Source organism: Palaemon carinicauda, chromosome 9 (genome assembly GCF_036898095.1).
Source record: "Palaemon carinicauda isolate YSFRI2023 chromosome 9, ASM3689809v2, whole genome shotgun sequence".
In the NCBI taxonomy this organism is placed as follows: Eukaryota; Metazoa; Arthropoda; class Malacostraca; order Decapoda; family Palaemonidae; genus Palaemon; species Palaemon carinicauda.
The window spans coordinates 145,551,459-145,615,154 of record NC_090733.1 but is presented as its reverse complement, the minus strand read 5'-3'; the positions used below and the strand labels follow the sequence as shown (position 1 = coordinate 145,615,154).

Below are 63,696 nucleotides of genomic sequence, written 5' to 3'. Positions count from 1 at the left end.
TGTCGTAAGGGTATCATTAACCAAAGAATCCTGATGTTGGGTAGTCCAGTGCGCGTCTTTTGTAGTTTCTGGAAGTGGAGCAACGTAGGATGGCTATCACTCGAAGATTGATGACTAATGGGAAGGAACTTAGGATTTTCAAGGACTTACCCGCAATTACTTAAGTATATTAAAAGCAGAATGATAAATTTGTTTAATGTAAATAATATAGGACTTAAGAATTCTATTAAAAAAAAAGTCGATATATTTTTTATTTAGAAACATATTTAGATGAATAGTAAAAATTGCAATTGTGAATACAGTACCGTATATGTAGAATGATTTTTTTTATGTAAATATACTATGATGTATGTATGTTATACATACATACATACATACATATACCAAGGCACTTCCCCCAATTTCGAGGGGTAGCTGACATCAACAAATGAAACAAAAACAAAAAAGGGGACCTCTACTCTCTACGTTCCTTCCAGCCTAACAAGGGACTCAACTGAGTTCAGCTGGTACTGCTAGGGTGCCACAGCCCACCCTCCCCCGTTATCCACCACAGATGAAGCTTCATAACGCTGAATCCCCTACTGCTGCTACCTCCGCGGTCATCTAAGGTATCGGAGGAAGCAGCAGGGCCTACCGGAACTACGTCACAATCGCTCGCCATTCATTCATATTTCTAGCACGCTCTCTTGCCTCTCTCAAATCTATCCTCCTATCACCCAGAGCTTCCTTCACTCCATCCATCCACCCAAACCTTGGCCTTCCTCTTGTACTTCTCCCATCAACTCTTGCATTCATCACCTTCTTTAGCAGACAGTCATTTTCCATTCTCTCAACATGGCCAAACCACCTCAACACATTCATATCCACTCTAGCTGCTAACTCATTTTTTACACCCATTCTCACCCTCACCACTTCGTTCCTAACCCTATCTACTCGAGATACACCAGCCATACTCCTTAGACACTTCATCTCAAACACATTCAATTTCTGTCTCTCCATCACTTTCATTCCCCACAACTCCGATCCATACATCACAGTTGGTACAATCACTTTCTCATATAGAACTCTCTTAACATTCATGCCCAACCCTCTATTTTTTACTACTCCCTTAACTGCCCCCAACACTTTGCAACCTTCATTCACTCTCTAACGTACATCTGCTTCCACTCCACCATTTGCTGCAACAACAGACCCCAAGTACTTAAACTGATCCACCTCCTCAAGTAACTCTCCATTCAACATGACATTCAACCTTGCACCACCTTCCCTTCTCGTACATCTCATAACCTTACTCTTACCCACATTAACTCTCAACTTCCTTCTCTCACACACTCGTCCAAATTCTGTCACTAATCGGCCAAGCTTCTCTTCTGTGTCTGCAACTAGTACAGTATCATCCGCAAACAACAACTGATTTACCTCCCATTCATGGTCATTCTCGTCTACCAGTTTTAATCCTCGTCCAAGCACTCGAGCATTCACCTCTCTCACCACTCCATCAACATACAAGTTAAACAACCATGGCGACATCACACATCCCTGTCTCAGCCCCACTCTCACCGGAAACCAATCACTCACTTCCTTTCCTATCCTAACACATGCTTTACTACCTTTGTAGAAACTTTTCACTGCTTGCAACAACCTACCACCAACTCCATATAACCTCATCACATTCCACATTGCTTCCCTATCAACTCTATCATACGCTTTCTCCAGATCCATAAACGCAACATACACCTCCTTACCTTTTGCTAAATATTTCTCACATATCTGCCTTACTGTAAAAATCTGATTCATACAACCCCTACCTCTTCTAAAACCACCCTGTACTTCTAAGATTGCATTCTCTGTTTTATCCTTGATCCTATTAATCATTACTCTACCATACACTTTTCCAACTACGCTTAACAAACTAATACCTCTTGAATTACAACACTCATGCACATCTCCCTTACCCTTATATAGTGGTACAATACATGCACAAACCCAATCTACTGGTACCATTGACAACACAAAACACATATTAAACAATCTCACCAACCATTCAAGTACAGTCACACCCCCTTCCTTCAACATCTCAGCTCTCACACCATCCATACCAGACGCTTTTCCTACTCTCGTTTCATCTAGTGCTCTCCTCACTTCATTTATTGTAATCTCTCTCTCATTCTCATCTCCCATCACTGGCACCTCAACACCTGCAACAGCAATTATATCTGCCTCCCTATTATCCTCAACATTCAGTAAACTTTCAAAATATTCCACCCATCTTTTCCTTGCCTCCTCTCCTTTTAACAACCTTCCATTTCCATCTTTCACTGTCTCTTCAATTCTTGAGCCATCCTTCCTTACTCTCTTCACTTCTTTCCAAAACTTCTTCTTATTCTCTTCATATGAATGACCCAATCCCTGACCCCACCTCAGGTCAGCTGCCCTTTTTGCCTTACGTACCTTGCGCTTTACTTCCACATTTTTCTCTTTATATTTTTCATACTTCTCTATACTATTACTCTGCAGCCATTCTTCAAAAGCCCTCTTTTTCTCTTCCACTTTTACCTTCACTCCTTCATTCGACCATTCACTGCCCTTCCTCATGCTGCCTCCAACAACCTTCTTACCACACACATCACTTGCAATCCCAACAAAATTTTCTTTTACTAACTTCCACTCCTCCTCTAAATTGCCAGTTTCTCTTACTTTCACTTCGTCATATGTCATTTTCAACCTTTCCTGATATTTACTTTTTACCCCCGGTTTTACTAGCTCCCTTTTACAGCCACCTACTCTATTCCCCCACTCTTTTGCTACAACTAATTTTCCTTCCACCAAAAAATGATCAGACATACCGTTAGCCATACCCCTAAACACGTGCACGGCTTTCAATCTTCCAAACGTTCTTTTAGTTATCAACACATAATCCATTAATGCCCTTTCTACTACTCTTCCATTTACCACTCTTACCCATGTATACTTATTTTTATCTTTCTTTTTGAAAAGCTATTACTTATCACCATGTATGTTATAAATTGTATAATATAAGACCCAGGCCTACATGGCTGGCGACTATGAAGCGCGAGGTAGAAGATGATGAATGGGGAAGTACTGAATTAAAAGCTGAAGATAGAGACGACAGGCGAAATCTAACCGAGGCCCTTTGCGTCAACAGGCGTAGGAAGAGATGGTGATTAAATGTGTATTTCATAATAAAAGATTTTTTTTTTTTTTTTTTGAGAAGTGAGTGAGGCGAAATACCTCAGAAATTCCCGTTGGGCAAACTAGGAAAACTAAGTATGTTATCAGGGAAACCTATTGGTAACAGGTTCTGCATTCAGTTGCATTCTGAAATGTTCATGTAATTTTTCTTCTTTTAATTTTGAAATAACAGATAAAAAGATTCAACTGGAAATTATCCCGTTTTCTGTTATACTAACTTCTTTCGCGATGTCTTGTAAAAACGTCAATCTCCTAGATATGGCGGGACTTTTTACAGCATAGTCTACACTATAGTCAATTCTTTTTAGTGAGGCAGAATTGCACCCCCTCGCAGGGGGTGTCTTTTTAGCTCGGAAATGTTTCCTGCTCGCTGATTGGTGAGAGATGATAATTCTAACCAATCAGAGAGCAGGGAACTTTTCCGAGCTAAGAGGGCACCGCTGCGAGTCGGTGCAAATGCGCCTCATTAAAAAAAAATTGACTATAGTGTACGCGAACCGTTAAAATAACTGCAAAATATTTAGATATGCGCACACACTAAGATTCAAACCTCCCCCTTTCCTAACCACAACAAGGCAGTTTGGGAAATCTGTAGGATATAGTGGTTTCCGATTGTACCTCTCGGGGTACCCCTCTCACCAGGGTATGGCCGATGGGGTAAAGTCCCTGACTGGTGAACGCCAGACTGGGGTTAGAGTCCCGCTTAAACTCGTTAGTTCCTTTGGTCGCTGTAACCTCACAATCCTTGTGAGCTAAGGATGGGGGTTTTGGGGAGCCTGTAGGTCTATCTGCTGAGTCATCAGCAGCCATTGCTTGGTCCTCCCTGGTCCCAGCTTGGATGGAGAGGGGGCATATGGTTTATATGGTCAGTCTCTTGGGCATTGTCCTGCTTGATAGGGCAATGTCACTGTCCCTTGCCTCTGTCATTCATGAGCGGTCTTTAAACCTTTAAACCCCTACCCGAGGGACGGGGAGAGACCGCATAGCTAGGCCTGACTGGAAGGAAACACACACACACACACACACACACACACACACACATATATATATATATATATATATATATATATATATATATATATATATATATATATATATATATATATATATATATATATATAAATATATAAATAGATAGATAGATAGATAGATAGTACATAGCCAGATACTTGTTCTTTGTTATAATGTATAGGGGTAATAACTTTAATTTTAGGGCAAGATAAGGTCTCAACACAAGCATATGCTTTGTATGCTGTTTCAGAATTACAGTTCTCTCTCTCTCTCTCTCTCTCTCTCTCTCTCTCTCTCTCTCTCTCTCTCTCTCTCTCTCTCATTATCTTCAAGAGTACAATAGTAATAAAATCATGGTAAGAATTAAACTCTACGACCTAAGCAGATGAGATTATAAGTTATCATAGATAACTGAAAGCGATAACATGAATAGAATCATGGCTATAAAGGTTCGAATAGCATTTGAATACTTAAACATCGGTTTTTCTTACGTCAGAATACGAAAGCGTGTTAGGCTATCATATGGGTATTTCTATGGAAAATAGGGGGAGGAGGTGCAATGAAGGACCTTATATCAAGAGCATTAGGAAATTAACATAATTAAGTTATTTTATTATTAGGCCTATGTCCAGTAGCTTATGGTCGACTTGGCTCAATTTGGAAATTATACTGAACACATAAGAAACAAAATATTGAAAGAAAATAATATTAGATGGAAATAACCTATTTTAAATGAAATATTAATATACTTATACGGTCATTGTTGAAATTTAATGACAAAGATAGAAACTGTGAACCAAATCTCGTACGTGGAAAATTCCGTCTTTTTTCTGAATTGCAGAACAGGAATACCTGTTGCCAAACTGCTTTTTCGTTACTTCACAACTGCTTGATTTCAAGTTTCGCCTCCTGTAGGAAAATTTAGCTCGACTTCTTGGGGAAAACCAGAAATTGCAAGCAATGAGATCGGTGCTTCCCCGATCTGAAGAAAGGCAAGGTGAAAATTAGACTGATGTTCTTTTTGCTAAAAATGCCAGATGACGAATTCATTTATATTTATCTAAAAGGTGTTATTTCCGATGTTTTTATACATGATATGAATATCATGTTAACTTATATGAAACAAAACAAAGACATAAAAGGCGTGCTATTAGTACACGCTCCACAAATGCCGAAGGCTTCTGAAAAAAGTTGTCCGGTCACTTTGGTCCGGCTGTCTCGTCTGTAAAATGAGAGGTTCTAACCCTAATAATTTTTCTTGCCCACCACAACTTCCTCCCTTTGTCTCTATGTACTATCTCCTAATCGTGGACCCATTTATGATTTAAAATTATATGGGACTATTCTTGTAAGTTTTCTTGTTTCAAATGAAATATATTCAACTTTCTACCTTCTAAATACAGATATTTGCTTACAATTAACCTTTTGCCATAGTTCCTTTTTCAATGTCTAGTACCAACTCACACCGCTGGAACGAAACCAAGACTGGTTTATAGGCCAAATATTCTAAAATTAAATAGGACTCTTTATAAAAGCTTTTCTTCATCTAAGAAAATAATAAACATTGAATATTTATAAGTTATATTCGTTTTAACATAGCTTTATATCGTAGTTTGATGCGGGTGTTAGACGATCTACTTACACCAACAGGACCAGCATCAAGACACGAGTTCCAAGTTCTTCACTGTACTGAGGTATTCCGTTCTGTTACTAAAGGTCAAGGGACCGAGGAACTTACTTTTGGTCTGCTGTAGCATTTTTGTTACCTGCTTCTTTCTTTTTAAATTTTTGTTTTAATCAACTAATTGACCAACTGATAGTATTGAAATCGAGTTACCCATAATGAGTCAATATACGATGAAAATCAACACAATTACGTCTTTGAAAGAAATTTATTTGTACCTTGTCATTTGATATTTAATTGTAGTTGCTTCCAAAGTACGGTAATGTCGATATCAATCATGCCAATAAATCAATAAATTGACTATGGTTCGATCCCGACGTGAGGTAGAAATTTATTTTACTGAACATGATTGGTTAATATATATATATATATATATATATATATATATATATATATATTATGTATGTATATATATATATATATATATATATATATATATATATATATATATTATGTATGTATATATATATATATATATATATATATATATATATATATATATATATGTATGTATGTATGTACTGTATATATAGGCTATATTTATACTTTATATATACTTATATAATATATATACATATATATATATATATACATATATATATATATATATATATATATATATATATATATAGAGAGAGAGAGAGAGAGAGAGAGAGAGAGAGAGAGAGAGAGAGAGAGAGAGAGAGAGAGAGAGAGAGAGAGAAAATCGGGAAAATGATAATTCTAAATTGATTAATATAAGTAAAGTAAAATGAACACGTGCGGATTGTAAACACCTATATTAATCATAACATTTATCAGGGCAACGTTATTGCCTGGCCCTCCTTGGTCCTAGCTTGGGTGGAGAGGGGGCTTGGGCGCTGATCATATGGATGTATATATGGTCAGTCTCTAGGGCATTGTCCTGCTCGATAGGGCAACGTCACTGTCCCTAGCCTCTGCCATTCATGAGTGTCCTTTAAACCTTTAAAAAAAATATGTAAGAATTATTTTATCTCTCACTCAATTATTTTGAATAACCCTTCAAAAAATTGGTAACTTCACATGTCAGACGGATAAGATATACTTGGATGGTGCTCTGATGTTTTTATTGCTACAACAGTTCAGATACGTCTAAGGAATTAAATAATAATAATAAAAAAAACCTTTATTTTCATACCCTTCATAAAATGGCAAGTTGTGATACTCTTATCTACCAAACCACTCAATCTGCTCCAGATGAATTAAAAACTGGATTTGCGAATCCCTCCTACACATACACACAAATATATATATATATATATATATATATATATATATATATATATATATATATATATATATATATATATATATATATATATATATGTGTGTGTGTGTGTGTGTGTGTGTGTGTGTGTGTGTGTGTGTATTATTTTGGTATTTATAGAATACCTATATATATATATATATATATATATATATATATATATATATATATATATATATATATATATATATATGTGTGTGTGTGTGTGTGTGTGTGTATGTATGTATGTACGTGTCGGTGTGTATTTACATAACTGCATGAGTAATCAGGTTTTTTTTTTTTTAATGGTGGACTAAGAACAGCGGCCAAGGGAACATCAGTGAACACACTTCTGCAGCCTTTAAAGAGCTCACCAACAACTACTTTTTACATGAAATCGGCTGAAAACAAAACAAGCAGTAGTAAAGAATGTTAAAATAACTCTTATTTGCATTTATTTCAAAACTAGGACTTTTAAAGCAGGCCTTATAATAAGTTCAATATAAAAGATACAAACTTCTTGATCAGAAACCAATATCTGTAAAAGTACAGCATTTGGAATTGAAGGATATCTCAAGCACACCGGGTTCTTACAAAGGCCAAAGTCAAAATTTTATAGTGGAGTAAATATTTTCAGGATAATGTTAACAGAATATTGGGAGTTAAATGGCAGGACAGAATTAGAAATGAAACCATAAGAGAGTTTACTCTAGTGCCTTGTGTGGATGATATGATGAGGGAAAGATGGAGATGGTTTGGTCATGCTCTTCGCACTCCCCAAGAAAGATTAGTTCACCAAACGTTAAACTTGGCTCCACAAGGCACTAGCATAGCTGAGAACTATGAAGCGTGAAATAGGAGATGATGAATGGAGAAGTAATGAATTAGAATCTCAAGATAGAGACGACTGCCGAAATATAACCGAGGCCCTTTGCGTCAATATGCGTAAGAGGAGATGATGACGATAGATAACATGATAGCGGTAATCGGGAGGGCATCACATATTGAGCTCGAGTAATGTATTTAATTTGCTGTTAGGTTCAGAGTACAGAATCAAATACTTTATGTAACTTGAATCTATTTACACTGAACATGCGCTTTCAGTTTCATACTCCCACAAACTACAGTCAATTTCTTTTAATGAGGCGCATTTGCACCGATTCGCTGCGGTGCCCGTTAAGCTCGGAAAAGTTTCCTGATCGCTGATTGGTTAGAATGATCTTGTCCAACCAATCAGCGATCAGGAAACTTTTCCGAGTTAAAAGGTCCCCCTTACGAGTCGGTGCAAATCTGCCTCGCTAAAAGAAATTGACTATAGATTGTTAATAATCTTTGACTTTAATATTAACTTAAACCATAGCAACAAACAACAAAACATTAGACTTAATCTTACAAGCGGTCTTTCAAACACTTTAACATCTACACTATTTCTTTTACTAATAAACAAATCTCACATAATTATATAATCTTGAAATTTATTTTTTATTAAACCTTGTTTTACATATAATAATTCTAAAGTTTATCTTCATTTAACCTTGTTTTAAAAGAAATGATTATATTAAATTTTTCACTTAAAGATACACTTACTTAAAAAAGTTACAATTGACACACTATTTGCTGTTTATACAATTACTGGTCACATTTTGGCTATTATAAACCCTTTATTGATATTTTAAATTGGAAAATACGAATAAGGGAAAATGGATAGCAAAGGATAAGTGATAATACGTAGGTTAAGCCAGCAAGTTAAAAGTCTTGATAATCCATTTAACATTCTTTAATGGTCTAGAAGTACTTAGCACATTTTGCAATAATCTTCCCAATTATTATTATTATTATTATTATTATTATTATTATTATTATTATTATTACTACTACTACTACTACTACTACTACTACTACTACTACTACTACTAGCTAAGGTAGTTGAAAAAGCAAGGTGATATAAGCCCAAGGGCTCCAACAGGGAAAAATAGCCCAGTGAGGAAAGCAAATAAGAAAATAAAGAAGCGATATAAGAAGTAATGAACAATTAGAATAGAATATTTTAAAAACATTAACAACATTAAAACAGATATTTCATATATAAACTATAAAAAGACTTGTGGCTACCTGTTCAACATAAAAAACATTTGCTGCAAGTTTGAACTCTTGAAGTTCTACTAATTCAACTACCCGATTAGGAAGATCATTCCACAACTTGGTCACAGCTGGAATAAAACTTCTAGAGTACCGTGTAGTATTGAACCTCATGATGAATAAGACCTTACTATTAGAATTAACTTAATACTTAGTTTCAATTGAATTTACTGTATCTTCAGAAGTTCAAAATTTGTACATTTACTTATCAGTTCAGTAAGTTGACATACCCTATGTCTTGTTTCATAGATTTTGTTATCTTCTTATCTTATCTTTATCATATGGCACCCATAGGATGCATAGGGTCTCAATGTATTCACCCATATTTCTCTTTCCTGTGCCATCTCTCTGAGTTCAACCCAATTCTCAGATCCAGCCTCCCTTCGCATTGGCATCAGCCACGTTTCTCTTGGTCTACCACGTCATCTCTTACCCAGAGGCTTCCATTCAGGTACATCTTGGACTAATTCATCTTCCCTTATTAGAATATCTCCTTTTTCATAATCTAACTATATAATTCACGTTGGGCACCCATGACACCTCGCAAATTGCCGCATTTGTTAGATGTTACTCTTCTTAAAATATTTTATTTTGATTGTATACTTCTCTTGTAATGTATTCATTTCGTTATTTCCCTTCCGTAATGGGCTATTTTTTCCCTATTGGAACTTTTTGGGCTTATAGCATCTTGCTTTTCCAACTAGGATTGTAGCTTAGCTTCTAATAGTAATAATAGTAATAATAGTAGTAGTAGTAATGATAATAATAGTAGTAGTAGTAGTAGTAGTAATAATAATAATAATAATAATAATAATAATAATAATAATAATAATAATAATAATATGGTGCTGCCTTTTGATTCGCCAAATTCTGTACAATGTTTTATTCTCAAAGGCAAGAAATTTTGCACCAGTTGTTACAGTGCTGTACCACGATTGGTGCCCATAAATTAATATCTATCTTACAAGTGAACTGTATATTTTGATTTTACTGTGAAATGACATTCGATTTCACCTCCAAATTGTTTTTAGCATTTTAATTGCTTTTTCTGCACTCATTCTCTCCTTGAATTCTGTAACTATCTTTTCTATGTTATTTATCGTTATACATTTTTTTTTTTATTAATCGTTACTACATGATGATATTTCTTGTTTTATTAATTATATTTATAGATATAGTCCATTTCTTTTAGCGAGGCATATTTGCACCGACTAGCAACGGTGCCCTTTTAGCTCGGAAAAGTTTCCTGATCGCTGATTGGTTAGAATTATCTTGTCCAGCCAATCAGCGACCAGGAAACTTTTCCGAGCTAAAAGGACACCGCTGCGAATCGGTGCAAATATGACTCGCTAAAAGAAATTGACTATAGTTTCCCACCGAATTTATTCGGGACATCTCTCAATCGAGCACAAATTATTTGACTGAAAATCACCTTATAATAATTAATCCTATTTATCGATAATTGATCGATTTAAAGTTTTCTGGCATCCTGACATCTATGGTCATTGACGCCGATATTTATCGTTAACATGAACATATATCACAATCACACGTGATTTCAATCAATGTAAATATCACCCACGAATGGCATTTAATACCAAATTCTATCTTGGGAATATACATCCACTTGGAATTCATTTTATGGTAACATATTCTGGCCGGGTGGAGATTCGAACCCCCTTATTATCTCTCTTGATAGCTCAGTCGGTATAGTCTCTGCAGGCATGGTTATCGTTAACATCTTTACTTCTCCATATTATAGATACTTGAGTACTTTCTCTCTTGAAGCTCTAGGAAAAAAAAATTGCTTTTCCGAATCACGTGGGCACTGGCTGCTATCCGGCGACATTTCTGTAGTTTCTTGACGCTTTGAATGAGATCAAGTTCAGTACGTAGGAGACTTGGTATTTCCATAAATAGATTCTACATTGCATACGCTTTGTATATGATCAAAATTTAGTTTGTATATCCTATATAAGTATGCATAATTACTTAAAATGGAAAATGGAAAGTCAAAGGCACTACGTTAGAATTAATCGATGGTGTAAACTATGTGCAAAGTTTGTAATTTCTCATAAAACATCCTTTTTATCGTATTAAGGAAAACTTTGGCGGGAGGAGTGGTGCCAAGATGCCTTCCGGAATCTTACTAAAATATTATTACGAAGATTAAAAGATATTTTTTTTTATTTGTGTATTATTTACGATATATATATCAACACCATCGAAACATCATTAGTGTTCAATTAAGTGATAAAGTTAATTAAGATAGATTAATAGTAATTTTAAATTTGGTGAAAGTTTTTTTGGCAACGTTGGTTGTTTCCGTGCTTTAAAAACGTTCTGCATCTTTGGTCATCACAAGTTAACAAGCCTAGACCTAGTCTCAACTCTGCCCTTCGGCTGTTTAGGCCATTTTTAAGGTTTGTGACTTTCCTGTTTTCATTAAGGGTTAAATGAATAGCATTTTATCGGTTTATTTAGTATTTATTTTGCTAGAAGCGCGAAATAGAATGTTAACTTTAACACATACCAGGATAAATTAAATTAATGCAATTTAAAAACGTGCGTGCGTGTGTTGGTTTGCTATTTTTTTTATATATATTTCTATTGCTTGAATATTTGTGTTAAAAGAATGTGTTTGTTTCAAAGAATAACACATTTGTTAACTGTGCGTGTTACGTAGAGAATTAATGTGTAAAATGTAGTTATCACATATACAGGAAAATTTAGTAGGCCTAATGGTTGAGGCAATTAGTTGTTATTACCAAATCATTATTTATTGTTATCATAAAGGGTTAAATGAATAGCATTTTTTCGTGTTATTATTTTTTGTTGGAAGCTCAAGATAAGTTGACTTTGAAATTGATGAAACTTAATAACGTGTATGTGTGTTTTTTTTTTTTTTTTTTTTTTTTTTTTTTGGGGGGGGGGGTTTGCCCAGGCTGGTTTGCCATTTTTTTATACTTATTGTCTTGATTCTTTTTTTTTTTTTTTCTTAAGAATACGTTTGTCTTTAATTCAAATTTGGCCATAAGGAATAAAACATGGCCCCACTGTCTGTGTAAGTAGAGAATTAATGTGTGAAATATTAAGTTATTTACTACAGAAAAAGGAACATTTTGTAATGGGCAAATCTAATATGACATGAAAGGCTTAATACCACTTCTTGATGATATATATATATATATATATATATATATATATATATATATATATATATATATATATATATACTGTATATACTTAATACAACTTCTTAGTGAAATTATATATATATATATATATATATATATATATATATATATATATATATATATATATATATATATATATATATATATATATAGAAAATGCATGAGAACGTTAATGTAGTTACAAATTAATATAGTTAATTTGTATGTTCTTCTTATTGTTTCTCTAGTCATTCATAGTAGTATAGTAGGCGTATATTTTGATTTTAGTTGCTGTAAAAATATTTCTTGAACCACGTGACGTGTGTTTTTTTTTTTAAATAAAAGGAAAAAATAAAACTGCACAGAAATTCAATTTAATACTGTGATGCACTTTGCTCCTCAAAATTTTTATTCAATAACACAATTCTAGTTTCTTCATTTGTTTCAATATTTTTCGATTGATGTAAACTAAATCGGGAATCATACTTTTATGTTTCTAATGACACCTTCCACATTTGCATGGAATGTTTAAATAATCGTTGTCATGGCAGGGTTTCAACGAATTTATATATATATATATATATATATATATATATATATATATATATATATATATATATATATATATATATATATATATATATATATATATATATATATAAAATCTGCATTGCTACGTATTTCCAGTCAAGGTTTCAGCTTGTCATTTTAGCGAAATTTTTCAAGTCTCGACACTACATGATAGATTTTAAACATATATATTTTAAACCTACTCTTTTTTTTTCCTTGGACGTGTTGAACAATATTTTTCCCGGGAAGACTCTCTTTTCTGAGACAACGTGTAAAATGTTTGACAGGAAACAGTAACCTCATATAAAAATGGGTAAGAGGTGATGACAGGGAGAAAGAGGGGCACCAGCAACCCGTTGAGATACTACCGCGAGAGAGTTGTGGGGTCCTTTGACTAGCCAGACACATTGGGTCCTTCTCTCTGATTACGGTTCATTTTCCCTTTGTCTGCCTATACACTGACTAGTCTGACCTATTCTTTACATATTCTCCTCTGTACTCATACACCTGGCAACACCGAAATTACCAAACAATTCTTCTTTCACACAAGGGGTTAACTACTGCACTGTATTTGTTCAATGGTCACTTTTCCCTTTCTAAGGGTAGAAGAGGCTCTTTAGCTATTGTAAGCAGCTCTTCTAGGTGAAAGACACTTCAAAATCAAACCATTGTTCTCTAGTCTTGGATAGTGCCATAGCCTCAGCACCATGGTCTTCCACTGTCCTGGGTTAAAGTTCTCTTGCTTGAGGGTACACTCGGGTGCACTATTCTATCTCATTTATCTTCCTCTTGTTTTGTTAAAGATTTTACCGTTATAGTTACTGTTGTTTTAAAATATTTTAGTTTTCCTTTTTGGCATTTCCTCAATGGGTTATTTCCCCTGTTGGAGCCCTTGGGCTTATAGCATCTTACTTTTCCAACTAGGGTTGTAGCTTAGCAAGTAATAATAATAATAATGATAATAATAATAATAATCTTTCCTCACTGGGCTATTTCCCCTGTTGGAGCCCTTGGGCTTATAGCATCTTGCTTTTCCAACTAGGGTTGTAGCTTAGCAAGTAATAATAATAATAATAATAATAATAATAATAATAATAATAATAATAATAATAATCTTTCCTCACTGGGCTATTTCCCCTGTTGGAGCCCTTGGGATTATAGCATCTTACGTTTCCAACTAGAGTTGTAGCTTAACAAATAATAATAATAATAATAATAATAATAATAATAATAATAATAATAATAATCTTTCCTCACTGGGCTATTTCCCTTGTTGGGGCCCTTGGGATTATAGCATCTTGCTTTTCCAACTAGGGTTGTAGCTTAGCGAGTAATAATAATAATGATAATAATAATAATAATAATAATAATAATAATAATGCAGTGAATCACAATTCGATCATTCCTATGGTAAATCTAGATACTGTTGATTGGCTACTATGTAATGACGTTTGAAATACGCGGCTCTCAATTGGTTATCAATTTAATACGTTTATTTAAGTGTGTCCGTCTTCTGGCTATTGACTTCACTAAAGATTATTGTTAAGGAAATATTCAATAATAAGGAAGAATAACCTTTGACACCAAATTTACTAAAGTAATCAGTCGTACAAAATATATTTATTTGCATATATACTTTTAGGTATATTAAAAAGTATTAGGTAATCAAACTAAAAAGTTTGAATAGAATTCGAACGGTGTTGTGTAGTACAGTACATAACAACCGAATAACTCAAAACACTGAAGTTTTCTCACGTGTCAGTGCCTTTGCCCGGAGGGCTGAGTGATTCTTTCATCAAATTCCAAACTATTTAGTGATGTGTGTTTACCATAATCGCCATTGTGCCTCATTCAGAAGTTCACTAGCAGAAAAACGCGTTTTGCTAATTAGATTACAAACCATCTATTGATAAATGGCCTTCACACAACTTTGGAAACAGTCACGCCCTTATCAAAGTAGCACAATAATTTGTTTCATCGCATAAATTTCGTTAAATACGGTGATATGAAACGTTTAATATTAATATATCGAAAAGGAATACTTGTGAATTGCAATTGAATTAGCCGTTAGACATAAAACAGTTCATTAGCTGTTAAAACGTTAATTTTTGTTTTTGTTCTAGAATTGTGACAGTTACCTCGTGTGCCAACTATTTGACATTTTTGTTCTCGCGAAGCCCTTTTACCAATATTGTATATTGCTCAAACCAGGTAGCTTATAATGAACCATTTTAGTAAAATTATATAGGTCTAGTATAATTAACGCGGTATGTTCCTGATATAATATCCTTTAGTTTAAGTCAAGCTAAACCTTTCAAAATGTTTATATTAAATTGTACTTTCAGAATGGAAAATTGCAATAAAATTGGTCTTGAATAGTAGTAGGTTCGTAGGATTCCATTTAGATTTTGATTACAATGTTCTTTAACTTGCACAGATCATTTGGTAATTTATTACATATGGTTTAATTTAGGGAAAAATAATTTATTATACGCTGTTGAATAGTTTCATCTTTAGTATACAATGAATTTGAGTATGCCCCCGTATGGATCGAAATAGGCCTAAAAACAATTATTTTTTTTTACCACTTAGTATGCGAATTTCCAAAATATATTATATTCGGAAATGCTTTCTACTCCATCTGCTGTCCTAAATCAGAACCCTCGATTTAATGCAATAAATATCTTAAGCTCATTGTAAAAATGACTCTGAAAATGACAAAAGTGAACTTTCAAGCTATGAGGACCATCAGATATTTGACACCGGTAGCAGCCGTGGACCCTCCCGGTTCGCCCCTTACTAGGCCAGGGAACCCTCCCGGTTCGCCCCTTACTTGGCCAGGCAACATCTGCACTGTTGGCAAGTAGAATTTAAAGGTTTAACTTACTGTTATATCGGAAATAGTTATTTATATTAAATTACATATTTTTTTTGTTATCAGGGAAACATACAAAAAATGAATTGATTACTATAAGCCTACAGAAGGAAACCTACAGTAGGATTTAAGTAAATTGTTATTAGTCTGAAGTTTTCAACGGTGTTTATTTATTATTTAAGTAAATTATTTCTGGAATTTATTGAAAATATATAGGGGTAGATAATCTGTTGTATTTCTATAGATAGGATAGGCCTACATGAGCCTTAAGCTCTGTAATTGGATACACAAATCTGACCAGCAAGCATTAGGACTAAGCTTTAACCAAGTGCATATAAACATATCCTTGCTATTATTAGATGAATTGACTTTATTGCCTATGTAGCCTAGAAATAAAAACAAAAGGTTGAATGTAGTTGGTTGGGACAGGGTGAGCTATGCAAGTAATAGCAGGGGACCCAGGAGGTGTAACTCTCGTGACAGGTTTGGGTTCAGCTCCTGGTAAGGTTAGGTAGGGAACCTTAGGCTAGGTGGTGTTCTTTTGTCTTTACCTTGTAAAATTTGGTTTTAGGAGACTTTGTACATCAGCGGCCAGTGCCTCCCGTGTGTATAGAAAATAGACACCAACTAGCCTAAGCTCCCCCCCCCAACCTAACGGGGTTGCTAATGCCCCCTGCGACCCCCGTTTCACTGCTGTATTCTTAGTCTGCTGTCATCACACATACAGGTAGCGGCTATCATATACTGCACACCCCCTGATTTTAAATTCTGTCCCAACGAACTACAAAGGCTCCATCGGCTCATCGTATACTTAGTCATATTTTCCAGCGTACTTCTCCCCCCTTGCAATCCTCCCTCCTTTTCATAACCTCACCCATGACACCTAAAAACTTTGTGTGGGGAAAGAGTTAGATAAGGACAGCTGTTTAACCAAGCCACACCACCAAACCCTAATCAGGGAGCTGGGCTGGTTTTTGTAATTTGACAGACCAACATAATTCCCCTAATTTTAACCTTAATGCAATCATGTCTAGAATATAAAGTGTTCAGGCCAACTTCAATCACACTGCAAAAGAGAAAAAGCAAAAAACAGATTAATTATGGCAGTCAAAGCGAGGGAGAGCACAGACAGGTCTGTTCTCTTCCCTAGCCAAAAGTAAAGTGAAGTATTCACCGGGGTGTGTGTGTGGAGGGGGGGGGGGGGTGGAAATTGTAGCCTAGCTACCCCTCCCTACCCCCCGCTAACTATCGGCGGGGTAGTAAACCCTCGTTAAAACTTTTATGGCTCGTCATTTAGCTACGGTTTGTATAGTTAGGAAAAATACCAATTATCTACGAATTTGTCATGTTCAGATAGTAGAATAGGGGAAGCTATCTAATGTAACCACACACACCTAACCTTAATTAGATTGTCATATTTTCCTTACCCAGGAAACTTCCCGTTCCTAAGCTTTCCTATGACATTGTAAAGGTTTGGATTGGGGAAAACATGAGAGAGTAAAATAAGGTAAACTGTCCATCTTGACCCGAAATAAAGAGACTGGGTTACTTTACTTACTTTACTTTGATGGCTGCTTTTCCGATCTCATACAGCAGGGGAACCCCACTCTCTACAGGACCTCCACTGTCGTTTTACCTTGTTCGTTCACAGTATTTATCTTTACAAGTCACATATTGTTCATTTACCGTTAAATCGTCACTATCAAAAGACATGAAATAAGAAAGTCTTCAGTTTCCTCTTGAAAGCCTTAATGTCTTCAATCATTCGAATGTTTCGTGGGAGCTTATTATATAGTATCAGGGCTGCATATTTAAAGGCTCTGGGGGCCAAAGTGGACATAAATCTAGGTTCCAACAGTTTGAAGCCATCTGAAACTATTCTTGTGTCGACATGATTTGTTGGCTGCGCAATATGTGGCAATTCTCTTAAGTATTTTGGACGACTGGTTCTGATAACTTATTGGGTTATTGTACATATTTAAAGTTCAATTCTCGCCTTAATCAGCAGCCAGTGTAAATCAATTAGTATAGGGGTGAACCTTTCTCTAGGTGGGACACCTTTTATCAGTCTTGCTCTGTTTACTTATTTAGAGAGGGTGTTTATTTTCCTTGCAACTTCCCCTCTCCCTTCCTTAATCTCGGCTTTGGCGTTACAAAAACTCCTATAACAAAGGGAAAAATTTTGGATAAACCATTTAGGCTATGCCTGTTACCCTTACCGTATCCAGAATAAGAAGTTCGAGATGGTGATTTGGCTTTATGGTGTGTGTACTGTATTCCATTTCTACATTAAGCGGCACAAAATATTCTCAACATTTATTGTGAAACATACTGATACAAACTGCAGTCCTAAAAGTGATTACTTTTAGCTACTTTCTGCTAAAAAAATAACAATCTGTGTCTCCGATTCTCTAAAGTTTGCATAAAACTTACTGAAACAAAAAGTTACAGTGCTCAAATTGAAGAGGCCTTGCCGTTAACCTAAGTTTTCTGAAAAATAATAATACCAAAACCCTAATATCGCAAGAGGGTCTGCCCCTCTCTTTTATTCTTCTCCTGTACTTCTCTTTCTCCCTATTTCCTTAATCTTTCCCATCCCGAGTACCTGCCTTTGAGCTATAAACTGGATGGTATCCAGGGGTACTCTTCCTTTCCCCATATTCCCCACTTCCCTATTGTTATTCTTATGGCTCTATTGAATGATGTTGATGTTTCTGGAATTATGAATTTCTAGAATTTTAGATTATCAGAAAAGCTTATGGTAAAATAACCAATCAGGTTTGTGTATTATACCCATTCCTACAACTTGATATGAAAAAGTCTCTTATCTCATTCACAATGTATCGCTGGGAAACAGAATCTGAAGGGGAGTCCTGTCGCATGACTTCAACAATTAATCTTAGGAACTTGCAAAAATTCCCTGTGACTAATATTACTCAACAGCAAATATTAAAATAATTGTTAATTTTTAATACTGTATGTTTTAATTATTTCATGTTACAGTATTCAGGTTAAGAAATTTCAGTCACAAAATATAAAAAAAGTTTCTTCCCATATTTCCATTACCACAATTTGATATGAAAAACAAAATATATTCTGGTATTTTTGCTCACAAAGTAACCTTAAAAAACAGAATCCATTTAATATAAAATGTCAGGCTCTGATCTTGGATGTTTGATGTTAAAAGTAGTTTGCTTTTGTTTCCAGATTCAAGAATAATTGCAGAAGACGAAAATGGCTGAAGAACCCAAAGGACTCTCCGTAAAGGAGGCTGATGCTTGTTGTGTTGAGCCTCATGAATCAACGAAGGTAATGTTTTACTAGCACTGTATCTAATGCATTTTATGTGCCTTATTGCATTTCATGTTTAATGTAAAGCATAAATTGTAGTGTATGTATATTTGCATAGTGCTAGTATGCAAAAGTACATACATACAGTACATACATATACCAAAGGCACTTCCCCTAATTTTGGGGGGTAGCCGACATCAACAATTGCCCCTTGTGGCCGCGGGGGCATATAAACAATTAGAATAGCGCCAATGTTATCCCTGCGTATCGTAAGAGGCGACTAAAAGGGACGGGACGAGGGGGCTGGGAACCCCTTCTCCTGTATAAAAATCCTACGAGGCAGGTATGCAAAAGTATGCCAGTATTATCCATATGTTCCTGTACAAACGTAAACCATTTTACCATACCTTAGAAGTGTTTATTCCTAAGCGTATAAAAACCTTTTGTCCTCTTAAATTGCAATACTTTGTCTTCAGGGTTGCTGGAATGGCCATTGAATTGTTAAAAACAAAGTTGGTTACAGACAAGTGATGCAAAGGGAAATCCCCATCCAATTGCAGGTCACATAATACTGTAGTTAATTTCATCTTTGACCAGAGAAGGGCATTTCTCTCTAGACTGTTGGATCTTTTCTTACATTTTTTGAGATAAGTGTTAGTTTTTTATTTTTTATTTATGGACGTTCTCACTTACAGGTATGCAGAGGCGAACTGAAAGGTGAAGTGAATTTTGTCCCTGTGAGGATGCAAATCCATTTTTTATGTACGAAGCAAACCCCCATTTGGAATATCGTTTCTCGCTCTTTTGATCAAGAAGACCAGCAAGGGCATAACTCATTTCGCTCTGTGGTTGTTTCTCCGTCTCTGGAGGAAGTCTCTCAGTCAAATTGATTTTCACCCTACTTGCAAGCCCACTTGTATAAAAGTTATTTATCAAGCAGGCTCACCTAATACTGACAGTGTTCCCCCGATGATGATCACCATGTTGCATTGTCAGATAGTGTTCCTAGTGCTAACTTTCTTACAAACCCCAATGTAGTGGTTTATGTAGAGGAAGCTCCTGTAGCTTCCTTGGGGAGCACATTCCTTATTGGTGGCCCAGGTAGTGGTTAGTAAGAGGAAGGAGAGTTCATTCTCTCTCTTCCTCCTCTACCAGTATCTTCTCCCTCTTTCATTCCCATCATTGGACATTCTTCTATGAGAAGATGATAAAGAAGATACTGTACTTTAGTTGTGTGGGAACACCTTTCACTGAAAGTTTCTTGTGGCATTTGCTCCTCTCCTTTAAGATTTACCCGCTAATGGTCACCTTCAAGATTAGAAAAGCGAGTATCAGCTGGTGTTGAAGTTACTGGTGTTGCACCAGGAGCAGGTAAGTGATCGTACTCGGACCAAACATCGGCATCATAGGCTAGGGGAGTGTGTGTGTGTGCCTTTTTGGTACATGCTCATTGCTGTACAGTATGGTAATTGCTTGCTTATGGTGCCTTTGTAGTCAGTCAGCGATAATGTACAACCACCTGTTCAGGAGTATCATTCATTGGTGCCTCGTGCCATTACTAAGCTCCTGCATCAGGTGATTTGGCCTACATGAGGACCATTCATGGGTTATCTGACCTGGCAGTAGCCCCTCTAGAGGGCAAAGACACGTCTTGGACTATGTCTACGGCACCCAGAAGCCCCTAAGACCAGCGCGGCCTTGCCTTAGTCGAAGGGTCTCTCAGATCGCCGACTACTCCAGCTCTCTCCAGGCAGGCCCATCCTCTAAACTTCCTCCGCCGTCGTTCGTGGAGCAGAGGAAGCATTACGAGGTCTTCAATGAACCCCTTCTAGCACTGCCTCACGACTGAGAAAGGTAGCAAGATCATTCCTCAGACAAGAACTCCCAGCCAAGATGTGATTGTGTCTCCACGGTCACCTAGCATCCTTGGTTCATCTAGTCCCCGATAGCCGCCTCAGGATCCAATCTCTCCAATAGCGGCTAAAGTCTTACTTGGATTGGGATCAGACTAATGATTTCCCTTTCGTTCTAGTTCCTATGGGACTAGAAGAACAGATTGACCTCAGATGGTGGGTGGCAGACGAGAAGCTGCGCAAGGATGTTGACTTCATCCTCCCCCTGGACTTACGCTCTTTTCAGATTCACCAAAAGAAGGGTGGGGGCCCCACATGCTGCACCACACAGCCTCAGGCCTATGGTCAGAGTCTGAAGAGTACCAGCACGTAAATCTCCTATGGATGAAGGCAGCTTTCTTGGCCCTTCAACAGTTCCTGGCAGGTCACTCGGTGGTGCTGATGAGCGGCAACACCACGGTAATGGCTTACATCAGGGTGGTCCAACCTTTTCCATGCCAAGGGCCACATTACCTGAAATCCTTGATGGAACAGGCCAAAAAATAAGATTAATATTAGAATTATAATTCCTGGTGCAGTAACTGAAGGGGAGCACCTTCCCCCCAAGAGGAGAGGATTAATTTCCTTTATACTGTATAAGTGATTTTTTTTTTACCAAGTATGTAGATGCACCTGAAGAGTTTACACACCGTGTCATAAGATTTTCCCCCATACTTATTTGTATATGTATATTTTATTTTTCCGAAACAAGACACAAAAAAAAAAGGTAAAAATTAAAAATTCAAAGCTTATATATTTCTGTTAATAATTAACTTCAAATCATAATTAAAGTACATATGATATACATAAAGAGAAAAAAAGATGTTAAACAACTCAGATACTAGTATTTAGTAATACTTTCTAATCATAAGATAGAAAAAATAGAACCTTTCAGTTTCATTCCTGTTTAACTTCAAAATACTGTACAATCAAAGTAAATCTACACACACAAGAAGGGAAGTGTGTTAGATCATTCTTGTTTAAGCATTCACTGAAAAATTGCAGCTTTTTACAGAGACAATCAATATGTCCTACTAACTGGGAAACATTCTGTAATTTTCCTTGTAGTTTCATGTTTAGAACGTTCAGGTGGGCAGTCATTATGGTAAGAATTGCTTGGGAGCAAAGAAAGTCTTTATCGTGTAGCTGAATTTAGCAGTTTTGAATGACTAATATGCTGATTTTATAGAAATGGTAGAGTATCTTCCCACACCAGACTGTTTCCCAGCACTCAGCCCCCTATCACGTAATTTAGTGGTAGGTCACTGTACCCTGTGTTTAGTTTTTCCAGGAATGATATAAATTTTCTGTGCCTAAGGAAATATTTCCGCCTATGATTAAGTTCACAATACTGACAATAGTTGTCATCACTCATCTGCAATATTTTGCTTCATAAGGCCTCTTGGTGAATAATGCAGTGCAGTGTGATGCAATGCACTCCATTTTTCCTTAAAAGACCTACTAACCCCACATTACTGCCAACCATAGCTTCTGTACTGTCAGTTATAATGCAGGGACACATTTTAAACCCTCCATATCCATTGACCACGGATTTGAGGGAAACATATATATATATATATATCAAAACTTCTGCTATCATCATTCAATGACTGCATCTTGACAAGTTCTTCGTGAACCCCAAAATCTTCACCAACGGTGCAGGCAAATACGAGTAACTGACTTGTGTCACTTACAGCAGTGCTGTCATCTAAATCCAGTAAAAAGTACTTGCGATGTTTCATTATATTTTTAAGTTTCATGGAAACATGCTGATCAAATTCATTCACTCTTCTTACAACTCTTTGGTAAGAGAATGATACACTTTCAAATTTTTTTACTACCAGGTACATTTTCTTCAGCAAATTCTTGTGCTATTTTACTGCACACTGCTTTATTAATTCTCCACCCCTAAATAATTTTCTGTTTCTTATAAGCACCAAAGTAACTTCATATAAAGCCGTAAGATTAGCTGTTTGTAATTTTCAGAAGTTATGTAGCCCATGATTTTGCTGTTGATGTTTGCCCATCAAGATATTCAATATACCACTTCGTGATTTTCCCGTAATTGAGCATACTTTTCTTTGTGCAATGTCTCACAATGCCATTGAACATATTCCTTAAGAACAGAACCTATTTGATGGCACACAATATTCTTCTTCCAACTTCATATCATATGCTCTGTTCATATCACAGCACTTTCTTTTCTTACTTTGACTCAATATGGAAAGACTTTATGAACAATAGTGCTTAACTGCAAAACAGAGGCAAGCTGAAAACTATTCAAAACAGCAGGGGCTCCATTCCCATTCTATTCACGTGGTTTTCATTAATCTTGTTATATTTATATTTGTTATTGTTATTATTATTATTTTATTTACCATCAAAAGTGAAAAAACATTGGTATTGAACGCATGGTTTGGAGTCAGTGAGTAAGTGAAATTCTACTGAAATGTGTGATTTTAATTTTATTTCATTATTTATCATGGTTTTTTTTTTTTTTTTTTTTTTTTGTTAGTATTCAGGAGGGATCATTTAGGTCCAGTAAGGTTTCAACACATTAAATCATACTGTATAATTAGGTCAGTGTTGGAGGGCCACAAAAAATCCCCTCGCGGGCCTCATGGCGGTACCTTTTTGCATCCCCTATCTCATCTGGCAGTAGAGATGCTGAGATGGGCAGAAGACAAGTCGGTGACCCTATCAGCACGCTTCATTCCAGGCCAAAGGAATGTGCTCTCAGACAACTTGAGCAGAGTGACTTGGATAGTGGGCTCTGAGTGGTCTTTGAATCATCAAGTAACCAGCTAAGTCCTGACTTTGTGGGGTTTCCTGACTGTGGACCTATTCACAACGTCCCTGAATTTCAAGCTCCCGCTATACTACTCCCTAGTCCCGCATCACCAGGCTCTCTGGCAATATAAATTCCAACAATGGTGGGACAACATCGACGTTTATACCTTTCCCCGCTCTGTCTGATGAGATGAGTACTCAACAAAACCAAAACATAGGTCATTTTCTCAATGACTCTCATATGTCCGCTATGGCATCACACAGAATGGTTCCCGGACCTTCTGCAGCTCCTAACAGCTCCCTAGAGAACTCCCTCCACAACACAATCTACTCTAACAGCCACATGCGAACACCTCACTCAGAGAGGATTTTTGCAACAAGTGGACTGTCTTCTGTGGTTGGTGCATGGAAGGGGTATCTTTCTCCTCGATGCCACTATCCCAGCAATAGCAGAGTTTCTTGTGCACTTACGGGAGGAAATGCTCCTCTCAGTTTCGGCAGGGAAAGGTTACCACTCAGCCTTGAGTCTTGTGTTTAAGCTGAAAAGAGTAGATATTTCCTCTTTGCTGAAACTCTCTCTCATATGAAGTCATAAGTCGGAAGTGAGACCTCCTCCTTGAAAGGTGGTTCGGGTCATTCTGTCTCTGAAGGGTCCCTTATATGAACCATTACGCCAGGCAACAGATTGCTAGCTCACTCTAAGGACGGTGTATATTGTTTAGACTCAAAATCTAGGTGTTACAGATGCTAGATTCAATTCCTTCCGGATAAAGTCTCTCCATTCTGTAACAGATGACCCAGATCAACTGTTACTATGTCCAGTAAGAATTCGAGGTATTACTTCAAAAGGGCATCTGCAGCTCGCCCCCGAGTGCCAGCACTCTTCGTTAGCACAGGAAAGATCAAAAGGAGGATCATGAAGAACACCATCAATGCTTGGATTCACAACGTCACTGACCAGGCAAACAGAATCGTGACTCTCCTCCAACGCGTTGACCCAGAGTTCATGATGTCAAGGTCATTGCAGCGTCCCTGGCGGTCAAACGAAACTACTTTGTGGCACAGGCACTACAAGCGGGCGTGTGGAATCGTCAGACGACCTTCACTGCCCACTATCTGCAAGACATAACCCACGGGAACATGGAAACATTTTTCGTTGGTCCTGTAGTGGCTGCACAATAACTGGGCTAACACCTCTAGCTCCTTGATGGACAAGTAGCAGAGGGTTGAGGGCAAGGTTACCTGGGATTAGTCTGAATGAATGATTAAGAATGATTGGCTCCTTCTTTTCTTCATCTTCCCCTATTGGTGAATCAGCACCCAGGGTCCTCTACAAGGCTGACCTCAACTACCTGCATGTACTGTATCCAGTAAACCATTGTTCATTTTGTGTAACCTGATATTGTTTCAATACTTGTTGCGTCCCCATACCCTAATGTGGGCGTATTGAGTATGTCTTGGTAACCTCTGAAGATTCCTCTTAAAAACTCTTACCTAAACAGTCACATTGATAGTATCACGAGCACACAACTTGTGTAGGCCGCCGACCATGCATAGCATGATTTTAGCAAGGTGAAGGGTTTCCACCAATTCTGGGCAAAACATCCAAAGGGGAAAACCCCGGGTCATAGCCAAAAAGCCAGTTGGCAAAGACTTCCTCCCTCCTGTAAGGTAAGTCATCCCCTATAAATGGTGTTGGTTTGTATATAGTAGTGGAACAAATGACAAATTTGGAAGTAATTAGTATTTTTCCTAACAATTCAAACTTGTTGCTATTTATACAGATTGTCCTTCTAGCACCAGTCCCCCAGAAGTTCTAACTAACCAAAGTAAGTTGTCAACCCAGGTGTGGGTGTGAGCAGGTTAGCTGCTGCTGCTACTACTACTACTACTACTACTACTACTACTACTACTACTACTACTCTTTCCCCCCCCCCCCCCCCACTAGTTACTGGGTGGGTGGTTAACCCTCGCTAGAAATCTAATGGCTCTTCTTTCAGCTTAGCAGAAAGTGATATCCGCTTTAGGAAAAAATACAAATTACTTCCAAATTTGTCATATTTCAAGGTGATTTTCACATCCCTAAAAAGATAAGGCAGCCTAATCTGTATCAGGCAGGGTTTAAGGAAACTGCTGTAGAGTGGTGTTCAGCAATGGAAGGGAACAGTGTTGTATTTAAGGGGAAGAAAATTTGTAGCAAATTTGAAGCATGATTCCACTGCTTATGTCAGATAGTAATGTATAAGGATTAAGATAGTCTTTTATGTGTGTCTTTGGGCCATTGTAGCTATTTATTTTTTGCCCCGATGACTAATTTAGCAAGTGAATACTTGATTACAATTACTGGGTGTTTGTTCCATATTTGTAACTTAGTAATTTATTAATGATTTTTTTATTTTGAATTTTTTTCCATTTCACAATAGGATTTTGTTCCTGCACTTGATACAAAGCCTCATTCTTTACTATAGGAGATATTCTAGCATGAGTTGGAAAATACGGCAGAAAAACCTTAACAAGGTCATTAACGACCGGGCAGGTAGTTATCCACCTGTTAGTGGTGGTAGACCGCCGGTCGGCAGCTACTGTTTACCTTCAATCGAATTCTAGCCATTGCAGTGGTAACACTGCTGCTCCTGCTTTTGTTTGACTGACAGACTAGCCTTTCTTTATTGTGTTTTTGATTAATTCTATTTCTTTTTTCTTTGTTAGATGTGATGTCCTCTAATATGAGGAAGTGTCCCGGGGTTCCCCTGAAATCCTGTGGCACCTTTATGTCACCGCCGGAGGTGGATCCTCATTCCCTATGCCCTACGTGCAGAGGTCATAGGTGTTCTGAAGGCTCCCCCTGTCAAGTACTTAGAGAGTGGTCGCCCTCTCAGTGGGGAAAGTTCGAGAAGAGGAAGAAGAAGAAATCCAAGAGTGATTCGTTACCTCCAGGTTCGCCGTCGAAAGGTAAGCAGTCTTGGGCCTCTTCTTCGGCCTCTCGTTCTCTCCCTTCAGACTCTTTCTTGCCTCCCTCCTCCAGGGGGAAGTCGAGGAAGAGTGGCACCATTGATTTAACCCCCATTCCTCTTGGTCAGGCTGATCATGTTGCCTTCCCCAGTGGGGCAATATTTTCTGCCACCGGGAATGACTCCATTACCGCTTCCATTCCAGTTCATGTACGAGCGGTATGGCCTGCCCTAGGAGTTCCTGGTTTTCCTTCGGAGGAAGTTTGGAACCAGTTCCTCACGGGCAAGGTAGTGCCTCAGGTCCCTTCTGTTTTGGAACCCTCGGGAATTCCAGACCTCGCCTACCTCCCGTCAACTCAGTCAGCGCCCACGGAAGTTTCAGTGGATGTAGTAACTTTAGCTCCTTCGGTGCCTACTTCGCACTCTGTTTGCGCTTCTACAAAATCACAACGTCGCAAGCGCAAACATCGTAGTACCTCCTCCTCCTCCTCCTCCTTGTCATCGTCCTTACCCTCTTCAGAGGCTAGGAGGGAGAGAGAGTGAAGAAAAGGAGAGTTCGCTCTCCTTCACCCAGATGTTCTCGCCAGAGACAGGCGACATAGGATGAGACATCATCGTTCTCACTCTTCCTCGCCTTCTGTCTCTTCACGAGATGTCTCGCCGCGAGACTATAAGCACTCTCGTCACAAACCTAAGAAGAGCCCTTCCTCTTGTCATCATTCTGCCTTGCTATTGTCTTCCTCTCGTGAGGGATCATTTAAGCGCTCTAAGTGCTTCAAGAGAAAGAGCGCTATTTTATGTTCTCGCTCTTCGTCACAAGAGAGCTCTCCAAAGCGTAATAAGCGCTCCCTTAAGCAAAGTTCTTCCCACGATTTTTCATCTAATCGCGCCAGGAGCGCGGCCAAGGGCAAAACGCTCCCTGACCTCGATCCCTCTCCTTCACATATTAGTTTGAGGATCTCTGATCGCTCTAGGAGAGTCAGAAAGAGCACTTCTCACCTTCGGTCCATGTTATCAGAGAAAGAGCGCTCTCGCCCTTCAACATCCCAATCGCGCAAGTCTCCGGTCATACTTTCGCGGAGTCGATCACCTCGCCCTCGTGTTTCAGACAGGACAACTCCGGTTCCCTTGCTCCCTAATGAGTTACGGAATACTGTACGTGCTTCTCGAGAACCTCGGACTAAGATGCAGGGGTTTAACCCTTCTTCTATTCTGTTTAGAGGAGAGGGAAAAGGCCAGGTCGCCGATCAATTCGACCTCTACCTCCTCGTTCTTTAGACATTTCAATGAGAGGAATCTCTACGAACCCTACTAAGACAGTACCGATAATTCGGTCACCTTCTCTTAGACCGTCGACTTCCACGCAAAGTCAGGCGCTCGCGGCGGCATTATCCAGCGCTCAGCCTTCCTTTGTAACAACGGTAATATGGTCTCCTACTTTGCCGTTACCTCCAGACACTCCAACTTCTGTCGCCCTTCCTCCTGTAATAACTCGCGAGGAATTAGCGCAGCCTGAGGATTCCTCGGAAGAGTAACCATCAAAGGACTTAGAGTCCTCCTATTTGAGGGCTCTTAAGAATTGTGTGTAATATCTCAGGCATCGGCGATCTACGTCTGTTTCCTCGACATACTGACGCTCTAGTTTTAGACAGACTATGTCGTCTTCCACCGAACCCTAAGACCAGAATTGAACTTCCCTGGTCTGTTCACACTGCAGGCTGTCTGAGGAAGGTCTCGCAGGCGGTCTCGGGAGAAACGGGTTCCTTGAAGTCTCAGGGATCCCATAAACTTTTACAATTTCCATTTATGAGGCAAAAGCGCTTTTACAAGGTCAGAGACGCCAATCCTTCTCCTTTGACCCTGGATTCCTTCGCGGCGAGGCTCACACCTGGTTGCTCCTCGGAGAGACCCTCTACTCTTCCAGTCTCTTTCACAGCCACAGAAGCCTCGGTAATGGAAGCGACTTCAATGTCCCTTCTGGAGGCTTTATCTTGGTTTGACACGTGGTCTGGTATAGTTGGCTACCTAGCGAGTCACAAGGACCTGTCAAACCAAAACTCCATGCAGTCCCTTCAGGAAGTCCTAGCTGCTGGGGCCAAGACAATGGACTACCTAACTGCTACAACAGTGACCATGTGGGGCAATTGAGTCCTCAAAAGGAGGGAATCAGTAGTTTCCAGACTTCATAAGAGCATCGGTAAGGCCGAGAGATCAGATTTGAGAAAATCATATCTTCTACAACCTCTCCTCTTTTCTAAACAAGCAGTTTCCTCTACCTTGGATACTTGGAGGAAAGAGACGCAGGACACCGCGATGCAAAAGGCTGCCTCCTTTCGCATAATACAACAGCAGCCAACTCCACAACCTAAGACCACAACTGCGGCTCCACTCCCAACCAAGAGCCTCAGCCACCCCTCCTTTGTAGCCAAACCTATGGGCAGAGGAAAGTAGGCTCCTCCCAAGGCTAAAGGCAGAGGGAGGAACCCTAGACAGAAATAGGTTCTCAGCTCCCCCCTTCCAGTGCGTAGGGGGGTGCCTGCAGGGGAGTTGGAGGAAGTGGAAAGCTATGGGGGCCATGCGATGGACCATCAAGGTGCTTCGTTGGGGTTACCGCATGCCCTTCATAGGCTGTCCTCCGATCTCCTCCTCCCAGGTCCCTTGGAATCGCGGAAACAGCAAGCCCTTGCTCAGGAGATCCAGAGCATGCTTCTAAAGGGTGCCATCCAACAGGTCCCCAACACCTCCCCGGGGATTTTCAGTCTCCTCTATCTGTTAGAGAAAGCCTCAGGGGGTCGGAGAACAGTAATCAATCTCTCTACCTTGAATCAGTTTGTGAAGAAGACTCCATTCAAAATGGAGACAGCAGCCTCCGTGATTCAAGCGGTGCGTCGAGGAGACTTATGGCATCTGTGGACTTGAAAGACGCATGTTTCTAAGTACCGATCCATCGCTCAACTCGGAAATTCCTGCGCTCTCTGGTTCAGGGTCGAAGCTTCGAGTTCAAAATCCTATGCTTTAGCCTCTCGACCGCCCCACAGGTGTTTACAAGGGTTTTCGAACTCGTTTCCTCCTGGGCACACAAGCACGTGATACGACTGCTAAGGTATCTAGACGATTGGCTACTCCTGGCCTCGTCCAGGGAACAAGCTCTGGATCACCTGAGAAGGCTTCTCAACCTTTGCAAGGATCTGGGGATCCTTGTAAACGTAGAGAAGTCTTGTTTGATTCCAACCCAAGTCATGAACTATCTGGGTATGTCCATCAACACCCAGGTAGGGAGGGTGTTCCCTTCGGAAGACAGACTTCTGAGACGGGAACAATCCGTCGCCCAACTCTTGTCTCCACTGCCTCCTCCAGCCAAGTTGTGGCAGAGTCTTCTGGGCCATCTTTCCTCCCTGGAAAAACTAATTCCAGACGGAAGATCAAGAATGAGAAGTCTCCAGTGTCGTCTGAAGACCAATTGGTCCCATAAGAACGATTCCCCATTTATGCCAGTGGAGGTTCCAGCTCTGGTGATACAAGATCTTCAGTGGTGATCAGCCAGAGAGAATACCCAAACGGACATTCCCCTCCAAAGCCCTAATCCGAAGTTAAAACTCTTTTCGGATGCGTCACTACAGGGCTGGGGTTCCCACCTAGGCCCGAAGTTAGCATCAGGAGTCTGGTCTCCGATAGAACAAACTCTCCATATAAATCCCCTAGAATTGTTAGCAGCCTGGAAAGGCCTTAAATACTTTGTAGAAGATCTACAAGGACGTGAGGTGGTGGTGATGAGCTGTCTCGTACATCAACAAGAGACCTCTGTCTGCTATCAGTACAGATTTGCCAGTAGGCGGAAGGTCATGACATTTCTCTCACAGCCAGGTTTATTCCGGGTTGGAGAAACATCGTGGCAGATCAACTAAGCAGGCATCACCAAGTGTTGAGTGGCGAAATTGTCTTTGGATCCTCGAGTAGCAAAGGCAGTAATAGCTTTGTGGGGTTTCCCCACAAAAGACCTGTTCGCCACGTCTCTGAATGCGAAACTTCCCTGCTACGTGTCCCCAGTTCCAGATCACCTGGCAGCAATCCAGGAGGCCCTTCAATAGTCTTGGGACAACCTGGATGCATACGCCTTTCCACACTTTTGCCTGCTGAGAAAGATGATGAACAAACTCAGGATTGCCTGGAACTGCAAGCTAACCCTAATAGCTCTGGCATGGCCAAGCAGAGAATGGTACGTAGACCTTCTTTTCCTGCTGGTTCAGGTTCCAAGGTTTCTTCCTTCAGAACCCCTTCTGATGACGCAGTCACACAATGGTGTCCCCCACAGGAGAATTCCCTTACTGAAGCTTCACGCCTGGAGGCTGTCCAGTCACTCCTCAGACGCAGAGGCTTTTCAGAGAAAGTGGCTGAGTATATGTCCAGGCACCTGCGCTAATCTTCCACAAACCTCTACCAAGCAAGATGGAGAGTGAGAAAGTGGCTGAGCATATGTCCAGGCACCTGCGCCAATCTTAAACAAACCTCTATCAAGCAAGATGGAGAGTGTTTGCAGCTTGGTGAAGAGGGCGAGGCGTGTCTCCACTTGATCCCTCTCTTCCTTTAGTGGCGGACTTCCTTTTGTACCTCAGGGACGAAAACCTCCTCTCAGTCTCAGCAATTAAGGGCTATCGCTCAGCCTTGAGCCTCATCTGTAGACTGAGAGGGGTTGACCTTTCCACCTCGGAAGATATCACCTTGTTGATTCAAGGTTTTGAGAGATCTTGCCCCCTAGTTGAGATTAGACCACCACTTTGGGACATGTCCCTGGTCTTAAGCTCCCTGAAGGGTCCACCCTATGAGCCCTTAAATAGGACCTCTGACTACTTTCTGACCCCTTTCTGACCCTTAAGACCGTCTTCCTAGTAGTTCTGGCCTCGGAAGAAAGGGTCTGTGATCTACATGGTCTATCTTACGACGTCACCCATTCTAGAGGATGGGGGGAAGTCTCTCTCAACTTCGTGCCAGGCTTTGTGGCCAAAACTCAAAATCCTTCATCGGCCGATGAGAGGTTTCAAAAATTTCAATTTTCAGCCTCAATAAGGTAACACAGGATACAGACCAATTGTTACTGTGCCCAGTCAGGGCGCTAAGGAAATACCTGAAGCGCACCAGACCTTTCAGACCACGCCTCCATCATCTCTTCCTCAGTACCAACAAGGTAAAGAAGAGAATCTCTGGCAACACCATCCCTTTCTGGCTCAAGAAAGTTATTGCGAGAGCCATTCACAGAGATCTAGAGACAGCACAACCCAAAGCCCTTCAAGTTAGGGGAGTGGCTGCCTCACTGGCATTTTAAGAAAAATTTCTTAGTGTCCCAAGTCTTAAAGAGCTGGGGTCTGGAAACGGCAATTTACATTCACCACTCACTATTTGAGTGATGTAACACATAGGTCTCTAGACACCTTTTCTATAGGACCTATTATGGCAGGTGTCAACAGGTGCTGTAGCTACCTTACGCCCTTTCAGGGGACAGTAGCCATTGGTTGAGGATTGTGTGTTACACTAGGTTTTAAGAAGGACATCCATCTATCTTCTTCGTTTCCTTCTCCCTCCCATCTGGGTATCCTAGGCTATAGCCAGTTTCAGCTGGACTCGCCAATGGAAATAAGGTATGAAACTCATCTGATTCCTCTCACAGGGTATAAGTTATACCGTAGCCACGAGGTTTCCCCTTTTCAAGGTTGGGGGAATCCCAAGTATGAGAGAGTTTGAGTCGAATGTTCCTGACTCACTTCATCCTGAAATATTTGTTTCCATGAAGCTACAAACTTTCAGTTGTGCTAAGATTATGGGGATCTATAAAGAAAGAAAATTAACGGGAGATTTTTTCTTCTAAAGAGTCCAGTCTGAGGACTTATCTTCCCTAGGAATAGGGAACTCCTTGGCCACCCTAGCCTCAAGACTAAGTCTCCTATAGTAAAGAATGAGGGTTTGTATCAAGTGTAGGAACAAATGACAAACTTATAACAGGGTTTGTATTTTTCTTAACATATAAACCCAAATTCTTTACACAAATCTTCCCTCCATCACTGCCCCCTAGAATAGTCCTAGCTAGAATCCGATTGAAGGTAAACAGTAGCTACCGACCGGCGGTCCCCCACCGCTAACAGGTAGTACTACCTGACCGATTGTTAACGATCTTGTTAAGGTTTTTCTGCCGTATTTTCCAACTCTCGCTATAATATCTATAGTAAAGAATTCGGGTTTGTATGTTAGGAAAAATACAAACTCTGTTATAAGTTTTGTCATGTTTTATTCATGTCTAACTTGTAGATGGATGAGGGTACACAGTTGGTAGCTGACTTTAAAGCCAGTAGCTTTTATCCCTACCTCCAACCTGATGATTTCAACATTGACTTTGTTATTCAGAGGAGCTACGTTCTGTCAATAACAGGGCAGATCAGCTAAGTATTTTGGTGGTAGGTCACTTTTAGTATGTTATTCTATGAAGATCACTACTGTTTTCAATGATATTTTGAAACTAGATAATTTGGGATCTTTATTATTATTATGTATTTATTGTAACTAACAATTGTTGAGTGACTTTGCTTTTAGTTAGGTGATTAAAAGCTGCTTATCTTCCTGTCTGTCCATTGTCATAATATTAATTTTTTTCCTGATGTGTTTTGTCTGATTGTCTGCCTGTCTGTCTTCCTGTCCATCAGTGTATGTTATGTTTTCCTTGTCATCACAGCTTTTACACAACCGTTGAGATTTCAATTAGTTGGTCATGTGTACATGTGCTACAAGGGAGATGCTGTATATCTGTTCTTATGCATGTTATTCCATCCATGTACCTTTAATCCTAAACTGTGCACCTAAATTCATTACAAAATAGAATCTCATGTAAAGCTCTGCATGAAAAGAAATTATCTGATTGTCTGTCCATCAGTTGTCTGTGAGAACCTCCGTTACTGGGTAGAAGGGATTTCAGTCAGAATTATTATTGAACTGTACAGTGTAGAACATTATGGATAGATGTGCTTTTAGAAAGGTTATCCTTTTGTTTGCTCATCAGTGTGTTTTTCACGTACATATCATCACAACATTTACATGGTTGGAGTGATATCATTGCTATTGTTAGACACATTCACAATTTGATGCTTGGAAAGGGAAATTTAGGTTTGAGACTGGAGGTAAGAGTACTGTATACTGAAGATGTTCCTGTATGTTCATTTACAATTTTAGAATTAGATGATATTGGGAGAATCCCCACCAAAGGAATAAATAGGGACAAGTTTGTCAACAACCTGGATTTAATGAGAAGATTAGGAGTAAAGGAGAGAATAACCTTCAAGGTGTGAGAAGAGATCCTCCCTTTCTAAAAGTCTTGGGGAGGTTTCTAATTTTTGTAATCTGCATACTGTAAAGGGAAAATGTTTAAATCTGACTTTGGTGTCCACCCACGTGATGAAGAAAGAACCTGTATAACAATTACATAAGTACCTTGGTATACAAGTTTAATCTGTTCCACGAGCAAGCTCATAACCCAAACTGGTTGTAAACCAAAACAATATTTCCCATAAGAAATAAGGGGATTTCACTTGACTTGATGCATTACACGCTCATAATACACACACTCATCTTTAGAAGTTTGTAATATTATGATCAAATTATAACCCCAACATCAGACATGACTACAAGTTTATAATTCACAATAGAAAGTAGAAATTATTGATAAATTAAATCACCTTTTACCTTTGATGAAAGTCATGGTCGATGTACAGAAGATGAGAGAGAAGAAAGAGAGGGTTACTGCTTGGAAAAAGAATATCCCTCCACAATGTTGGGTAAAATATCAGAGTCCTCTCTTGAACAACTCTCACTATCACTAATTAAATCACTTAATATAAGCTTTATGGTTACTGTACTTGGTTGTCCTAATTTCATGCTTGCATTCAATTTTGTCACAAAACCTGTCTAGAGACAAATACTTTTGCCTTTTCTTTGAAATGGGTAAACATCACATGATCACTGCGTGTGTAGCTCATAGGCACCCACTTGACCAAGTTCATACTAACTGTCTCGCTAGTACTTGACCACAAAAAGTGCACATACAGAAGGAAATTTTTGCTCACAGACTCATAAATGTGTGTATACTGAATTGAAATATCATGCTCGTATTCCGAGTTACTCGTTAACCTAGGTATTATTGTAGATTGGTCGGTTCTACACATCATGCATTTTGCAAGTTAATGTTACAGGATTCTGTAGGTCTTGCTGTATTAAATTTCACAGTCATGGTAAAGTATAAATGGTTGTGAAATTGCTAAGGTTAGGTGAAAATTTGTAATAATTTCATGCAGAAATTGATTTGTATGTAGTACAGTACTGTTGTACTGTAATAAATTTTTTTTTTTTTTTTTTTTTTTTGAAATACAATGCTATGACTAAAAATTGTTTAGAACTTTGTATGTTGCAGTAACTTACTTTAAAATATTTTTTTCCCATCCTTTAGGATTTTATCTTCCAGCAAACAATGTTTCGCATTAAAGATCCCAAGGCCTCTCTAGATTTCTACACTAGAGTCATGGGAATGCGTCTCCTCAAAAAATTAGATTTCCCATCCATGAAGTTTTCTTTGTACTTTTTGGGTTATGAATTAGCCAGTGATATTCCAACTAATGAAGAAGAAAGAACAGCATGGTGTTTCTCAAGAAAAGCCACACTGGAACTTACACAGTGAGTAATGCCAAGTACATAATGTTGTAGATTTTATTTTGTTTTCAATAATGTTTCAATGTTCTGTTACAGTAATTCAAATTTAATAACTCAAGTGCACTGTTTAACAATTTAGTGTTAGCTTCTATACAGTGTGGTCTTTAGATTTAATACTGCAATGATGACTTTGGGAATTCATCTTCATTATATCTTAACACGCCAACATTGTATCCACTGTATAGCAGTCTGATTACATTCATAGAAGTTCAAATCTGTACAGGTTGGTCCAATATGTACAGATTGGCATAATTTATACTTTAGAAATTGAGAAATTCATACTTGCTCTATTTTTTCAGATTTTTTATTACTGTTTGAGTTTATATGTATCATAGGAAAATAAATACTAGTATAAGAATCTTGAAATTAGCAAAAAAGTAGTTAGCCAATGGTTTTCAGGAATAGAGTTAACATGAAGAGTGAGACTTTAATAGTGACCCACGTGTTGGCATTAAAGGAAATGAAGATGCTGATAAAATAGGCAAATCTTCAATTATTAAGAATAGACCAAGTATGGCAGTTCCTGTCAGGGATTTATTACCAAGAGGGAATTGTAGAAATTAACCTCTTGACCGAAGAAGAATTGTTGAGTAATGTTAGTGTTGTTGGATTTATGAGGACAGAGGAGAATGTAGTAAAAATAGGCCAGACTATTCAGTGTATGTGCAGGCAAAGGTATAATGAGCCATAACCAGAGAGAGGTATCCAATGTAGTTCTGTCTTGCCATTCAAAAGACCCAGTAACACTCATAACAGCAGTATCTCAACAGGTAGCTGGTGCCCTGGCCAACCTACTACCTCTTAATTGCTGTAAATGTTTCTTCAAATCAATCACTTTCTTCACCCATAGGCGTGTAAAGAATTGCCAACATTACCTGATCCTGCAATGCAAAAAACAGAATCTGGGATATTATTTCAATGATCCTTCCCTTATGTTTATAGACTATTATATAAGTTTCAAATGTAAGCTTGGCAACAGAGAGTATAAAGAACAAGTATATTCTGGATTTAATTAGCCTGCCTTGAGTGATTCATCACTTTACTTCTGATTGTCTTACTAATTAGTATTTGTTGAAAAATCTACTCTCGCTTGCTTCTATCATCAACCTGACTTCATAGGTAGTTCCTGAAGACAGTAAAATTTGTTTTTAAATATTTAACTTAGCCGGTGAATATATAATAGCTGCTGCTCCAGCGGCTCGACAGAAAACACACACAAAAACTCGCGAGCGATCGCTATGAAGGTTGCGGGTGTGCCCACCAGCGCCAACTATCGGCCAGATACCGCATATACATGTAAACAGACCCAATTTTTCTCTGTCGGCCTTAACGACAAGACGTATCAATACTCGCTGTATAACCTTGAGTTTTCTCAACATATTTGGTGAAGTACTTCCTTTTGGTTTGAGCTTTCGCAGTGCAGGTGTTTTATCTTCAACTTAAATCTTGAACTCGTTTTTGGATAGATTTAATTTTTGATGACTTTGGATTGTTTTTTGGACTTTCTTTGACTTTTAAATGGCCGACCCTTCCCTTAGTACGGAAGTGTGTTTTAGGCTTTTAGCAATTATCTTATCACGTTATAAATTAATTATAGATTTTCCTCCATATATTTTATATCTCAACCGCCTTTATTAGGCCTCTCCGATTAGCTTTCCATTTATAATAAACATCAAGATAAATTTTAATGATTTGTTTATATGCGACCTTTCCTGAGAGTAGGCGGTCCTAACTTGGAAACCGAAGTTAAACAACGTTGAGCCCTTTCAATCGTAAATAACTTTTACAGAGCAAATGATTTAAAACTTATTAAATGAATATTTTTTAGTAGATATTTTATGAAAGATTTTCTTTGAATAGTCTTCGTACTGTTTCAAAGATGAACTAACGTTTAGTTTATTTATGCTACGCAGTTTGCGCTCTATCGTTACGATAGAGAGAGAGAGTATCACGGTTTCACTTTGCAGAAAGAGTAAATCGATTCTGACGTTTTGTTCATTCTTCTTTCAAAGCTTAAATGTTTTAAATACTATTTTAAAGGAACTTTTTAATTGAAAAACCTTTCAGTTTTTTCCTTTGGTCAAATAACCTGTTTATTGACGAAAGGTAAGTGGGCTCTTCTCTTCGGTGCAAAATCAAGAGAGAGAGACGGAGAGAGAGAGAGGAGAGAGAACGTTCCGATCTTTATTCTCGTCCCAAGCGAGTAACGTTGTTCTCGAGTCAGTTTTTTTACTCTCGTCCCTAGTCTCTGTACGGGGAGAAAGGATAAAACGTTTTTAGTTTTTATTCTCGTCCCAAGGCACTGTACGGTGAGAGATTGAAAACGTAGTTTTGAATGAACTAGTGTTTAGTCTCCTTCCCAGCCACTGATCTTTTTATCTTAAAATATGTTTACTGTTTTTTGCTTGTATTAATGTGCTTACATTATACGACTGATTTTGCAATTATAACCTTTTGATGAGGGTAGAATTGCGTGCTTCAGGTAGAAATCAGTTTTATTCATACCTAATGTGAATTGTTAAAAAATTCTATTTCAGTGAAATAAGTGCAAAACAGAAAATCGTAGTGATAAAGTGATAATTGCGCAAAGTGTTATCAGTGTTGCGACCGAGGGTTCGTCTGTTCGTGCCTGTCGTTCGCCTAGTCCGAGACCTCTTGCAAGCTCCCAAGCCCAGGGGAGAAGTAATGTCGTACGACTTATGGGTTCGAGAGGACTTGATCAGCGAACAGACGTTCCCTCTATGGTTTCAGGCGTGTCTCATCAACACCGCCCCTACCATAAGACGAGCGAGACGATTTTCTCCTCGTCATCCGAAGGCTTTTCGCATAAGAAACCGTGGAACAAGGTTTCGAGGCCCTTTAAGCGAAAGTCAGTCCTTTCAGGACAGGTCCAGCGTCCTGGTTTTAACTATTAGGACAGCTCTGACCCTATGCAGTCATCGGAAGACTGCTCGCCGCCTAAACAAAAGCGTAACACAGGCTCCGAGAGTCTTTTTGTAGGCAAGGTTTTGCAGTCACAGACGTTACCCTCGTCTCTTACTGCAACCATTCCCGTTGATCCTAAATGGGTTGTACGGCAAGACATGCAGAATAAGCTTGCCTCTCTTATGGAGGACTATTCTGCTGAGCAGGTTCACGATGATCCTCGCCGCTTAGCTGATCGAGATCCTGGCCGTCAGCCGCCCAAACGAACCTTTGCTCGTCCTGTTGACGTTGACGTTACAAAGTCACGTCAGTCACGTTTTGTAGAGCCTCACTCGATGCAGTCCAGTGTTGACTTTCAGCCGCTTGTGGACGTTCAGCCGCTGCCGCATGCTCTTGTTGACGTTCAGGACGTTCGCCAACCAGCGAAGTTGACTTGTTTTGACGTTGAGCGTCAAGCACCGCAGTCAAGAGTTGTTTTGACTGCTCAGTCTAGGCAGTCAAGGCAGTCTCGAGTTGACGTCGAGCGTCCTCCCGCACCTGTTGGTTGTTGCTGGTCAGTCCTTTAAGCAGTTACATGACATAGCGTCCTTGACTGCTACTGTTGCTCCTTTGCGTGTGGACTCTGCTTGTCAAGCATTGCCACCACGGCAGGTCTCTCCCTTGCTTGAGACTCGGCTATTGTCGGACAAGGTTCCTTCAGATGAGGAAGTTGCTGTTCCCCCTCCTACTGATATTCCCTTGAGGACTCTGTCAGACGGAGAGGAGCCTAAAGCTGCTCAGCCCTCTATGGACTTTAAATAAATCATGCTGATTTTTAAGGATCTTTGTCTGGATCTTTTTGTAACTACTGCTCCTCGTTCGCCTAAACGTCAGAGTTTACACTAGGCCTAGCTACTTCGAAGCCGTTGTTTTATAAGCTAGTGCTCTCTCGCTCTTCTAAGAGAGCTTTACGTTTCCTAGGCGACTGGTTTATCACCAGGAGGAGTTTGGGGGAGACAGCCTTTGCTTTCCCTACTTTTAAGCTGGCTTATAGAGCGAGAGTCTGATATGATCGGCTTGGGAGTTCTTGCCTCTGCCCAGATAGACTTCTCAAACCTCATAGACTCTCCCTGGCGCCTGGCCATGAGACGCTCCAAGATTTTATGGTCGACTTCAGAGCTAGACCATCTCCTGTTAGGAGTTTTTTTCGAGCGTTTGAAGTTTTGCTGTACAATTATGTCATGCATAAACAAGGCTTTCAGGGATGGCTCCAATGATCTGACAGCCACGTTCTCTGCAGGAAAAAGTCCCTCAGGGATGGCTCCAATGATCTGGCAGCCATGTTCACTGCAGGAGTACGTAAGAGGCAAGTGCGCTCAATGTGTTCATTGTCAAGACAAACTTCACGATGAAGTCTACCAGGCTGTCTTGACAGCATTAATGGAAGGCGACTGGATGGTCTCTCTCGACCTTCAGGAGGCATACTTCCACATTCCTATACACCCGGATTCCCAACCGTTTCTGAGGTTTGTTTACAGGAATGTGGGGTACCAGTTTCAAGCCCTGTGCTTTGGCCTCAGTCCTGCTCCTCTCGTGTTTACGAGGCTCATGAGGAATGTGGCAAAATCCCTCCATCTATCGGGGATCCGAGCCTCCCTGTACTTGGACGACTGGCTTCTCAGAGCATCGTCCAGTCTTCGTTGTCTGCAGGATCTACATTGGACGTTGAGTCTGGCCAGGGAGTTGGGACTTTTGGTCAACCTAAAAGTCCCAACTGATCCCATCCCAGATTACTCTATATTTGGGGATGGAGATTCGCAGTCCAGTTTTTTTCGAGCTTTTCCGTCTGCCATCGTATAGAACAAGCCCTGCTCGAAGTCCAACTAATGCTGAAAAGAAAACGTTAGTTCAGTCAGGAGTTGGAACAGTCTCATAGGGACTCTCTCATCCCTGGAGCAGTTTGTCTCACTAGGGAGACTACACCTTCTGCCTCTCCGGTTCCATCTAGCCTCTCACTGGAACTAGGACAAGACGTTAGAGACGGTATCATTCCCAGTCTCCGAACCAGTAAAGGCATGCCTGAAATGGTGGGACAGCAATATCAGTCTGAGAGAGGGACTATCCCTAGCAGTCAAGAACCCAAACCACGTGTTGTTCTCAGACGCGTCGGATTTGGGTTGGGGTGCGACCCTGGACGGTCGGGAATGCTCGGGTCTGTGGACCTCAACTCAGAAGAGCATGCACATCAACGGCAAGGAGCTATTAGCAGTCCACTTGGCCTTGATGATATTTGAAAGCTTCTTCGAAACTAAGTGGTAGAGGTCAACTCAGACAACACCACAGCTTTGGCGTACATCTCCAAGCAAGGAGGCACACACTCCTTCACGCTGCTCGAGATCGCAAGGGACCTTCTCTTATGGTCAAGAAATCAAGGCATCTCCTTGTTGACGAGATTCATCCAGGGGGACTTGAACGTCTTGGCAGACTGTCTCAGTCAGAGGGGTCAGGTGATACCCACGGAATGGACCCTCCACAAGGACGTGGGCAAGAGTCTTTGGGCTACTTGGGGTCAACCCACCATAGACCTCTTTGCCTCCTCGTTGACCAAAAGGTTACCAACCTATTGCTCTCCCGTCCTAGATACAGAAGCAATCCACATAGACGCGTTTCTACTGGATTGGTCTCTTCTGGACTTATATGCATTCCCACCATTCAAGATAGTCAACAAGGTACTGCAGAAGTTCGCCTCTCACGAAGGGACAAGGTTGACGTTGGTTGCTACCCTCTGGCCCGCGAGAGAGTGGTTCACCAAGGTACTTCAATGGCTGGTAGACTTTCCAAGAAGTCTTCCTCTAAGGGTAGATCTGTTACGTCAGCCCCACGTAAAGAATGTCCATCAAAGCCTTCCCGCTCTTCGTCTGACTTCCTTCAGACTATCGAAAGACTCTCAAGAGCTCGAGGCTTTTCGAAGGAGGCAGCCAGTGCGATTGCAAGAGCGAGGAGAGCTTCTACCATTAGAGTATACCAGTCGAAGTGGGAAGTCTTTCGAGACTGGTGCAAGTCAGCATCTGTGTCCTCGTCCAGTACCTCTGTAGCCCAAATCGCAGATTTTCTTTTACATCTGAGAAAGGTTCGCTCCCTTTCAGCTCCCACGATTAAGGGCTACAGGAGCATGTTGGCTTCGGTCTTTCGACATAGAGGCTTAGATCTTTCCAACAATAAAGATCTCCAAGATCTCCTTAAGTCTTTCGAGACCTCTAAGGAACGTCGTTTGGCAACTCCTGGATGGAACTTAGACGTGGTCCTAAGGTTCCTCATGTCAGACAGGTTTGAGCCATTACATTCAGCCTCCCTGAAGGATCTCACCCTCAAGACACTTTTCCTAGTGTGCTTGGCTTCGGCTAAAAGGGTCAGTGAACTTCATGCCTTCAGTAAGAACATCGGCTTTTCTACAGAAAAAGCCACTTGTTCACTTCGACTTGGTTTCCTGGCCAAAAATGAGCTGCCTTCTCGTCCTTGGCCTAACTCTTTTGATATTCCTTGCTTATCAGAGATCGTAGGCAACGAACTGGAAAGAGTATTATGTCCTGTTAGAGCTCTTAAGTTCTATTTAGCTCGTACTAAGTCATTACGAGGTGGATCTGAGGCATTATGGTGCTCAGTTAAGAAACCATCATTGCCTATGTCAAAGAATTCTTTGTCATATTTTATCAGATTTTTAATACGAGAAGCTCATTCTCACTTGAATGAGAAAGACTGATGTTTGCTTAAGGTTAAGACGCATGAAGTTAGAGCTATAGCAACCTCCGTGGCCTTCAAGCAAAATAAATCTCTGCAAAGTATTATGGACGCGACTTTTTGGAGAAGCAAGTCAGTGTTCGCGTCATTTTACTTAAAAGATGTCCAGACTCTTTACGAGGACTGCTACACACTGGGTCCATTCGTTGCAGCGAGTGCAGTAGTGGGTGAGGGTTCTACCACTACATTACCCTAATTCCAATATCCTTTTTAATCTGTCTCTTGAAATGTTTTTAATATTGTTTTTTGGGTTGTACGGAAGGCTAAGAAGCCTTTCGCATCCTGGTTGATTTGGCGGGTGGTCAAAGTCATTTCTTGAGAGCCCCCAGATTAGGGGTTTGATGAGGTCCTGCTGTATGGGTTGCAGCCCTTAATACTTCAGCTCCTGGGAGTCTTTCAGCATCCTAAGAGGATCGCTGGGCTTCGTGAGGAAGACAGACTAATAAGGCAGAGTAATCGTCTAAGTCAACTTCCTTACCAGGTACCTTTATATATTTGGGTTTTGTTATGATATAACTGTTAAAAACTCTAAGCATATACGCTGTAAACTTAATTAACTCTGGTCTCTACCCACCACCATGGGTGTGAATCAGCTATTATATATTCACCGGCTAAGTTAAATATTTAAGAATTATATTTTAATTATAAAATAAATTTTTGAATATACTTACCCGGTGAATATATAAATTAAAGGCCCCCCCTTCCTCCCCGATAGAGACCCAGCGGGATGAGAAAAATTGGGTCTGTTTACATGTATATGCGGTATCTGGCCGATAGTTGGCGCTGGTGGGCACACCCGCAACCTTCATAGCGATCGCTTGCCTTTTATGAGCAATAGAGATAGAAGGAAAAAAGATAATTGTCCTAAGAAAAAAAGCTTTAAAAGATGCAGATTAATTGGATCCAAGCTACTTTTAAAAGGTGCCTTTTGATCCCTCCTACTTTCTTTCATTTTCCTTCACCATCTCCTCCAACCATTCCTGTTTGCTTTCCATACAATGTCTTGACCTCAATTTCAGTAGCAAGTTGATTCTTGCAAGTTTTTGTGAAGGATCTTGAGGGTGAAATAAATCATTTTGGGGCTGTTGAGCATCCATTCTTGTAATTTTGAGTGTGCAATATGCAAACAGCCTCTTACTTAGTTGATTGTCTATGTGGGAATGAGGATAGATTCAATTCTTTTTCAAACTTCTGATGCCTTCTTTGCCCTACCAGTGGAAAGTTAATTACTACTCCCTTCTAGCAAGGGGCTGAGCCTTCTGGACATCATGGGATACTTGGAGATTTCATTCATGATGTTAGTGTCAGTCTCCCCTGGTGTTCCCTGCCCAAGACCACCTTCCTTCCCTTTTCCAACCGTAGATCTAGTCCTTTGTTGTGAAATGACACACTCGCTACTCGGAACCTCAACCTCACGTAGTACATCGATACTTCAGACAAAGGGTGTGGTGCGACCTTGTCCAAGTTTTCCTTGTTGGGGTTGTGAAACAAGGAAGTCCTCCCTTCACATCATTCTTGCAGTAATCATTGCAATTTTCAAAGCCCTTTCACAGGCAGAGGGTGTAGTTCAACGGAAAATTTAAGCTCATTATGGCCAATATTGTGTCTCTATTCAATGGCATTTGATCCAAGTCCCTCTTGCTTTATGCTCAAGAGCTCTTTTGGTAAAAAAAAGGCAATGAACATTACTTAGTCACTGTTTGTACCTGGAAGATTAAAATTTGTCTTGCCAAAATCAGCTAAGTAGGGAAGGTCAAATCCTACCCACAGAATAGTTTCTTCACCATCAGGTCTGCTCACAGATTTGGAGTGTATAGATAAGTTTGGTATATCTTTCAGCAAGAGGTCAGACATTCACTCTCCAGTCACAGACTTTCTAGCATGGGCAGTCAATGCTCTGCTACATATCTGAAAAACAACTAGACTTCAATGCCTCTTCCCTGTCCACCATAAATGAAGTCCTGAGTTCAGGCAGTTGATGAACTCTAGAATGACCTTTATTTCACTATTTTGACTTGTCAGGGAATGGTTATCCAGACCTTTGGTCTGCTGAAAGACCCTTCTTGCTCCCTGTATTTTAGGAGAAACTAACCCAAACAACCTCACTACCTCAAGACTGCATCAAAACACCTTTATGCTTTTTCTGATTGCATGAAAATTCTCTACCGTATCTTCAGAACAAAAGAGTTTTATGAGAGTTTTAAGACTATCATCGCCTCTGAGAGACAGTCTAGCAATATGAGTTGGCAGTTTACTACAGATGGTACAAATCTAGAGGGATTTTAGCTACCAAAACTTCTCTAGATGATATTAAACTTCTGTGTTTAGATTCCAGAGGTATGTAAAAGATACTTCTGTACCTAATATTAGGGAATACAAGGCTAAGTTGGAGTAGGTATTTAGACATTTGGGACTTGAACTTTCTAGAAATCTAGATATTAGGGATGGGATTCAATCTTTTAGATATCTTTGAACCTGGATGTAGTTCTCGGATAGTTTCGTAGTTCCTCTTTGAACTCATGAACTCCATTGAGTTTGACATCAACTCTAAAAGTTACACATATTTTTACCTTCTCTTGGCACGTTCGTTAATAATGATTTGCACAAAATTACCCTTTGTTCATTCTTGAAGGTATATTGGACTGGAGACAATTACTGTCTATTATGTTCATTTAAAAATGCTTGATCTATTCCTGCCTAAGAATGCTATTGTATTTTTGTCAAGTGATTAATCATTAATCATTTACAATATGTTCAAACCTCATGAGAAGACTTTTCTACCCTTGTTTAGGGGACTGGCCACATCCCTCATTTTCTTTAAAACTTTTTTATAAAGAAATTAGTGAATGCTGCTCAGAAGAGATCTAGTTTTGTTTCATGTAATATACAGCATGAGCTGTTCTTTGGGTCTATTAATTGCTGTAGGTGACATTAATTTAAACGTGAATAGGATCCTACCTTTCTATTATCCTTCCCTTTTAGAAAATGAATAGGTAGAGAAACACTTAGTCCACAAGAGATGCACTTTTACATTTTAGGTGAAATTTCAATTATTTTTGTTGGCATTTCCTCTATTGTACAGAAAGACCCTGGGATTATTATTATTAGTATTATTATTATTACTTGCTAAGCTACAACCCTAGTTGATGGAAAAGCATGATGCTATAAGCCAAAGGACTCCAGCAGGGGAAAATAGCCCAGTGAGGAAATGACCCTTATTGTTGTCTATTGTAAACCTTATCATTAGTGTTTTCTCCCCATTCATATTAAGAAGAGCAAATGTCAAGACATAATTTTGACATTATTAATACATGTCCCTATTAAGGTGAATTTTACTTACTTTGCAGAGTTACTGCTATCCCTTCATCCAGATGAATTTATTGTAGGACTGTGGGTAAGGGTCATTGAAATATAGCAAATCTTATGAAATTTATTGCAGTACTGTATTTCGATACCTATTACCCAATATTCATATGTACACCCACCCATCTTTAGTGGGCTCACAAAGAAAAGTTAGTTTTCTGAACTTTCTGTCATCCAGCTTACACTTGAATCATACTGTAGCATGTAAATATTAGGTAGTAATTATTGAAATTACAGTTTTTTTTAATAAAGATTTACTTTTTGAATTGTCCATTATGCAACACCTAAAATTAACAATATTATTAATTTTACGTGTGTCGCTACCTCGAATTATCAAAACAGATAATTGCAATACTTAACTTGGGAGTAGGGGTCTCCAAAAGGTCAGACATCTTCAAAACAGTCACAAAGAAGCTATGAAAACAAACACGTGTGGAAATCACGGTGCTAGAAAAGGAATGATGTGAGAAGCGTGGGGGGTAGTGGTGGTGGTGGTGGTGGGGGGGGGGGGGGGCAGTAGCCGTAGTAGCGGGCAGTAGTCGGATGTAGAACGGCATCTCGTAGTATCGGGGGATATTGAGGAAGGAGAGGACTAATTGGTAAGGGACCTCTGGTAGTGGTTTTAACACGCCCCAGTTACTATACCGACACCCTATAAGGGTGAGCGAGCTGGGTATATTCCTGGCATTCCATGCAACTTTTTCCTCTGGTATATTTAGTAGTATTTATACCTTAGAAATGGTGCTATAAGGAGCATTTCACAGAGCGACACGGGTTGAGCCTAGAAATAGACTTTTCCTTTGTCAAAATCCCTTAAGTACAGCATTGGAAACAAATCCATCAAGGAAATTTTTCAGTCTTCAACAATTTTCAGCTTTTTTTTTAATTGCAATACAGTACTTAATTAGATGAAATTTAATATATCAGTTAAAAAAAATGTTGGTCATCCCACTAGGTTAAGAATATTAGCTCAGTGGTCCATAGTCAATTCTTTTTACTGAGGCAGATTTGCACCCTCTAGCAGTGGTGCCCTTTTAGCTCTGAAAAGTTTCCTGATCGCTGATTGGTTGGACAAGATAATTCTAGCCAATCAGATAGCAGAAAACTTTTCCGAGCTAAAAGGGCACCGCTGCCAGTCGGTGCAAATGCGCCTCATTAAAAAAAATTACGTATAGTTAAAATTACTATTTCTGTGATTTGATTGATTTTAATATGTATAACTCGATGCAGGAAAATAGTCTGTAAAATAGTAGGGAAGTTGTGCCATAGTACGCCCCACTTGGTGCTCTATAGACATTATCTAAGGGTCTTTGCAGTCTTCCTTGGGTTCCTGGCTGCACTTGCTTTATGTCCCTCTTCCTTACCTCTGTTCTCACTCCTTTTCTTTTTTTATTGCTGTCCAATCTTTTTTAAGTTGTACTTCTTCGGGCAAATGGGATTTCCTGCAACTGCATTTAGGCGTTGAATGGTCTAAACAGGCCCCAGCACCAGGTTATATACCAAAATCATAAATAAAATCCAAATTAATTACAAGATTTATTTTTAGTTCAATATACTATAGTTTATACATATGTACAGTAATGACATAGAGAGTGCAAAGAACTACAGAAGTGAATAATGATATAGTGAGCTTTGTATATTAGAATAATATCTATTGGATATAGAATGTGATTGATGCCAAAGCTGTTACTTTGGATTATATACTGTAGTACTGTATAGAGCGTATAATTCTCCACAAGTTTTTGTATTTGGATGGTAATAGGCATAGTATTTCAGATTATTTTTGCTAGATATATAGTTGAAGGTAACAAGTATATAATAATAATAATAATATATGATATAGTTTTGAATTATTTTTGCAGTAACTGGGGCACTGAAACTGATCCAGAATTCAAGGACTACCACAATGGTAACAGTGATCCAAGAGGGTTTGGTAAGTATTGTTGAACAATATAACTTAAATTTTTGTGGATGCTAAGTTTTTCCTTCATGTGAAACTCAACTGTGACCGTTTGCAGGAGTTAGTTTATTCAGTATACCTTTCAGTTTGGTAGAAGTTGCCATATTTCTCAAGTGTATGCATGGAGGTTTTATGGTCAGAATAGTAAGATACTTGGATATATGTTTGCAAATACTGTGATATATTTTTCTGATATATGTATGCAAATATTGTAATATATTACTATAATAACACTAAGACTTGTTTTATAGATAAATTTTGGAAGGGGATTCTCAGTAAAATGTTATGAAGCTAATACAATATTTTTCAATATTAAACTTAGCCGGTGATCATATAAGCTGTCAGCTCTGCTGCCCGACAGAAAAACCTAAGGACAAAATACGCCAGCGATCGCTATACAGGTAGGGGGTGTTCATCAACAGCGCCATCTGTCGAGCAGGAACTCGAGTACTCCCAGTAAACACAGAACCAATTTTCTCTCTGTCGTGCCACCGGCAAGACCTACTAAATACGCTGTTGCTTTCTGGATTGATTTTCACGTTTTTTGGTGAATTATTCATTTCTGGTTATTAGCTTTCGCTGTGCAGAGGTTATCTTCAATACTTCCTTGCATTCTTTGATTGAATTTTGGATTATTTGTTGACGACTTGGATAGATTTTGAATTCCCCCTTTGACTAATTCAAGATGTCTGACCCTTCTCAAGTCCCCATATACAGGAAGTGTAGTGCTAGGGACTGTTCAAGGCGTCTTCCGAAGGCCTCTATCGATCCGCACACCATTTGTTCCAATTGTCGGGGTAAAACCTGTCAATTGGAAGATCGATGTGAGGAATGCGTTGGGCTTTCGGAATTCGATTTTCAAGAATTCCTGAAATATTCACGTAGGCTAGAGAGAGATAGAGTCAGGAGGAGTTCGTCTCGCTCAGTTGATTTTTCCTCTCCCCATGCCCCACAACCTATTCCTTCCCCTGTAGTGGTTACTCCCGATCCCCCTTCTAGCACTCATCAACCTTCGATGGCAGATATGATGCGTGCCATCCAGGCTCTGGGTGAGAGAGTCGAGTCATTGGCGAATGACTGCAACCAACTCATGGCAGACGTCAGGGAGTTGAAGGGTAAGAGTGCAGTGGGAAGTGAAGTGAGTGTTAGTGCAGTGAAAAGTGTTAGTGTTGTGCATGAGGGTGCGTCTGTTCGTGCCTGTCGTCCTCCCAGTCCGGGACCTCTTACAAGCTCCCAAGCCCAGGGGAGAAGCAATGTCGTACGACCAAAGGGTTCGACAGGCTTTAATCAGCGGACAGACGTTCCCTCCGTGGTTTCGGACGTATCTTTCCTAGATCGCCCCTCCCACAAGAAGACGAGTGAGCCCGTTCATTCCTCGTCTGCGGAAGAGGTTTCTCGCCAGAAACGATGGACCAAGGTCTCACGGCCTCTCAAACGCAAGGTCCTTTCCGCGCAAGTCCAACGGCCCAGGTGTAGCCACTGGGTCAGTTCGGACTCGCTGCAGTCTTCCGACGACTGCACACCTCCTAAGAGAGGCAAAGCGGTACCGCAACAGGCAGTAACACCGTCTGTTGCCGCACCTGCTGCTGTAGACCCTAAGTGGTCTTTGCTACAGTCTATGCAGACTCAGTTAGCTTCCTTAATGCAGGAGTATCGTGCGGAGAAGGTTGACGCTGCACCCGTTAGCCTACAACCAACCACGGTTGTGCGTCCAGTAGACGCTGAGGCTACCTGCTCCCGCACTCCAGCTGTGAGAGTTCCACCACCCATGCGCAGTCGACCCTGCCAGACGCATGTTGACGTTCACGGATGCACGGAACCCTCCGTTGACGTTCGCGTGTTACCACAACAACAGGAGGGTGGAGTTAAGTTGCCGTGTTTTGACGCTGTGCGTCAACCTCCGCAACCCACTGTGGTTTCCACTACTCGACCGCAGCAGTCAGGAGTAGACGCTTTGCGTCCCCACACAGCCATGGTTGTTGCCAGCTCACAGACTGACCAACAGTTCCATGACGTTGGGTCCAGTGCAGCCACGCGTGCACCCGTGCTGCCGGACTCAGCCGACCAGCTTATTCCTACTACTTTGCCGCTTCCTCCTCAACATTCAGACGATGGACTCTCTGATGATGACGATGCTGCACATCTTGACGACCCGCACACGGACATCGACGAACCCAAGACCACGCCTCCCTCATTGGACTTTAGGAAAGTGCTTGCACTGTTCAAGGATTTATATCCTGATCAGTTTGTGTCTGCAGCACCTCGCTCTCCTCCCTCTGAGTTCGTTTTAGGCACGCAGTCATCCGCACCTGCCTTTACGAAGCTCGTCCTCGCCCGCTCGTCTAAGAGAGCTTTAAGAGTGCTGGGAGATTGGTTGCAGTCCAAAAAGCAACTTGGGAAGACAGCCTTCATGTTTCCCCCTGCCAAGCTTGCTTCCAGATCTAGCGTCTGGTATGCCACGGGAGAAGTTCTCGGCATGGGAGTTCCTGCCTCTGCCCAGGGCGACTTCTCAAGTCTTGTAGACTCTCCCCGCAGGCTGGCCATGAGACGCTCCAAGATTTGTTGGACTCCTTCGGATTTGGACCATCTGATGAAAGGAGTCTTTCGAGCGTTCGAAGTTTTCAACTTTTTGGACTGGTGTTTGGGAGCGTTGAGCAGGAAGACCTCCCCTTCTGACAAGGAAACTTCCATGCTCATAATGTCCTGCATGGACAAAGCCATACGGGACGGTTCTAGTGAGCTTGCGGCTTCGTTCGTTTCCGGGGTCCTCAAGAAACGGGAACACCTTTGCTCCTTCTTGTCAGCTGGAGTCACCCCATGTCAGAAGTCGGAACTTATGTTTGCTCCTCTCTCGAAGTGCCTCTTCCCTGAGGAGTTGATCAAGGAGATTGCCACCTCCTTGATTCAAAAAGACACCCATGACCTGGTTGCGTCATCCGCACGCAAAGCCACCCCTTTGCCCTCCGTGCCTAGACCCAGGATGGACACTCCAGCGTCAAGGTTCATTCCGCCCTTTCGTGGCAGAGCCCCCAGCAGAGGAGGTGCTCGTGCCGAAGGTCAACGTGGGAGCAAGAAGAAGGGTTCCAAGTCCTTTAAAGGCAGAGTCTGACTGCCACCTTCTTCAGACAGCAGTGGGAGCCAGGCTCAAGAACTACTGGCAGGCCTGGGAGAACAGGGGCGCAGACGCACAATCTGTGAAGTTACTCAGAGAGGGGTACAAGATTCCATTCTTGCGCAATCCCCCTCTAGCAACAACTCCCATCGACCTCTCTCCCAGGTACAGAGAGGAGGACAAGAGACTAGCTTTGCAGCAAGAGGTGTCTCTCTTACTACAAAAGGGAGCGGTAGTCAAAGTCCGGGACCATCAATCCCCGGGCTTCTACAACCGTCTCTTCTTAGTGGCGAAGAAGACAGGAGGGTGGAGGCCGGTGCTAGACGTCAGTGCTCTGAATGTCTTTGTCACAAAGCAGACGTTCACCATGGAGACGACAAAGTCGGTTCTAGCATCGGTCAGGAAGGAAGACTGGATGGTCTCGTTAGACCTAAAGGACGCTTACTTTCACGTCCCCATCCACCCAGATTCCCAACCTTTTCTAAGGTTCGTGTTCGGGAAGGTTGTATACCAATTCCAAGCCCTGTGCTTTGGCCTAAGCACGGCACCTCTTGTTTTTACGAAACTGATGAGGAATATTGCCAAATTCCTACATTTAGCAGACATCAGAGCCTCCCTCTATTTGGACGACTGGCTTCTAAGAGCTTCGTCAAGTCGTCGCTGTCTGGAGAATCTAAAGTGGACTCTGGATCTGACCAAAGAATTGGGTCTCCTGGTCAATATGGAAAAGTCTCAACTCGTCCCATCCCAAACTATAGTGTACCTAGGAATGGAGATTCAGAGTCAAGCTTTTCGGGCTTTTCTGTCGGCCCCCAGAATCAGTCAAGCCCAAGAATGCATCCAGAACATGCTAAAGAAGGACCGATGTTCAGTCAGACAGTGGATGAGTCTGATAGGGACGCTTTCATCATTGGACCAGTTCATTGCGTTAGGGAGACTCCACCTCCGACCCCTTCAATTTCACTTAGCTGTTCACTGGAGAAAGGACAAGACGCTAGAAGCGGTCTCGATCCCTATTTCCAAGAAGATGAAGTCGTCACTGACTTGGTGGAAGGACAACATTCTCCTCAAGGAGGGTCTGCCACTGGCTGTTCAGACCCCCAACCACGTTCTCTTCTTGGACGCATCGGACACGGGCTGGGGTGCGACATTAGACGGTCGGGAATGCTCGGGCACGTGGAATGCGGATCAAAGAGCGTTGCATATCAACTGCAAGGAGCTACTGGCAGTTCATCTGGCCTTGAGAAGCTTCAAGTCCCTCCTTCTAGGCAAGGTGGTGGAGGTGAACTCCGACAACACCACAGCCTTGGCGTACATCTCCAAGCAAGGAGGGACTCAGTCGATGACGTTGTACGAGATCGCAAGGGACCTCCTCACCTGGTCAAAAGATCTAAACCTATCTTTAGTAACGAGGTTCATTCAAGGCAACATGAATGTCATGGCAGACCGCCTCAGCCGGAAGGGTCAAATCATCCCAACAGAATGGACCCTTCACAAGGATGTATGCAAGGGACTATGGGCCTTGTGGGGCCAACCTACCATAGATCTATTTGCAACCTCGATGACCAAGAGGCTCCCGATTTATTGCTCGCCGATTGCGGACCCAGCAGCAGTTCATATAGATGCCTTTCTTCTGGATTGGTCCCATCTAGACCTTTATGCATTCCCCCCGTTCAAGATTGTCAACAGAGTACTGCAGAAGTTCGCCTCTCACGAAGGGACAAGGTTGACGTTGGTTGCTCCCCTCTGGCCCGCGAGAGAATGGTTCACCGAGTTACTGCAATGGCTAGTAGACGTTCCCAGAACTCTTCCTCTAAGAGTGGACCTTCTGCGTCAGCCGCACGTAAAGAAGGTACACCCAAGCCTCCACGCTCTTCGTCTGACTGCCTTCAGACTATCGAAAGACTCTCGAGAGCTAGAGGCTTTTCGAAGGAGGCAGCCAGAGCGATTGCTAGAGCAGTCGAAGTGGGAAGTCTTCCGAAGCTGGTGCAAGTCGGTGTCAGTATCCTCAACCAGTACCTCTGTAACTCAGATAGCTGACTTCCTTTTATACCTAAGGAAGGAAAGATCTCTTTCAGCTCCCACGATCAAGGGTTACAGAAGCATGTTGGCAGCAGTCTTCCGTCACAAAGGCTTAGATCTTTCCAACAACAAAGATCTACAGGACCTCCTTAAGTCTTTTGAGACCTCGAAGGAGCGTAGTTTGGCCACTCCAGGTTGGAACTTAGACGTGGTACTAAGATTCCTTATGTCAGAGAGGTTCGAGCCACTTCAATCAGCCTCCTTTAAAGATCTCACTTTGAAGACACTTTTCCTCGTCTGCTTAGCAACAGCTAAAAGAGTCAGTGAGATACACGCCTTCAGCAGGAACATCGGATTTTCATCTGAAACGGCTACATGTTCCTTACAGCTTGGTTTTTTAGCCAAAAACGAACTTCCTTCTCGTCCTTGGCCCAAATCATTCGATATTCCAAGCCTTTCTAATTTGGTTGGAAATGAACGAGAAAGAGTCCTATGCCCTGTTAGAGCTCTTAAGTACTATTTGAGACGTACTAAACCTTTACGAGGACAGTCTGAAGCTTTATGGTGCGCTATTAAGAAACCTTCTTTACCTATGTCAAAGAATGCAGTTTCTTATTATATCAGACTTTTGATTCGAGAAGCTCATTCCCATCTGAATGAGGAGGACCATGCTTTGCTGAAGGTAAGGACACATGAAGTTAGAGCTGTCGCAACTTCAGTAGCCTTCAAACAAAACAGATCTCTGCAGAGTGTAATGGACGCAACCTATTGGAGAAGCAAGTCAGTGTTCGCGTCATTTTACCTTAAAGATGTCCAGTCTCTTTACGAGAACTGCTACACCCTGGGACCATTCGTAGCAGCGAGTGCAGTAGTGGGTGAGGGCTCAACCACTACATTCCCATAATCCCATAATCTTTTTAATCTTTCTCTTGAAATGTTTTTATTGTTGTTTTTTGGGTTGTCCGGAAGGCTAAGAAGCCTTTCGCATCCTGGTTGATTTGGCGGGTGGTCAAATTCTTTTCTTGAGAAGCGCCTAGATTAGAGGTTTTGATGAGGTCCTTTAGTATGGGTTGCAACCCTTCATACTTCAGCTCCTAGGAGTCGCTCAGCATCCTATGAGGATCGCGAGGCTCAGTAAGGAAGACGTACTTAAAAAAGGCAGAGTAATTGTTCAAGTCGACTTCCTTACCAGGTACTTATTGATTTTATGTTTGTTATTTTGAATAACTGCTAAAATGAAATACAAAATACTTAGCTCTTAAATGTAAACATATAATGCTGGTCTCTACCCACCCCCCTGGGTGTGAATCAGCTTATATGATCACCGGCTAAGTTTAATATTAAAAAATGTTATTTTCATTAGTAAAATAAATTTTTGAATATACTTACCCGGTGATCATATATTAAAGGACCCTCCCTTCCTCCCCAATAGAGACCCAGTGGACCGAGGAGAAAATTGGTTCTGTGTTTACTGGGAGTACTTGAGTACCTGCTCGACAGATGGCGCTGTTGATGAACACCCCCTACCTGTATAGCGAACGCTGGCGTATTTTGTCCTTAGGTTTTTCTGTCGGGCAGCAGAGCTGACAGCTTATATGATCACCGGGTAAGTATATTCAAAAATTTATTTTACTAATGAAAATAACATTTTTATATTATGATCACAGGTCATATTGGTATTATGGTACCAGATGTAGACAAGGCTTGCGAGAGGTTTGAAACACTTGATGTAAAATTTGTGAAGAAACCTAGTGATGGTATGTAGCCTATAATTTGTGTTGTGTGTATTCAAGGTGGTCTGCACCCCTATTCTTTCAGTTTTCCTTAATCGATTATAGACTTTTTGTGGTTGATAGTCTTTTTTGCCACAGCCAATTGCCTTGGATTGTTCTATAACCTCTGTAAAAAAAATTTCCAATCTTTGGTTTTTAGTTTTCTTGAATATTGGTATTCTCATGTGTAGTATATAGTGTCAAAACTTGATGGGTTTACTTCTACTTTAATCTTGTATTTCTTTGGTATTTATCTTGCCTGTTAATTCTTCCAACATTTCTTGTCTTTTTAGTGTTTTAGTAGTTAGTGTAAAAAAAATCTTTTATTCATACACATATACAAACCTTTCAGTTTTTCAAATCTCGAATATGGTTATTGAATAGTCAGTATCATGGTTGGTTAATGAAAGAGGGTGATAGGGTGAAGCTCACCCACCTGTATGTCACAGAATAGCCACCTTTGTCTTTTAGCTGCAGTGAGTATGTACATAATGTGGCATTGCTCTTTCAACTGTTAAATCGTTTACTTTCGTTATTGTTTTTTTTATTGCGAGTGTTCTTGCTTGTAACAGTGGGAGTGCACTGAAAAGGTGAGCATGTGTTGAAATGGATTTTATTCTTAAGAGAGTAGAAACATTCAAAAACCCATGCATGAAGCAGAACCCTACTCCCTTTGGGAGTTTTTTTTTCTCTTCTATTAAGGTTATTGATGAACTTGGAGTGCAACTCTATTCACTTCATGATAATTTCTCTTTTGGAGGGAATTATCCGCTTTGGATCAAGTGTCGCCTGTATATGTGTACTTGATAATGAACATTATTCATCTATGAGGTACACCCAATACTGATAGAGTAAACTTTCTCTACTTCACCTTGCCAACCAATCTTCCTTGCTGTCACAGAGGAGTCACAGTCTGGATGACCAATAGTAACTGTGCTCCCTCGAAGTAGGAAGTTACAAGAGCTTCCGTCATTGCAAGATAAACTGCTACAATGCGAGTTTTGTCACAGGAAGAGCACTGAGAACACTCACAGACACTACCTTACAAATGGGTCACCACCAGGGAGGTGGTGACCCATTTGTAAGGTAGTGTCTGTGAGTGTTCTCAGTGCTCTTCCTGTGACAAAACTCGCATTGTAGCAGTTTGTCTCGCAATGAAGGAAGCTCTTGTAGCTTCCTACTTCGAGGGAGCATAGTCATTATTGGTCATCCAGACTGTGACAGCAAGGAAGATTGTTTGGCAAGGGAAAGTAGAGAAAGTTTTCTCTATCTTTCTCTTCTGCATACCTCTCCTCCCAATTCTTTTCTTTACCTTGAATACTTCTTCCTTTAGAAGACGACAACAAAGAAGATAATTAATTGGGAAATCCTTTTAGTAAGTGTGAAGCCATCCCCCTCCTCTTCTTCCCCTTCTGATTTTTATTCTTCTTCGTAGAAGAACAAGCCCAGGAAGGCCAATTGCAAGAAGTCCTACTGGACTTAAGATGATCTCTATTCTCTTTTGAGAGAAGACCATTGCCACCAATGCCTTGTAGATTAGTGCCTTGGTCCTTGGGTTCACTACAGCTGCTTTCCAAGCTGTATTGGTCCAAGGGGAGCAGTGGTCCTGTACAGGGCCAATCATCCATACCAACGAATGAGCATTTTTGTGTAAGAGCTTTAATTTTAAATTAAGTAAAAGAGCATTGTATCAGTTTATGATCAAAAACTAATCTCCATATGGACATTATTTGTAAACAATTACTAACAAGACTAACAAAATCAGTCAAGCAGTGCTTATAAAGCACACACTCGTTGTTCATGTGGTTTTTACCCCATTTTCATGTCATTTTAAAAAGGCAAAAGCAATTGTTTCTATACAGGTTACTTGTTAAAATTTGCCCGCGTATACATAAAGTGTAAATTAAATGATTCAGGTAGTAATAGTGAACTCTGTTCAAGAGAGAGAGCTTTTAGCTTAACTAGTAATTAATTAGTAATAATAATAGTCACCGACAAGATCAGGCAACAGGGACAAGTTGTAGGCGGAAAGTGGTCCCTTCGTCCTCTAGTAGCGAAAAACTTTTGAGTTTGAGGGATTTTTCATCAATCGACTTGCTCGCCTCTTGGTTCAACAAGACACTTCCTAAGAGTAATCCTGGTGGCTCCTCAATGACCACATGCCACATGGTACCTAAACCTATTGATGCTCCTAGTTGAGATACCAAGAGAACTACAGTACTCTGTTGGCCCTATCTACTGTGCCAGAACATTGACATCCCTTAGTCCCTTTGCAATTGGACACTATGTAGCATCTTGTTTGAGGTAAAGCCTTTTTGTGGTACACTACACTGGTGATATCTGGTTATATCAGTGGCCCATCTTCAGTTGGTGCTGTAGAAGGGATACTTCCATGGTTGGAGCCTCACTACAGCTGATACCAGGTTTTCTTGTTTACCTCTGCCAGAAACAGCTCCTCTCAGGTTCAGTTGTTAAAGGCTATTACTTAGCTTTGAGCCAGGTCTTTAGACTCAAGGGCCTAGTCCTTTTTTTCTCTGTTGGAGTGCTTTGAGCCAGGTCTTTAGACTCGAGGGCCTTGTCCTTTTTTTCTCTGTTGGAGTTTCTGTACTTGTGAGGTTCTAGTAATTTGATCCTCTGACAAACTTGAATCATCTTTGTGGGACATACCCAAGTTTTCCAGTCCCTCAAGCTGGCCCCCTTAAAATCTTTAAAGCAAGCATCAGATGGAGAGCAGACTCTCAAAGACCATCTTCCTCCTTGCATTAGCCTTAGAGAAGCATGCACATTAACTTAATTGCATTTCAAACGGACACAGCTACAAAACCTTTAGTTACTACAAGTATAATCAAGATGATCCTCAAGAATACCATATCCTTCTGGCTTTGAAAAAAGATTGGGAGAGCTTATCCTCCTTTGGCTGATGATCCGGAAGAACCAGCTCAAGTCCACGCTCACAAATTCAGAGGGATGGCTTCAGCACACGCCTTTTAGAAGAACCTGTCTGTGAGAAAAATGTTGAAGGCTGGAGGCTGGAAATGCCAGGCAACCTTCTCAGCCCACTTTCTGTAGGAGCATACCCACAAGTCCTTGAATACCTTCTCAATAGGACCTATGGTAACAGCTCGGCAGGTTGTGTAGCGAGCCTAGTTCCTTCATATGGTGAAAAGCATATCGTCTATGGTTACTAAGATGCAGTGATCGTGCCGTTATTTGCTGGATTGGATATTGATGCAGGTAAGTTTTTCAAAGTATAAAAGTATCTTCTTCATCCTCCTTGGCAGGGGGATGATGGACACTCATTATCTATTTGACCTTGCTTTTCGGCTGTCATATCGTTTTGGGATAGAGATTTTAGTGACTGTTTGTTGCCAGACAGAAAGCTATTTTGGGTAGTGGGAGGTGGACAAGAGTAAATACTTTTCCACCTCGGATCAAAGTTTTCAGACATCTCGGGATTTTAAACCAGCCAGCTTGGTTGGTTATAAGGATTTCCACCCTTCTAAGGAAAAGTTTCTTATTGAAGGACGAGTTTGTATATGTGTTGGAACAAATGACAAATTTTTAAAGTAATTATGAATTTTACTTTAAAGTACTAAGTTTGTAGTTATGAAAAATATAAATGACTTTTTATAAAAAGTTGATTTTTGTAATTACTTAAATCATTGACCCAACATGAGATTCACTATTAGTATTGTAAGTAGTATTAACAGACCACAGAGCTATATATGCTAATTGTTTAATTTATATAATGTATTTTTTTTTTTTTAATAAAACTATATAATTTGCAATTCCTTTAAAAATATAGTAATATAATTAGTAAAACAAAAACTGACATTTTAAAGATTTCTTTTGATTTGTTTGAAAAACTTGGACATTTGTATTTGAATGTGCATTTACAAGAGTATCTTTTGAAAAGTGTTCACATATTGTAATAAATCTGCAGGTCAAAAAGGTGCAACCAGTTCAGACAGGATAAAATTAATCTTAGTGGCTGCTCTTATCAGCGATAGGTTTGATCAGTTTTAATTTTTGTTTGGATTTGTTATTCCATATTAGCTACATATTTACCTTAATAGCAATTTCTCAATATTTTTTATCAAGTACTGTAATAACAATTTCTCAATATTTTTTATCGATTAGTGTAATATGTTTTTCCTACTTGTAAAGTACCGTATATGGGTTCTATATATTTATTGTCATGACCTTGGAAAGACTGACCACCTTTGCACACTCCATCTAAAGTCGTACACCAAAGATCATCAATCTGCAGTGCACACTTTCCATAATAATGAGATAAAATTCTGTTCTTAACTACTGTGGTAAAGTCAGAACAATTCCTTAGTTTGCCAGATAACATGCTCGTTACATTGTTTATTTTGGATATGGTAACATAGAAATTTATTTTCTTTCAGGTAAAATGAGAAACATAGCTTTCATTCAAGACCCTGATGGATACTGGATAGAGATTCTGAATGCTGGTAAAATGGGAGAGACTATAAAGCCTTTTTTATAAAAGATTCCTAGCTGGAGTTTATTCATTATTAATAATTTTTCCATATACAGTATTTTGATATCAAGCCTGCTGATATCACCTGTGGAAAACTTGAAGGCTATGAATGATTGTTGTTATATTTAGTTTTCTAGACTATTACTGTTGTGATCAAGTGTTAATGAAATTATTTCATTGGCGGCTAAAATTGTTTATCATATTATTATGAACTGCCATAATTCATAAGGTACAGACATCTTAGTTGATGATCTTATATACAGGTGAGGGTATTTTATATTATTTTGATTAGATGAATTTCCCAGTAGTAATTACTACTTTATTCGGTGAGAGGCATCATTTACGGTGTTGTTCAATTCGTTTTAATTTTAAATCTGATAGCTCTATTTAAATTCTTATGAAAAAAACTTTTTTGCTTCATTGGGTAGTAATTCAGTCAAAGCAATTACGCTTTTCTACTTACGTTGGTACTATTTATTGCTCATAGCTGTAAATTTTAGAAGGTATTTTTAAAAATTACTTTGAGATTTATAGTTTATTTTCTTGGAAAAATTAAAGCGCTTTGAATTAGACTTAATTTTTGTAGTGTTTTGTATTTCCTGTTGACCATTGAATATAATTGTTAAGTTTTTTCTATTGCCCTTTGGATTTAAAATAAAACCTATTTAGGTAAATTCTCCAGTTACCCTCCAGAGGGACAGGCAAATTTTATCCCAATATGTGTGTATTGTTAGCTAATTTAGAAAGTAGAGTCGTGATACCATCCCGACGCTCTCCTTTCTCAGTGCGACCCTTTGTGTCCCCGACACGCGTGTCCCACGTGGTATCCCTGTACTTTCCCTTGTGTTCTTGCGTGTTCGCTTGATTCCTTTGTGCTTTCCCAAGTGTATTCCTTATCCTTTCCCTGTGTTCCTGTGTCTTACGGTGTTGTGTTGTGCATAATGGAGCATGCCCGCCGTTGTACTGGGCCTAGAGCTGGGAATACCATAATTGTTTTTAAATAATATCTCAGTAATGTGAATCAAAACTTAATTACTAACTTGAATTTCTACCTCAGATATAGGTTTTGTCAATAAATAATGTTAATGAATAAATATAAGTATCGTGATGGTAAATCTGAATTTAATAGCAACACCTGCCAAAGTCACCGACAGGAGCCGTTTTTTGGATGCACGCTGCATAATTTTGTAACTTTTCACACATTTTAACACAAATTGAGATAAATTTCACTAATTATTATTATTATTATTATTACTTACTAAGCTACAACCCTAGTTGGAAAAGCAGTATGCTATAAGCCCAGGGGCTCCAACAGGGAAAATAGCTCAGTGCGGAAAGGAAAAAAGGAAAATAAAATATTCTAAGAAGAGTAACAACAATAAATATCTCCTATATAAACTATAAAAACTTTAACAAAACAAGAGGAAGAGAAATAAGATAGGAGAGTGTGCTCGAGTGTACCCTCAAGCAAGAGAACTCTAACCCAAGACAGTGAAAGGCCATGGTACAGAGGCTATGGCACTACCCAAGACTAGAGAACAGTGGTTTGATTTTGGAGTGTCCTTCTCCTAGAAGAGCTGCTTACCATAGCTAAAGAGTCTCTTCTACCCTTACCAAGAGGAAAGTGGCACTGAACAATTACAGTGCAGTAACCCCTTGGGTGATGAAGAATTGTTTGGTAATCTGTGTTGTCAGGTGTATGAGGATAGAGGAGAATATGTAAAGAATATGCCAGACTATTCAGTGTGTATGTAGGCAAAGGGAAAATGAACCGTAACCAGAGAGAAGGATCCAATGCAATACCTTCTGGCCAGTCAAAAGACCCCATAACTCTCTAGCGGTAGTATCTCAACGGGTGGCTGGTGCCCTGGCCAACCTACTACTTATACTAAAAGCATAAGTAAAATATGTTATTATAAACTGTCTTTGAATACAAGAATCTACTAAAAACCTGGAATTGATAAAACACACTATTGGTGAAAATAGCTGTTAGGTAAAAGTAGGACCCACTTTGGAGTGGGTCCTGGGTATAACGTGCCATCACCGGCGAACCCCATTTTTGAATGATGAGCCTGGCTACTTCTGGGTGAAGAGACCACTTGGTACCCACTACCTGGCCCATCCTGCTGAGCCCGTCGGCTAGGACATTCCTTTTCCCTGGAATGAACCTTGCTGAAATCACGATTTGTTCTGACTCGGCCCAATCCAGAATCTCCGTGAGATCGCACAACTCCTTCGACTTGAGACCTCCCTGTTTCTTTATGTACGCTACTACAGTGGCGTCGCACATCAACGCCACTGTGTTTCCCCTTAGAAGATCTACGAACTGTAGGCACGCTTCTCGGACTGCCTTCATCTCTAGGACGTTGATGTGCTGTGCTTTTTCTTCTTCCGTCCAAGAGCCTCTTGCTGACTTGCCGAGAAGGTGTGCTCCCCACCCCTCCTTGGAGGCGTCTGGGAAGAGAAGCATCTCGGGGGGCTCGGCTGCGAAGGGCATCCCTTTGAGGGTATTCGCTCGATCCTGCCACCACTACAGGAATTGTTTTGTCTCAGGAAGAACGGGAATTAACTTGTAGGGGGAGTCTAACTGGTTCCAGAGCCCCTTCAGGTTCCATTGCATGCTCCCGAGTCTGAGCCTCCCTTGGGGGACCAGTTTCTCTAATGATACTAGGTGACCTATCAACCTCTGCCAGTCCTTGGCTCTCCTGGGCTGCCCTGAAAGGAAGGGCCGGAGGATCTGGTCCAGGTTGTTCAACCTCTCCCCCGACGGAAAGGCTCTCACTAGGCGGGAGTCCAGCACTATCCCCAAGTAAGTCATCCTGGTGGAGGGAGACAGATGCGACTTCTCCAGGTTGATAGTGATACCCAGAACTCAGCAGAATTGTATGTTTCATGCCTTGATTCTCCAAAACTACCTCTGAGGAAGAAAGAAGCAACCAGTCGTCCAGGTAGCGAATGAGGCGACTACCCCGTTCGGGAGCCCACACCGAGACTGTCGTGAAGATCCTCGTGAATACCTGTGGCGCTGTTGACAATCCGAAGCAGAGGGTCTTGAACTGCAGGATCTGGGTACCCCACTTCACCCGGAGAAACTTCCTGCTTGAGGGGAGGATAGGGATTTGAAAATACGCGTCCTTGAGGTCTGTGGACATCATGAAATCCCCTTCCCTCAGGGACTGCAGGACCGACTTCGGGGTGTCCATCTTGAAGTAGGTCTTGCACACAAACTTGTTGAGGGCTGACAGATCTATCACCGGTCTCCAACCTCCCGTCGCTTTCTCCACCAGAAAGAGTCTGCTGTAGACCCCTGGGCCCGGTTGAAGGACCGTTTCTATCACTCCTTTTTCCAACATCGTGGATACTTCCTCCTGTAAGGCTGCCCTCTTCAAAGGGTCCTTGGGTGCTAGCCACTCCGCCCGATTGACTGGAATCAGAGGAGGCGGTTCTGCCAGGAATGGTAGTCTGTAACCCTCCTTCAACACCGTTACTGTCCAGGGTTCCGCACCGTGGTCTTTCCATGCTTGCCAAAAATGTCTGAGGCATCCCCAACCTGAGGCTTGGGCAGGAGTAGGGGGCCTCTCACCCTATCTCCTTCTGGAGGACCGACCTGGAAGCTGAGTAGGACGTTCTAAACGAGGCAGGTGCTGTCGGAGCTCCCCTACGGGAGGCTGCGGTGGTTGAGCCCAAGAGGTAGAGGGTCCATCCGACGTAGGTCTTCTGTAAGCGGGTCTCCTCATGGCTTGAGGTCTGGGACTGCTCACTTCCTTCCTCCTCATGAGCTTCTCCATGATTTCTTCCATTTGTTTCAGGGAAAAAAGCGAGTCACCCCACACGGGCAGGCTCCTCAAAGCCCTCGCTTCCCAGTCAGGGATTCTTCGGGATAGCTTGGTCAGGACCGTATCCCTTCTCCTAAGGACCCAGTTGGCCGATAAAGCAAGAGACTGGAACGTCAAGAACTAAAGTGTCCTGCCTCCGGAGATGATGAGTTCTTTCAGGAGAGCTTGATTCGATGGGTCTGACAAGTCGTAGGTGGCCTGGATACCCACCAGTCCAACCAGGAGGCGACATTGACCAGGTCTTTAGACATCTCCATCATCGTCGCCTCTGACTGGGAGAAACAAATCGGGGCTGAAGAGGCTCTGTCCTCCGGGGCACCCTGACCTAACACTTCAAGGGAGGCCTCCATCCTGCTGGCTCCCGGTTGCTGCCCTTCCGGCACATAATATTTGCTCTGGGACCTTAGACCCTGGAGTAATTTGGAGGCACTCTGGGATTTGGGGGCTTCGGCATTGCCCGCCACAACCTTGTCTACGTGAGTGCGTCCCAGAACCACGTCCCTGGCCACAGCGCTAAGGAGGGTTTCTGCTGTACGGGGGCCTCCATTAGACGATCGAGGCTGGATTGCCAGGCATCCTCGTCGGCGGGAACAGGCTCCTCGATCCTGTGATGCCTCCGTATGAGGCCTATAACCCTTCGATAGGCCGAATCCTCGGTTGGAGAACCCTCCGCGTCGCCGACCGCGCCCTCCGTCTGGAGCTGAGGCGCTGTCCCGACGGGCACCTCCGTCTGGCGCCGAGGTGCTGACTCGACGGGCACCTCCGTGTGGCGGTAAGGAGCTGTCCCGACGGGCAACTCCGCACTAGGCCTCGGTCCTGGG

At 40.7% G+C, this 63,696-nt stretch overlaps 1 protein-coding gene across 3 annotated transcripts; it reads left to right on the top strand.

Moving 5' to 3' along the window:
* The first annotated feature begins 9,653 nt into the window (after nucleotides 1-9,653).
* On the top strand, nucleotides 9,654-59,616 carry Glo1 (Glyoxalase 1). Of its 3 annotated transcripts, XM_068380606.1 has the most exons (7): nucleotides 15,673-15,919; nucleotides 19,143-19,244; nucleotides 33,157-33,302; nucleotides 35,342-35,565; nucleotides 47,529-47,599; nucleotides 54,428-54,517; nucleotides 58,945-59,616. In XM_068380606.1, the coding sequence occupies exons 4-7, from the start codon at nucleotides 35,363-35,365 to the stop codon at nucleotides 59,043-59,045; spliced, it is 465 nt and encodes a 154-aa protein (XP_068236707.1). In that variant the 5' UTR covers nucleotides 15,673-15,919; nucleotides 19,143-19,244; nucleotides 33,157-33,302; nucleotides 35,342-35,362; the 3' UTR covers nucleotides 59,046-59,616. The 3 variants fall into 3 exon arrangements, with proteins under 3 accessions (XP_068236706.1, XP_068236707.1, XP_068236705.1); XM_068380605.1 differs by lacking the exons at nucleotides 15,673-15,919; nucleotides 33,157-33,302 and adding an exon at nucleotides 9,654-9,765; XM_068380604.1 differs by lacking the exon at nucleotides 33,157-33,302 and having other exon boundaries at nucleotides 15,692-15,919.
* The last annotated feature ends 4,080 nt before the right edge of the window (nucleotides 59,617-63,696 follow it).

What these genes read in the sequence shown, in the direction of transcription:
- Glo1 (XM_068380605.1), top strand. Translation starts at nt 19,170, where the DNA reads ATGGCTGAAGAACCCAAAGGACTCTCCGTAAAGGAGGCTGATGCTTGT. An exon ending in GCCACACTGGAACTTACACA is followed by an intron (nt 35,566 to 47,528) that starts GTGAGTAATGCC and finishes TTATTTTTGCAG; the next exon opens with TAACTGGGGCACTGAAACTG. An exon ending in CAGTGATCCAAGAGGGTTTG is followed by an intron (nt 47,600 to 54,427) that starts GTAAGTATTGTT and finishes TTATGATCACAG; the next exon opens with GTCATATTGGTATTATGGTA.